The sequence below is a fragment of the Boleophthalmus pectinirostris genome, unplaced genomic scaffold (assembly GCF_026225935.1).
Source record: "Boleophthalmus pectinirostris isolate CB_2022bp ecotype Guang Dong unplaced genomic scaffold, ASM2622593v1 HiC_scaffold_17, whole genome shotgun sequence".
NCBI lineage: Eukaryota > Metazoa > Chordata > Actinopteri > Gobiiformes > Gobiidae > Boleophthalmus > Boleophthalmus pectinirostris.
Genome location: NW_026571115.1, coordinates 25,979,047 through 26,043,154, shown reverse-complemented (window position 1 = coordinate 26,043,154; position 64,108 = coordinate 25,979,047). Strand labels below are relative to the sequence as shown.

Sequence of the window (64,108 nt, the reverse complement as noted above, 5' to 3'; positions counted from 1 at the left end):
ACACACACACACACACACACACACACACACACACACACACACACACACACACACGCACACACACACACACACACACACACACACACACACACACACACACACACACACACACACACACACACACACACACACACACACACACACACACACACACACACACCCCAATGTTTGCACTGCAGACACTGGGGGTGAGATGAGTAACGTGTCTTGCACAAGGACGAAACAACTGCATTTATCTGTTGGGAAATCGCCAATGTGTGGACCAGTAGATCTCACCTCTCTACTGATTACTTTTATGTTGAGAGTGGGATTTGAACCGCCAACCTTTGGATTACTGGACACTGGACTCATTTCAGAGTAATTCAGCCATCGGTGTGAGTTTAGACCAGTATTATAGGGATATAGCGGGATAAATCCTGGGGTTTTGCTACACTTTGATAATCAGTGATAATGCACATGTCTGCTGTATTATATCTCCTGTGTTTACTCATTATCCGAGCTGAAGCAGTGACTTTTCCCTCAAGCTTGTCTTCATTATCAATGCACTCAATACTTCAGTAGAATATCAATATTATACTATTTCCTAACACTGGTACCTGCCATCCTGTACAAGTCATTGCATCCCCATTACCAGCGCTTTCCTGTTGTTGCAGTTTGACATTGTTGACATGTAATTAAATGATTTTTTACACAAACTTGTACCGCCACAGGAAGGGAAAACAGCAGTCCGCTCCACTGGGACGAGCCCGTGCATGCATAAAACATGAGCGCCAACTTCTAATTAGCATGTTATGTGTTTCTGCTCTCATTAGCAGGAACACATAAGACGCTAATTAGAAGTTAGTTTACTTGTTAATTAGAAGTGAGAGTCTGAAAACTCAAAGTAAAGTAAGCGATGGTTTTATATTATTTTCTGATCAGCTATTGTTGTGCCTTTTTTGCTTGAAGAGGTTTGTAACTCACATAATAAAAAATAAGCACTGGTGGAGATCCAGAACTTGCTTTAATCAATTTATTTTTAAAGAGTAAAAAATATAATATTCTCTGTGGTTGACTTTTAATAGAAATTTAGTGGTCACAAAATAGCATCTCTCCTCATCTCTAGGTGCTGGTTACATAAACCTAATTGCAGGAGGTGGGGAGGGGGGATCAGGATGACCTTAAATACTAACTTTTATAATAAAGAAAAGTGGATTTTAATAAAACATACTTTCATTAAATTAATAATTTCTTATATAAATATAAATTGGCTCTTATAGTTATGTTTCCTCATCACAGACTGGAGTTGTCTTTTCGGGGTCAGCCCTAACCCTATGTTCCCTCAGCTCTATGTTCCCTCATTTCTAAGATTTTTCTCAAAATGAAACTCTAATTCATGACTTTACAGCATCCTACATGTGTAGAATTTATCATACTTTTAGGGCTAATTATGAAATGTTATCCTTTCCACTCACCTCATGGTTTGGTAATTTAGTTTTTTAACATTCAAAACCCTGTGGAATAATTTAGCCCAGACTCTCAAATCTATTTCCTCACTGGAATATTTTAAAAGACAATTAAAACAAACATTGATTTGTAATTATATCTAATGTAATGAAGTCATTTTTATTTTTATACCGCATTTAAAAGGATGATTCAAGGTCATTTCAACCTAGGCTCCTTTGCACCATGACCTCTATATTATTACATCTGTAGTCAACTGCTGCTGGAGAACAGGTTTGGTGAAACTGACGACCAAATTGGGAGAAATGGGGATAAAATCTGATACAAATTGATGATAAAGGAAATGTGGGCCTAATTTTGGGGAAAAAATTGATTGATTCGTTTATATTTTGAGCTTGTGCCAAAAGAGAAACAATAATCATGTATACTACAAATACACTGGAAACAACAAAAAAGCAAATTTCTCGAAAAAGGAGTAACCCATCCCTGTTCATTACATAGTTTAAAAAAATATGTGGTTGCTTATGTACACATGGAACTTTACAAATATTTACATATATCAAAATTAATTACATACTATGCATACTAAATATAATTTTAACCCAAAACCTTTTTTTTTTTTGTATTGTACTGTGCATATATATACTCCCATACATACACAAATGAGGGAACATAAGGCTGTGGGAACATAAGCAAGCTCCTGTGTTTTCTTTCATTCCCACATTTTTAATACACAAATTCTGCTTATTTAGGTTGAGTTCTTCTCTCAAACAGAAAACACTCTGTTCCACCTTGTGATGTCATGTGGTAATACAGGAAGTGCTCGAAGGTGCATTTAAACTCCATACACTTTCAGTAGAATAATTTGGATTATTTCAGACCTGCCATTTCAGAATTGCCAATCTCTACTGAACAAAAGGTAAAATGAGCTGTTAAGTTAGTATCACCTCATGACATGGAATAGAAGATGGAAAAAAACTTTGGAGACGCCAGACTAATAATGCAGGATTACTCAAACATGTATAAATGAAACAAAACACAACGCCGGGTATGTTTTTGATGAGTCTGCAACATTCTAACATGGCTTAAAGCTCACAAGAGTCAATTTAGAGGGTTTAATAATAGAAGAGAGATTGCAGTGATGAAAAAGTGGGACAAAAAGACTGAACCTGGCTCTTAAGATGAATATTTGATTAAAAAATAGCTAGCACTGCAGTATTAAATCATTACTATGCACTTTTCTGTCTGTCTGTGAGGTGTAATGGGCAGTCAGCTTCACACTGTTTATAATGAATGAACTGGGGCTCTGTCTATGACACCTACTATATTTCCATTGGCTTTGACAGCGTGAGGAAAAGATTAGGTTACCGCTTGGTTGTGGTGGATCGTAGCCCCGCACAATACATCATGATTTAATGTTAGACCAGCAGCACCAATCACAATTTGTAATGATTACTTGTACTATGTCAAGGTTTCATATCTATCTATGACAAGGAACAGTTTTAAAGTGATAAAAAGTGGTAGAACAAATATATATTTTCTAGCGACTACATTTACAAGAAGTTGAGACTTAGACTGCTTATCTTGGGTAGACATGGTTTGGTGAAGTTGTAGCTGGTCTCTATTGTGATGTAACTACTTTAAACTACATTCAGTTGTTATTTCATTTTTGTTTTAATTACACATACCAGGGTTCCCACTCTTTTTCACTGACAAAATTTCAAAACTTAATTTTTGTGATGTGATGTTAATTTTTCATGACCTAAAGTGAATTTTCCATGACTTTACAGCATCTACATGTGTAAAACTGATTATACTTTTAGGGCTAAATGTGAAATGTTAACCCTTTCCACTCACCTTATGGTTTGGTTATAGTTTTTTAACATTCAAAATACTGCCGGTGCGTTTATTCTCGTCTCTTTTAAACAAAACTCGCATATGTTCAGAAATAATCATAATATCCTAATGATAACTTAACAGAATGCGAAAGAGATACTAAAATTCCATGACTTTTCCAAAACTTTATTATTTTATTTATTGATTTTGGTCACAGGTATATTCTGACATTATTTCACAGACAGTCATATTTAACATACACTGACTGAAAAGGTGTCCAGTATAGTTTCATTGAATTTAAAAAAATCCATGACTCTTCCAGGCGTAGAAAATGGCATTTTCAATCTCCATGACTTTTCCAGGATTTCCATGACCGTGGGAGCCCTTAAATACATATACATTTATTTGCATTTTTAATTCATTCTGACTAAAAGCACTTTCTGAAATTTGGTCATTTATAATTCAACTTCTGAAAATCGCACTTTCCAAATACACTAGTCCACTGTTCCCCAAAGACTGGATCGTGACCCTCAAGTGGGTCACAAGAGATTTTTTTTTGGGTCGCCTGATCTGCTGCTGCGCTCTCCTCCTGCACCGGACTGGAACACGGTAAAAAAATGCAGACAGACCCACCTATCTCACTAGAAATGTTGAAATGTTAAAACATGATTTGCATAATTTCTATTTTTTTTTTGTAATTATTTTATTGACTATTTTGTTCCAGTGTTGCTGGTTCAATTGAATGTTGAAAAGAAAAAGAAATGGGCAACATTTAATGTCCAAATAGGCGACTTATGGATCCTTTTATTGCTGGTTCAATGACCAGCAATCAATGAGTAATACTAATTGTTCAGAGAGACACGATCACTCAGTTAACAATAAAAAATCGACATTAATGTTCAATAATGGTCAAATCCAACTTTATTTTATGATTTATGAATAATGTCTATTGACTTAGGTCCCAAAGATTTGTGACTTTTAAAATATGGTTCCCTAGAAAAAAAGTTTTGGGAAACACTGCATTAGTAACATGCACACTACTGCAGTACAAATCCTCCCTAAATTCCCAGTTATTCTTTTTTTTTGTATCTAGTGATGGAACAAGAGCTGCTTCAAACTGGGATCCTATTTGTTATTCAGGCTACACCATCAATTCCAGTCGTTGTCCGCTACGTATTGATCCAGTCTATCCGAAAGAGCACTTGGCACTGTATTGTGACGCTCCTCTTTGTAGTGGCAGGTCGCTCCTCTTTGTAGTGGTAGGTCACACAGACACGGGTCACTCTAACTCCAACCTGTCAATACTGTTTGGATTACACTGGCCACTAGATAACTGACCAAAAAAAATCACCTAGAAATGTCACTTTATGTCCGAATGAGCTGCTCTGGGGAAGGGACGACCAAGAGACCAAGAAAGAACAAGTTGATAAAAAGGAAAAAAAAGAAGACAAGAAAAAGATGTGAGTAATTCCTTCAGTCAATTACACTATAGGATGAGGACGGTATCCAGTAATGTATTGATTTCCTCTGCTGAGCAATCTGACCTCTGTAAGTTTGGCTTTAATGATTATATGACACTGAAATTTATGCGCGAAGCCAAGAAAATGCAAGTTTAATGTTACCGTAAATATAGCACTTATTGATGCATTTCTTTGAAGGGCCTAGATTACGCAAAATCGATTCTTGTGAGCTTTAAAGAGGCACTGTGTAACTTTTCTGATGGAGGTCCCGCCATCTCAATGTCATTGATTTGCCTGGACATCATTAAACAATATATCTTGTATTTATTCAGTTACGGGGGGTTTTATTTGTCAAAACTACCGCAAATACATGTATTCTTACTGTGAGCAGGGCCACGTCTCCACAGATCTGAGCTGTAACTTGGCCTGGCAATGTGGCCTGCTTAACTCCATGGAGATACTTAAATGAGTTAGTTAGTTAGTTAAAACCTGCACATACAATTCATACAACAGCATAATAGTACAATACAGACCCCAGAGTTGGAATCAAGTCGTTGTTTTGCAAGTCTCAAGTAAGTCTCAAGTCTTTGACCTCAACTCCAAGTCAAGTCCCAAGTCTAATACAGGCAAGTCCAAGTTGAGTCTCGAGTCACTGGTCCATAAGTCCACGTCAAGTCCAAGTCGTCTGCTTAGAGTTTCAAGTCATTTCAAGTCTTTAAACCAAAATACCAAATATAGCTTATTTTTGCAATTTATATGAATTTTAAACTAAATTGTTCTTATGAAGACATGGTGTATTTTTATATGAGTATTTATATAAGAGTCGTTTCCTTTTGAAATGTCTTGACAAGATCTTAATGTGAATCATCACAGTCAGAATAGAAAGAATTCAAATTTAAAAGTCCTAAATAACAGTTATTTTGTCATGAAGGATCATGTTTTATGTAGTTCATTCTGTTTTACTGTATTGTACTGTATATTACTGTAGTACATTTGAGGTACTATCTCACAGTACTTCAGTTCCATCCAAAGTAACAAACAGAAGTGGGAGTGACATATTCCAGGGACTAGAACATGTCACTTTTTTGCAGGAACAGACTAGAATCTAGCCTGTTCCTGCAAAATTAAGCACCGCATTTATTTTAAAGAGAAAAATATTTTCTAAAAACATATATTTTTAGCAAAAGCATCAAGTCTTCTCAAGTCACAGGGCTCAAGTCCGAGTCAAGTCCCAAGTCACTGACCTTCAAGTCCAAGTTGTGTACCAAGTCTTAGTCCATTTTATCAAGTCAAGTCTCAAGTCATAAAAATAGTAACTCAAGTCTGACTTGAATCCAAATCACGACTTGCAAGTCCCCAACTCTGACAGATGCAGATACAAACATGCAGCTTTGAAAAGGAGATGGATGAATCAAAGCTTATACTATTTCCAGTCCCCTCCCACTCTTCACAGAACAACACTTCAACTACAGACTAGCATGTTATAAATTAATACCGTATTGTAAAACATTCCAGGAAAAATATGGAGTCAAGCAGGTGGCGTACCCTCTACCAGAAAAGTTACACAGTGCACCTGTCACAAAAATTTCACAAAAATGATTTCACAAAAGATTTCACAAAAATGGCCTGGAATGCTAAGGGGTTAAGGCATATTAAAATGTTATCTCCTCAAAAACAGACATGGAGTTGTGTTGTTTCATTCACACATGTTTGAGTAATTCTGCATTATTAGTCTGTCCACATCTCCAAAGCTCAAAATGCTCTGTTCCACCTTGTGATGTCATAAAGCAGTAGTTTTGAACTTGGATACTTTTTACCTTTTGTTTAGTAAAAATAGAAAATTCCAGGGTTGAAATTATCCCACTGATTCTAGTGAAGGTGTATGAAGTTTAAAAACACAGTTCCTCTTGTATTACCATGGGACAGTGTTTTCTGTTTGATAGAAGAACAAAGAACGTATTATAGGTTTTGTGTGTTAAACATGTGTGAATGAAACAAAACACAACTCCAGGTCTGTTTGTGATGAGGAAACAACTTTATAACAGAGCAGAAAGTAGCATAATATGGGCTCTTTAAAGACAGTATGCTTTACAGTATGTGCAGATGTAAAACCCCGTGCCTTGGCTGAGGTCTGAACAATACAATAACTATAACAAACAAACTATGACTCATTTTGAGAGTAAGATTACAGTGTTAAGAGCCATAATTATATTGCTATGCCTGCATTGAAATTCATTTACATAAAACTTCCCATTGAACCTGATGGCATATTTTATACAATAGTAACAGATGTTTCACCATCTGTGCTGTATTGTTAGATTCTCTTTGCAGCAGGGTTAGGATCAGTAAGTATTCATAACTTATGCTACTGCAGAGTAGATTCAGTAGTAATAGTAAATATGATTTGAATATTTATTTAGTTGCTAATTTCAAAATATATGCATCACTATAGCAAAACAATAATTACCATACAGATTAAACAAGCAGCAAAAGAGGGAAATAGCTACTGAATTATACATATAGCAGTGCTGGTTTTTAAAATGATAGATTTTATAATTTGATTCTTTTCTTTCTTTTTCCATTTCTTTTACATGAACCTCAGCATTTCAGTTTTAAAGGTGCAAAGTGTTAGCCTGATTCATCAGCCAGTTTCACTTCATAGAAACTGTCTGACCTCGCAGCATTATGATTCGTTCGCTCAACAGTAGGCGAGTACTTTTTTTATTAAACCTTTTATTAAAGCTATTTGGTTGCTGCTAACGGGGCTAACTGGTATATTAAGCTTTTCCCAAATCCCGTAGGAAGAAGGGCAATAACGTCTTTCCCCTTGATAAAATTCACCATACATTTTCTTTACTCCAGCTTAAATCCTCGATCTCGGGAATCGTTGCCAACACAGAATGTATGGCTCTTTGCTGATTTACTAGTGCTCAGGCTCGAGCTTCTGGGGTTTTTGTCTAGTGTATTCCGATTCCTGACCTAATCACTGGAGAGAAATTAAATTGATCGCAGGGACTAGGTGGGGTCAGCCTGACTAACAAAGTGTAACTCTTCTAGAGCATTGTTTCCCAAACAATGGAATCCAAAGTGATCCGATCTAATTTAGTAACAAGAATGAAATGGTGCAGTGAAGCGATCGGATTAAGTCGCCTATTTGGATCGATTGCTTCTGCCCTGGCATCTTGGATCTTAACTGCAATTTTTTCCACTGCGAATTTTGACTGTTGAATTCGAGGGCTTGAAAATATTTATTCTGAACATTTAAAAGCTGATTTCTTTATACTGAATTTTTTTCAAAAACATACAAATTTACACGCATACAATTTCATTAACTTACATTCAGAAAAAAAATCATTCTAACATGTTAAAAACAGTTAAAAAAAATTCAAAGTGAGAATTTCAGTGGCATTTAAAACTCAAAATCTGATGAAACAAATGATCAATGATTTAAATGTGTTATGTGTTAGTTAGTAGCCCATAGAAATGTAATACCCGTTGTTTAAGTTTAAAGTCGTACTGTGGAACATTCCAAGCAAAGCAATAACGTCTCTATAGAGAAAGAGCAGAAAAGAAAAGTTACATATTGCGTCCTTAAACAGCTTTTACATTATTATTCTTATTTTAATTGGCAGTTCATTTGTTCATATATTACCAGGATGTTTCTAACTTGTGTTGCGTTGCTCTGACTGGATGGTGAACCCGGCGGCTTACGCAACAGGCAGTAACCGTGGCGACGCTCAGGTTGATTGTGCGTTCCCGTTGCAGCATGATGCCAAAGCTGGTGCGCAGACCCACCCGCTCCCTCTACCTGTGCCTGGCCGGTCTGTCCCTGGCGCTGCATCTCTTCCTGGTTTTCTTCTGCGTCACGGTGCTCCAGACGGCCTGCGTACCACCACAATCCTCTTCCTCCTCCTCTGCATCAGTCCAAACAGCAGCCATTCAAAACACAAAGCCCAACAGCAGCACGATTCAAGATAAAGCTACAAACCTGAGCCGGCCGGACAGGAAATTAGAGGAGGATCCGAAGGTCAGAGGTCGCTCCAAGCTGGACGAGTTGTTTAATCACCCGCTGTACAATCTGTCACATCCCGAGCTCCAAGAAGATGATTGGCTGCTGAGGGTGAAGGCAGAGGAAGAGGAAGAGAAAAGTGACAACCTAAATGACAGTAATTTGGAAAGTAATTGGTGAGTATTTGTAAAAGTGTTGATCCCGTGTGCAAACTGCTTGGCTGTTGTGAAGCTTTAATTCACGACAATATCTAACAAGAATAACATCATTTCTGCAGTATTTTGTTTGTCCAATCCACTTTATTTATATATCACTTTTTATTATCATGACCATGTTTCCAAAGTGCTGCACAGACAAATTAATACAATAAAAGACAGAAAATCATAAATTAAAACAATAAATAAAAACTGTAAAAAAAAAAAAGTTACTATTATTATATTATTATTACTATTATAACTACTATTACTACTACTGCAACTACTACTGCCACTACTAATATTACTACTATTACTGCAACTACTACTACTACTACTGATGCAACTACTACTATTAACTACTACTACTACTACTAATACTACTAATACTACTACTACTACTAATGCAACTACTACTACTAACTACTACTACTACTACAACTATTACTAGGACTACTACTACTACTGCAACTTACTACTACTACTACTACTACTACTGATGCAACTACTACTACTACTACTACTACTACTACTACTACTACTACTACTACTACTACTAATGCTACTACTGCCACTACTAATACTACTACTATTCCTGCAACTACTACTACTACTGCAACTACTACTACTACTACTACAGCTATTACTAGGACTACTACTACTACTGCAACTACTACCACTACTAACTACTACTACTACTAATACTACTATCAATATACTACTACTACTACTACTACTACTACTACTACTACTACTAAAGTTAGTACTACTACTAATAATAACTAGAAAAGCACTCAGAGAGCGCAGACCTCCGCCAAGGACTACCCCCATTTTTTATATAAATTGCGATAAAATCAGTCTTCTGGATCAGATCCGGATCAGCCTTTGGAATATGAAAGAGGATCCCATTGTCCATCCCTGAGTCAAATTTCATGGGGTTTGGTCAATAATTAACCGAGATATTGAGAAACAACATTTTTGGCCCCATTTACCACAATGTTAACTAAAATTTCAAAGTGATCCAGAATCCAGGATTTCTTCCGGATCACCCCCAAAATGAAATCAGTTCTTCCTTTTCACATTTCCAACAAATCCTGAAAATTTCATCAAAATCGGTCCATAACTTTTTGAGTTATGTTGCTAACAGACAAACAAACAAACAGACAAACGCCGGCAAAAACATAACCTCCTTGGCGGAGGTAATAACGCTACTTCTACTACTAATGCTACTACTACTACGACTACTAATATTATTAATAATAATAATTCAAATTAAATAAAAGACACAGAGGACGACACAACTCAGCCAGTGTTAAAGGCCAGAGAGTAAAAGTGGGTCTTAAGATGAGACTTAAAACACTCCCTGTGGGGGGGTGTATATATATATTGTATATATTGTGTATATTTAGAGGGTCCATATTATGCTATTTTCAAAAACCCACACACCTTCACTAGAATCATTTGGATGATTTCTCCACTAAACAGTAAAAGGTAGAAGTTAACTTGAAAACTATTCAAGGTGGAGCAGAGCATTTTGAGCTTTGGAGATACAAACAGACTAATAGTAAAAGGTTACTCCAATGTGTGAATGAAACAAAACACAACTCCAGGTTTGTTTTTGATGAGGTTCAGGGTCAGTCTAATTTGCTACTATTAACGTAGTAGCGGGTTTACCTGGGTAAATAGGGACAATTTTAGCATTTAGGACAAATTTAAAGGCACATTATGTAATTTTTCTAGTGCCATCTCTCTATCTCCTTGGATATGTTGTTCCTTTGCTTGGAATGTTCCATAGTATGGCATTAAAATTGCATTTATTCAAATACAAGGGTTTTCATTGCACGTTATTGATAATGGACTCACCTCTGCACAGATCTGATGCATAACCTGGCCTGGTGGTGTTACCTGCATGTCTCTGTGGAAATAGGAATAATACATTTAATGCCATACAGTGGAACATTCAGACAAAGCAAGAAGATTCTGCATAAACACTAACTCTGCTAACTCTCTGTTCAAGCATGTTCTGTTTGATTCTTGTGATTTTTGAAGCAGTTTGTTTGTTTTTATTCTTTCTGTCAGTTCTTCTGGATGTGCTTAAAATGTCAAATTTGAACAAAATCCTGTTACGTGATTCTTTTTTTGTCTCTCATACAAAATCACCAGCATGTTTATTTTAGATTCTCACCATATTCTCATTGACTAACCTGGATTCTAGCCCTCTTGACTGCTACTATGCAAATTCAATAATGAGCTTTCACTTCACCTGTCAGGGAGAGTGCCAGTGTGGAGGAGGGCTACGAGAAGATAAGCTGGACCAAAGATGCCCACACACACCCCCCGTGGCTGCGCTTCCACCTGGGCATCACGCGCTGGCAGCTGTACGACCGCAGGGACCCGGTTCTGGAGCAGCTCTTGCAGTACCTGGCAACGGAGCGTATCCTCGGAGCGGGTGAGAGAAAAGCAATGATGGGATGTTTATGTTTACAGAAATGGTAATACTGAATAATTGTTGTTTTTGTTTGTTTGTTTTTTTACCACAGTGGTGTAATTTCTAAGATTATGAAGTCCAAACATCGCAAAGACAGACATGGCTGAAATAGAGAGTGATACATCTGAATGAATCGATAAAATAGAGTTAGGACCAGAATCAAAACATTTCAAAAGTTCAGAAATTCAGAATAGAGGTTGACTTTATTTTGTTAGGAACTGGATCAACAAAATCACTATATTCACTAGGGGTGTAACAATAACTGAAATATTGTGATATCGTATCGTTAAAAGTCTCACAATAATATCGTGGGCTGTCACAATATATTATATACCAGTTCCTTTGCTTAAATGCATGGTTTTATAGTAGCAACTGCTCATAAACATAGTGAACTACATATCCCATGATTCATTTCAGTGCCAACATGAAGAAATATGTTTTTACTTGAATTCTTAAGATTATGACAGAAACAATTCACACCAAAATCTTGTCAAGGTATTTTAAAAGCAAAAATGTTTCCTATCTACAATTATATCAGCCTCTCCAAAATATCGCATTAAATATCGTACTGTGAGATACATATTGTGATAATATCATACAGAGATTTGGATTAGAGCCCCGTGGGACCTGATGCAAAACAGTGCAGCTCGATACACATTTTAAAAGCTCCTTGCGGGTGCGGGTGGGGAGCAAGCAAATTAAATATTGTGTGTAAAGTAAAATATACAAATGATTAATGTGTATCTATCATACATCATTTGTGCTGGATATTTTATTTGGCATTAATAAAAACATTTTAAGAACCGAATGTGATCTAATCTCGCACACATTTTAGACAATTCCTTTCCGCTTCTCCGTATTTGACAGAGCTTAAGAAAGCGAAAGTTAACATTTTGCGCGATTTGCGGACGGCAGTGGGACAAAATATTGCAGATGCAGGCGGGAGCTGGACTGAAAATTCTGTCCCGCGCTGACCTCTAATTTGGATATCGTTACATCCCTAATATTCACCATCATGTCCCAACCATATACTGACTATCTTAGGCTTCTAATATGGGCAAACCTAATTTCATTTTTGTAGTTGTGGTATTTATATTTTTTGTTTTATTAAAGTGGGACCGAACACCTAAACTCTGCCACAACCACATCGCAAATGGAGCTACTAAACTGGGCAATACCTGGGGGAATGAGGAACAGTGTGATTGGTCTAACAGGTGTCCACACTTCAAACTCCGTCCCTCCTGCCAGGTTTTTGTAATTGGAAAAACCTGTCTGTAATCTGGGCAGAGGTGTGTGATGTCACCAACTACTTGAAATTGCAGAGGCCACTAAAGTCAGCACAAACTCAGACTCAGGTGTTTTTGACCAGAAAGCTGCAAATATATAACCTGGGCACTTTGCCTTTAGCGTCTGCACTATGGACAATTCTGTTCACCTAAACCATGTCCAGCAATATCACAACATGCTCTGGTTTTGTATCCATCGATCCTGGCTTCCTACTGGCTTTTCTTTCTTTCATTATCCAGCCATCACGTATTGACTGCTATCGTACTAACAAACATAAACACAGTTAGAATATAGTATAGTAGAGGTAAACAAACAAAATAACATCAAATTCCACACTTAGCCCGCAATTTGAGAAGAGTTACAGAAATACCATGACGTCTTAACATGCGTTCAGACTGTAGGAATACTGCAGCTGTCAGAATCATCTGTCAGACGCCGCTGAATAACACATGGGAGTTTTGTATATTCTTAGGCTGATTAAAGACTAAGATCTGCTACATTCATACATTCTACGTTCATTACTGTATCACCTCTTTTTTTCGAACACTTAGCGCACAGAATTCAGTACAACTTGACTTTAATCTGCATTCTAAAGAGGCATTATAAATAAATATGAGAGACATTAGGCTTTGATTAATATCTGTGGATTTGGCTTTTGAATTATTTACCAGGCACACAGCTACAGGATCAGCATGCAGCGTGCACACACAGTCCTCAGGCTCTGGAAAGGATTCAAGTTAAACACTACCACTCCATTCATTCACCCACAGCACTGGGCAGGGTTACTTACAAAAAAATGAAAGGGCACATATTACGCTGTTTTCTGATCTATGTTCTAATGTTGTTTCCTCATCAAAAACAGACCTGGAGGTTTTGTTTTTTTTTGTTTTTTTTTATTCACTCGTTTAACTCACAAATCCTGCATATTTAGGCTGAGTTCCTCTTTGCCAACTTGTCATGTGGTAATACAGAAAGTGCTCCACTGTGTAAACTCCATACACATGCACAAGGATTATTTGGATGATTTTAGCCCTGGAATTGCCAATCTCAACTGAACTAAAAGTAAAAGATATAGGGGTGTGTAAAAATACCAAAATATCAATATATCAGTCAATCAAACTTTATTTATAGAGCGCTTTTCATACCAAAAAATGCAACACAAAGCCTTTTACAGAGCCCCACAAAGCTAAACTAAACAGTTGGGTCTTGAGGTTTCTATCTGTGACTTTTTTTTTTATTTTTTTTTACAACTATCTGAAATCTAGAAACTTAACTTAACTTACTAACTGTCTGGAATCTGGGACACTACCGGTAACTATCTGAAACCAATACATAAAGAAAAAAAGAAACCCCCCTGCAACATCAGCACATACAACAAAAACACAGTAGAGACAATAACGACAAGACTAGCAACTGGGGAAGGAGACGGAATTGGAGTCGACCCCAAAATATAGACACGCAGCCTCTAACTCCTGCAGCCAGGGGGCGCTGGATACAACAGACTCACCTGCCAATTCTGGGTGGGGCAAAAGCTGCATATATATCGCATAGTTTAATGTGATGACAACATTATCCGCTTATAGTTTGTTAAATATGCCAAGCCTCATAAACAATACATTATTATATTTGTTTAAGTTGGATTCATCTAACAGGGTGACACAAATTTGAAAGAACAGAGAAATATAAGTCAACTAGTCATGAAAATGGAACACACAAGGAAAAAAAAAAACACATTCAAATTATAATAGCAAACTGAACTATATCAAATATTAAATCACAAAGGCAGTTATTGAAATAAACCGTAAAATGTCCAGGTTTTGAAATGTTTGTGATTCTTCTATTGATAATATGTTTGTAATTTCTTCTTCTGCTGCAATGTGAATATTCTTGTACATATTTAAAAACCTAATTTATAAATTTAAGATCCTAATTTCTAATTGTAAAGTACAGATCCTAACACAAATGCTAAGCTTTTCTCAAAACTTGTGTGAGTACTGTCTAAAAATATCTGGATGACAATTTTTTCTCCAAATTTGTTCAAACCTGCAGTAAATAAGTGTAACAAATATTGGATGGAAAAAGCATTTACCCCAGAACTACAAGGCTAAAGTGGATATTACTACTATTTACACGAACCAAAATCAACAAAATACAACGAAACTCTTCAAATTCTCATTTCAGTTCAGAAATCAGGAGGCACGCAGCTAAAGTTGGTGATTTCATTCCCCAACTATGGACAGGCTCTGCTCAAACCCATGAAGTAAGTACTGTAAATCTTGAGTACGGACACATTTGTACTGTTGTAGCCAGCTTGAAATGTGTTTATGTATTTGTATGAATACTTACAGACAGTCCAGAGATGCAGAGACGGACCTCAACCTGTTCTACTTCTCCGACTTTGAGAGACACAACGCAGAGATCGCCGCTTTTCACCTGGACAGGTACAGAGACACAGGTGGAAACTGATTCGACAAATTAGTTCAGCATTTTTATAGTTTTGGTTGCTAAAAAGTCTCATTGTATTAAAAATGCTGAGGAGGAAATTAGTAAATGAAAAACTTTAAAGTGGAGGGTCTATCAAACACTTTTCTCCATGGAGATGTTATTTCTTTATCTGGAATGTTCCACAGTATGGTATTAAACTTTCCTATCTTCATGCAGACCAAACCAGACCAAGTTACAGGTCAGATCTTTGGAGAGGCAACCTCGCTCACAGTCAGAATGCCTGTTTTTCTAGGTATTTTGAGCTATGAATCCACCTGTAATTGAATAAAGGTAAAGTAGAGCTGTTTAATGCCATACTGTGGAACATTCCAGGCAGAGCAATGACGTATCCATGGAAACAAGCAGATGTCAGACCTCCAAACAAAAAGCTACTCAAAGTAGTATCTTGATTGACTCATGCATGGTTGAGTAATCCTGGATTGTTGTGCATTTGAGTGCTCAGAAAATGTCAGTTTTCACCTACCCCCTATCCCAGCCCCCTTCTTTGTACTCGTGTTTATTTAAAACATTAAAAAAAATAAAAATCTGGTCATACATTTAGAGTTAAAAAAATGTCACAGGCATTTTTCAACAATAAAAACAAGTTTAAAGAAGTTAAATACACTGCTTGCCATGATAAAACACCACTGTAAAGAGGTGGGGTCCTTTCTGATGCTGAGAATGTTGAAGACCTTTAACATAATCAACAAGCACAATCAGAGACAGCAACCTGGTCCCCCATGAAGCATCAGTGGGGGAAGTTCATCACCACAGAAGCATCTTATGAGGAGCCCAGCCCATTTTACATGATCATTATATCCACAGTGCAATGTGTGTATCTGTACAGCGCCCATGAACATTTGTGTGATATCGGTCACACATGATAATGTCTGTGTTTACTAGCGTGTAACGAAAATGTAATTTTTCATGAGTTCTGTATATGTTAGTTCTGTTACTAATACTAATGTTATTTCTGTGACTGTAGATCAGTGTGTTGTGTATCACGAGAAAAAGAAGAAATAGAAATTATTTTCATTCCAATTAGAATTTTAAAGGCATACACTGAAAAAGAAAGAAAATGTTATAATTAGTGATTATCTGGAAAACTATTAATATTTTACTATACAAATGCATAGAATTATAAATAGATAATAATTTCTTCTGAGATTTTGAGACCACTCCTGTTGCTCTAGCTCGATCCTTCGCAGAGTTATGACCAAAAATGCATATTTGACCTTGGCTACCTTGACCTTCAAGTGACCTTGACCGGTTTCAACCTGTAACATCCAGTGTACCCCGGTCATGTGTGTGCCAACTTGTGTGATGATTGAGTGAATATTTTAGGCTGCAGATGGATCAGAAATTGCTGAAATTGCCGATCGTTTAATAATGGCGTGACCATTCAATTGACCCGTGTGACTTCAAATGACCTTGGATCATCACCAAACCTTTTTCTTGACACTGGGCACAGGGGCTTGAACCGGGTACCAAATTTGGTGACAATCAGTCCATAAATGCCGGAATTATGGGAGTAGACAGACACACTGGGTGAATACAAAACCTGGTCAACCCTACTGGGACCAGGTAATCAAACTTTATTTATAGAGCACTTTTCATACAAAAAATGCAACACAAAGCACTTAAACATAATGTAGAACAGTTTTGATAGCTGATCTAACTTTCAATAATGCTTCTTCTACAATGAACATGTGTGTGTGAGCAAGAAAAAGTTGAATTCCCTTTGATCAAAAATCTGTCCCTTGTCTTGACTTTCAGAGTACTCGGCTTCAACCGGATCCCCCCAGTGGTCGGGAGGCTCATTAATGTTACCACAGAAATCCGAGAGATCACCACTGACCGCAAGCTGTCTCGGACCTTCTTCAAGTCTCCTGGTCTGACCCGACAGGATCTTAATTGCTGCTGTTCATTAGCTTTTACTTACAGCGTGTTACTCTGGCTCCCTCTAGTGGGTAACGTGTGCTTCTACGGCCAGTGCGAGTACTACTGTTCCACGGAGCACCCGGTCTGCGGTCGTCCCCACGCTCTGGAGGTGTCCCTGGCCGCATTTTTGCCCGATCTCGACCTGGCCCCCCGCAGGTCCTGGAGGTCGCCGTGGAGACGCTCCTACAGTCGCACCAAGCTGGCACAGTGAGTACAGTCGACTGGGGTGTGATGCTAACTGTAGGCACTGCTCTGTCTGAAGCTCTGTTACTCAAGTTAGACTTTAATCTGAGCTTTGTTTTGACACAATCTGACCATACAGAGCAGATTTGACTGGAACTACAGCACATGAGCTGATTTGCATATTGATCACAGGCTCCCGAAAATGTGCAGTTTAAATCCATTTTGTAAATTTTCTTGAATTTTCAGATGATCATAAAACTTTATTGACGGTGTTTGCTAAAGTGCACATTGTGCCACCATGGCAACTTCCACCTTAAAATACATGTAGGGGACCCCCAACATGATGTTAATATAATTTATTGCTACTTCTCATTATATAACAATTCTAATATAGACTAAAGCCCACTCAAAAACTATTACAGAAAGGTCCAATTTATGTCTTTTTTCCAGTTTTCCTGCTTAAATGAATAACTAGTGTTGGTACTAGTTTTAGCATAATATACCTTTGTATTTTTAAAATTTCCATCCATCCATTTTCTTCCGGGATCGGGTCAGGGAGGTAGCTGTCTAAGCGGGGACTCCCATACGTCCTTTACCCTGGACACTTCCTCCAGCTCTTCCGGGGAACCCCAAGGTGTTCCCAGGCCAGCAGAGAGACATAGTCCCTCCAGCGTGTCCTGGGTTTTCCCTGGGGCCTCCTTCCATTGGAACATATCCAGAACACCTCTGGAGAAAGGTGCTCATGTGGCATCCGGAACAGATGCCCAAGCCACCTCAGATGGCTCCTCTCGACGTGGAGGAGCAGCTGCTCTACTCCGAGCTCCTTCCGTGTGACTGAGCTTCTCACCCTGTCTCTAAGGGAGCACCCAGCCACCCTGCGAAGGAAACTCATTTTGACCTCTTTTTATCCGCGATCTCGTCCTTTTGGCCGTTACTCAAAGCTCATTACCATTGGTGAGGTTAGGAACATAAACTGACCGGTAAATCGAGAGCTTTTCTTTGTAAAATAAGCTACTCTAAAACTCCTCTAACATTACAATTGCTGTTTGAAACCCCCAATACAATAAAATAACAAGCAAAAAAAAATTAACATTCATATTCACATTTGATGTAGCTATGTTGAGTCATGAGAGGAAACCAGTCACATGTTACAAAAGTATGTTCGATTTTAAGACATGTCCTCTTTTATTCATGAGTGTGCAGCGCTCTCTACTGGCTATGTCTAGGAACTGCAAACCGCCCATTAAAGCGCATATGACTGGTTTTCATGTTTTTCTAATTATGACTTGATTTGGTGGGGTAGTACCTGTGGTTAATAGTTATCATAGGTTTACATCAGACAGTTTGTGGGAAAAAAGCTGAGAAGAAAAGTACAAAAATACATGAAGTAGCATTGAGTTCTAAAGGGGAATACCTCTACCTTTGCCATTAACACTGAAAATGCATCTAAAATACAGGGATTGGTTTTTTTTTGAGAGATTTAACATTGATTTAACAAAATAAATGCTATAATCTATTTGTATTAGTCTAAACATAACTATTGCGTAATTAGGTCCTTGTTAATATTGGTTGCTATGTAACAGTTATGAAATTACCTCTACATATGTCTGCTGCCTGTGTCCAACCAGAAAGTGAAACAATAATCTTTACCAAAAAATAAAAAATAAAAAATAGACAAACGTGGTAAAAATACAATGACATTAACTGTTTAAGTGAAAAAGTACTCTAACCTGTCATATGCAATTTAAAGGTTCACTATGTAACTTTTCAGTTGGGGTTCATCACCTTCTAGGTTCTATGGAAATGTCATTGCTCTGCTTTGAATGTTCCGCAATGTGACATTAAACAAATCTGCATTAGATCTATTCAACTACAAGTGGATTTGTAGCTCCTAGAAAACATTGATTCTGACTGTGAGCAGGGTCGCCTCTCCACAGATCTGACCTGTAACTTAGCCTGGATTTGTCTCCATGAAGATGAAAGGTTTAATGCCATACTGTGAAAATTTCAGAGCAATAACATCTCCATGGAGAAAAGTAGGTGGCGGATCTTCCACTAGAAATGTTACGCAGTGCACATTTATTATTATTATCTTGTTATTCAATATCAGGGGCCATCAAACTAAGGCCCGTGGGCTGACTCCGGCCCACCACGCCCCTTTGACCGGCCCCCTAGCCCTTGAATTGGCCCTATAAAGCAATCCACAAAAGTTGTCATGGCCTATTTTTTTAAATTACTTTTTGGCAAATAATAACATGCCTGCATCTTGTATTTTGTTGATTTTTTTCTATTAAAAAAATTATATTTATATGAAGTATTTATATTTACATTTAAATAGTTGTATGACGTATTTACATTTGCAGCAGAATTTTCATCACCTGACAAGCTGAAGATCAAACAGTGACAGTAAATGCACACGCAGAGTTCTGAAGTGCAGTTAAGGACAGCAAAATCACTCGTGTTAAAGTATGAAAAGTTGACAGAGAGTGCTGAGTTTTCACAGAACAGTTTTTTTGTTCAGTGTAAGGACCGTGCAGTTTGTCTAATATGTAAAGAAAATGTAGAGGTTTTCAAAGACTATTCAGTATTCAGTATTTACACTTTACTTTATTACTTTATTATTGTCTTTAAAAAGAACCCAAGAAGTTTTCAAAGTATATAATCTCAGGGTCATACAATTCTGTTATACGGCCAACCCGACCCCGGCCCGATCATAGTCAGGAGCGATAATGCGGCCCCCAGAGAAAAAAGTTTGGTGACCCCTGTTCTATTTTGTCTCATATCTGGATTAAAACAGTGTTGATTGTTCAGTTCTGTCCTGATAAACTCTAGTCTAATGATAATATTATTAAAGGAGTTCCTCCATGTCGTCAGGTGGGAGAAGGACCCAGACTACTGCGACACAGTGAAGAAGACTCCTCCATATGACCAGGGCACTAGACTGGTGGATGTCATCGATATGGCTATACTGGACTTTCTCATGAGTACGAAAACTCCTTACTACTACTACTACTACTCACTAATACTCTTCACTAATACCAGTACATATGTCAGTGCTGGGAAGCATACCATATTTTCCGCACTATAGGGCACTCTGGATTATAAGACGCACTGTCATTGAATGGTCTATTTTTGAACTTTTTTCACATATAAACCGCACAGGACTATAAAGCGCATTAAACAAAACACAACAGTTAGATAAGTCAGTCAAACTTTATTTAATGCGTTCTCAATAACTCTCAACCTTTGTTCAATTGTAACGAGTAAAAAAAATACTGTGAGACGCTAAATTGTTAGAGTATTCACAATAACTCATAATTGTTCAAACAGTCGGGCGATTACGGCGTCCAGCACACCCGCATCAATGTCGTCATTATCCGAGTCAGTGTCGTTACTGTTCCCTGGCAGTTCAGCGATGATTCAGGTCTTGGTGAAAGCTCGGACCACAGTTGGTACTGATCCTTAGCCCAGGCGTCCACGATCCATTGGCAGTCGCTCGGCGCCGTCTCCCTGTCTTGGTGAATGTGTGTTCGCCTTCTCTCATCCACTGCTCCCACGCTGCTCACACATTAACTTTATAGTAGCCTTGAGTTTAAAGTCGGCGTTGTAAGCGTGTCTCTTGACAGGTGCATTTTGATATTAAAAGGAATCACAGTATGCTCCTGACTACGGTAGCCGTAATGCTGCAAGTGGTGCGGTTTGTAGTTTACTAAAGTCGTACTAAGACACCCCAATAAATTCATATATAAGGCGCTCTGGATTATAAGGCGCACAGTCATTTTTTGATTCAATTAAAAGCTTTTAAGTGTGCCCCATAGTGCGGAAAATACGTTACTTTGAAAATGTATTTAGTTCCACTATTCTGAATACTGGTATGTAGAAAGCATTTTGCAATATATTCTGTTACATGGTCCAGTCAGAGTACTGTATTCTGAATACTTCAATATATTGCAACTCAGTGTGAAGGTATTCATAGTTATTTCATTGTTTATTATGCATTTATATATGACTAATTAGAGAACACCAGATGAAAAAGTAACTGCTAGGAGTGTAACGATATCCAAGTCTCACGATACGATATCGTCACGGTATGAACCTCACCGTACAATATTTACTGTGATATTTTGTGGAGTCTAACAAAACTGTATGCTACTTTTTCCTCTTAAAATGCCTTGATAAAACTTAATCCAAAGAACTAAGCCCTAAAAGTGCTTAGAAATGTTATTTCTTCATGTAGTCTGCACTGAAATGGAGCAAAGGATCATGGTCTATGTAGTTCCCTCTGTATTTTTTAACTACTGCTGCACCATAACTCTTAATTTAAGAAAAGAGACTTGTAATTTGATATATTTTTGATGGTCCAAGATATTATTGTGAGAACTTTGACTATACGATATAACAATATTTCGTTATTGTTACATCCCTAGTAACTGCACCAAAATACATTTACTCAGAATTAGTATTTTTTGGTGTATGTATTTAATTACTTCCACACTGACTACTACAACTATTACTTCTACTTTTTCCCTGTAGGTAACATGGATAGACATCACTATGAGACGTTTGAAAAATTTGGGAACAAAACATTTCTGCTGCATCTGGACAATGGGCGAGCGTGAGTTAGGGGATCCTGTTTTTATTAAAGGATCATACGGCGAGTGCACTGTGTACTTATTTAACTGGCACCTGTGTTTCGTAGGTTCGGTCGCCACTCCGTAGATGAGCCGTCAATCCTCACTCCTCTGAAACAGTGCTGCAGGTGCGTACTCTAGACCTATGAGCAAAGAACACAAATGTAAAAAAGAAAAAATCTTGAACCATAGCTGCGTGTTTTCCGTGTGAATGCAGGAGTGTCAGGATTTAGAGGGTAACCAAAAGTATGTAAATGCGTGAGAGTATGAACTGCAATTTGGTTACACAAATGAAAGTGAAACAAAAAGCACGTTTGTTTGTTTATGGTCATGTAAAGTGAAAGACACTTTTTAAAAGTTTTAACGTTCACCTTTTTTTCTGCTTTATCATTAATGATTGTGCATAAGAAATCCATAATAATGAAAAACGCTAAGACCAATGTTTTATTTGTTTTTTCATTTTCGTTTATGGTTGCACAATATAATAACAAAGAAGGTAAAAAATGTTTTCCTTTTATTTAGTTTATTGTTGTTTTTATAGTTAAAAAATGAGAAAGAAAAGCACGTAAGGTGTATTATTTTGTTTTTGTGTATGGTTGTACAAAATATAAAATAATGGAGTTCAATAGTGAATCTTGTGGTTTAAATCTGCTTTTTGGACTTAAAACTAATTGTAGATATTATTTACCACATAGCTGATATGGCTTTGAACTCTTGATATTAGAATTTACGAACAGTCTATGGGAAAAATTAATTGAAAATTTATTTCCTAAACGGTCACTGTTGAGCTCCAGGACAAAGAAAACACGAAAGATTTTATTTTCTTTTATTTTGTTTATGGTTGTACAAAAGATTCTGAAAATAATTATTATTACAGAAGGATGATTTAATTTTTGTTCATAGTCATACAAAAAATGAAAATAAAGTGAAAGGAATTACTTAAGATTGACTTGAGAAGACTGATTGAGTAGACTGGTCCATAAATCTACCCTCCTCTGATATGTGCATGCTTCTGACAGTAGTTTGGGAGATTTTTGCCTTAATGTGACCTCTCAGGTTGTACTTTTCTTCTGTTGTGCAAAATATTTTTGAATAAAATTTGACATGTTTTTTATATGTTTTGAATAGTACTCGTACTAATCAATCAAAAACGTCAGGACACGGTTCTGAAAGCTGTTCAGAAAACATTGTCAAAATTGTCTTTTCAAGTTATTCCTCTCACGTTATTTTAGTATTTTTTTGTACGACTCTAAACAAAAGACAAAATCATTCTTCTGTCCACTTTTTATTTTCTGTATCTTTTGTATAACCATATATGAAAAAAAAACATGTGTGCCTTCTTTGTATTATTAATACTATTATTATTTTGTATGAACATAAACAAAAACAAAAAGTATGAAAATATGACTACGTGAGCTATTCTTATTGTTTTGGGGTTTCTTTTGTAAATTGAACACTATATCTCAGTTACTTCTATGCAGTAGTTTAAATGGGGTAAAATACAGAGTACAGTAGTTTGTATACAGCAAGGGTCTCTAACCTTTTTCCTCCGGTGAGCTACTTTTACCAAACAAAAATGCCAGAAAGCTACCCTTTTATGTTTACAAGAAATGTAGTACATAAAAGAGCCATGGCAAGTTTTAGATGGGGTACAGTTAGACACCTAAAAACCATAAACCATTATCTATTTATTAGTATACAAATTTAGGCATCAAAATTATACATTTACAATTGGAATTAATACAATTTGAGTTGTTCAGCAGAGTACATATAATTCAGAAATCCCTGAATCACTGAAGGGGGTGGAGAGCTCCTGGTAGCTCCTGAGCTCCAGGTTGGAGACCTCTGGTTTACAGAGATTTCTTATCCAGATTATTCACAAAAGCTAGCAATTTTATAATTTTAAGTTTGATTTGATAAACGTGGGGTTTCCGGCAAAGCTTGTGATCAAGAGTGAAACAGTGAGAGTCATTGGTTACTTTTTGGTCTTTTTGTTAACTTTTCAGTCACCAAATAATATACCAAATTAATGATTCAAAATGGACCCTCACTTGTATTTTAAAATGCCACATTCATGGCAACATTTCAAACACAGACTTCAATGTCAAAATCCAGACTTGTCAGTTGTAAATTCCACAGCATTTCTCCAAGCTAACTCACCTGGATCAAAAACGTAACCATATGTCAAGTACCCAGGTCTCATTTATTATACTGTGACCTAATATTACCTTTTCTATAACCACACCACATTCCTCTCCAGGATCCGGCGCTCCACCCTTCTGCGCCTGCATCTCTTGTCCCTTCCCAGCTTCCGTCTGTCAGATGTGCTGCGTGAGTCTCTGTCCCAGGACCCTTTGTCGGTTGTGGCCCCTCTGCTCTCAGAAGCCCACCTGTCTGCGCTGGACCGCCGCCTGGACACGGTTCTGAAAGCTGTTCACCAATGTCTGGACAAACACACAGATGTTGTTTATAATGACATGGAAGATACGGGTCAGAGCAGTGACTGGAAAACACTGTGATAATAAAGGACAATCCCCACCCCGACCACACACACAAAATCATTTTTAGTGACAGTTTAGCTTTACTTACGTTGGATTTAAAACCTGACTTTCCTATGTGTACACCTTGTAGATCAGACAACAGGGGCCAAAACTAAAGAACCTCAGCTTGACAGAGACTGTGATCTGCTTTTGAAAATAATTTTCAAGAATTAAAGAAGTCTTTTGGATGAATTGTGAAATTACTTCCTCTGTGGTCTAGATTAAATGTGAACCGTGAGTTCATCCCTGTGACTATATGCTTTTCTGGCATCATCACATTGCGATTCATTTTCTTTTGAATGCAGGTCTATGCTCAAACAAAGACACTTTTATTGGCCTTTATTTAACCAGGATAGCCCCACTGACATTAAGAATCTCCCCACTTCTCCTACAATGCCCTGAGTGACATCAAAAGTTTACTAATTGCAATGAACTTTCAGAAGAAGTGGGTGACATTAATTACCTCTTCAAGTCAATATAAATTTAATGCACTTACATGAATCATGACAAAATTGAAATCTGACTCCAAGAAAATCATGGTATAAGTTTTTTTGGCCCACCCCTGATTGTGGAGGTTTACACTGGCAACATGCTTCTTGAGACATGTGGGAGGGACAACTGGACCCAAATATACTCAAATATACTCAAATAAACTCAGTGGGTAATTCAGTGGGTAAAATGTGCACTCCCTGAACCAAAGGTTGGCAGTTAAAAACCTACTTTTATAAATAATTTGCTCACACATAAAAAACTAACAAACATATATTACATGAACCAGACAGAGTAGGGTGTGTCTTATAAACTAGATTAGATGTGATTATGAGTGCCGTGGCAGGATAGTGCTGTCTTTTCTGCGGTTTGAGAGTTATGCGTAGACAAACAAACAAGCAGACAGACATTCCTTGAATTAATAGAGAGATGTATACAACAGGTCATTAGTCCCTCAGTTGCCTGCAGCTGTAGCTTATAGATAACCTTTTGTTTGTACATTGTAGAGTCTTTACCACGCAAATCAAAGTGCCTTCTAAAGTGCATTGGCCAACCTTTTTCTTTGTCTTTGTCTTTTTCTTTGTCTTTGTCCTATACAGTAGTCATGTGACTTTGTCACATATTTGCAGTACAATTGTATTTAATGACACCTGCGTGTCCTGTTCCACCCGTATGCCCTGACGAAGAAGGTCTTGTTGGTCAAAACATGTTGTCGTCCCTTCATGTAATAAAGGACTTTTAACATATTCAGTTGATGTGCCTCAGGTTTGTTCCTTGCCCATTCAGTTTCTAGCCTCTTACAACCTTTGAATAGCATTTCCAAAGAACAAACCTCTGATTGGAATGATGGCACCAGTAGTGCTTTAAACATGTAATCTTTTATTTTACCATATATTTTCTGTTGTAACTTCAAGCTACAACATAAGAGACAGACATTTGGTCAACTTTGCCACCATTGTGGAAGGGGCTCAGCAGTACCATAGTTCCCCATTGCTCACAGTACACACAGTACGTAGGGCACCAAGTGCTTGCGGGGACACCATGTGAATCCTCGCGGGCACGGAATAGCCCCCCCTTCGGGTCCTCAATAGGTGACACCAAAGCACCTGTGTGTAGGGCACCTGGATGGCAAGCTATGGCTCTGGGGCTCAGTATTCATGCTCTTGGCTGCACATTTTGCTTTGTCATTGAATTCAGTTAAGATAGTGTGCTTGTCCCATATACAACATATTCTGCCTTAGACATTCAGAGTCTCCTGCCTCTTTCAATCCTTGATATGCCTGCACTGCACTCATATCTGTGTGTGTTCATAATAATAATGGAATTTTATTCTATATTGCTTGTTATATTTGAAAGCAAATCCCAAAGTACTACAGTTGGTTAAAATCACACACAGCAAAGCAAACATGTTATGCAAAAAGCAGCCTGCATCTAACAGCCTGCACACATGTGACCTTTCTCCTCCTCTTTTCACTTCACAGTCAACAAGTTCTTTATCAACGAGGAAGACAGTTGAACTACAGGAGGTACAGTTGTACAAGCTTCTGTAGCCTGATCAAGAATGGCTAATCCTGTAGAGTTTATAGAAAGGAAAATCCTCTTGAGTTTTTTTTAGAAAACCACAGAACAAAGCTGTCATGTATGAAGAACCCAGAGACATTTGTGAGGCAGCTCCGGGACAAACGTCTGATAACAGAGGACATCTACAAGGTAAAAGGTTTTGTTTCAAATTTGCTTCAAACTGAGTTCAACACATTCTTGGTGAATCAAATATATTTTAACATTTGTATTTGTTTGTGAAGAAAATTGTAAGAGCAAAAGACCCTGAGCCAGAGTTGTATAAAGCCCTGGAATGGATCCAAACCACCAAGAAGCTATTCATCTACCGCTTCTGGAGCTGTGTGTTTGAAAAGCACATCATAGACAAGTATCCCACAGTCCGAGAGCTGCAGACTAAACTGTATAAAAGTGAGTCAGTTTGTCCCCTCAGCACCATTATCACAGTACTCATGTTCTTATTTCTTTATCATATATTTAGAGGCAGGTCACAATGTGAACTCACAGCTGGGAGGACAAAATGTGGTCAGGCCGGTGGTAGAGGTACCTGATGACCAGCCTGGTTCATCCTCGGACATCACGCAGCCAAATGAACAAGCGCGCAGCTCCTGTAACATAAAAAACACATTTCTTATTCAGTGAAATTATCTCTGCGCATCATCTGAACTGTGTCAAATATTCCAGTGTCAGTGCCGAGAACAGACCAGAACTTGTGTCTTGTGACATGTGGAGAAGTGCAAGGACAAATGGACGCCAATAAACTTAAAAATGGTAAGAGACCAAAACTCTATAGTTGCTATTTTCCCCATTATGATACATCAAATGCATCATTTATAACAGTGCTGTAACAGTTTAGGACTACACAATACTATACTTGTATACTACACTTCTGCTCAATTTGCTCAAACAAAAACAAATACCTATATAGACCATGCAGACCAGGGTGTAACTTACAGAACATATTGGATGTAATTATGGGTGCCCAGACAGGATTGTGCAGTCTTCCTCAAGCTGATTACTCATTTATCTTTAATTTGCATCATTAGAGAGTCTTATTCAGACAAATCAAAGTGCATTCTGTTAGGCGATGTGTGGTTCTCTCCCATTGAATTTGTGGTGTGGGAGGAAAGGAAACATGTAAAAACTGGAAAACAAGCATCCATGATACCATAATATATGTGATTGTAATTTTTATATGTGAGCAAATTAATAATAGAAATAGGTTTCCAACTGCCAACCTTTGGTTCGGGGGTGCACATTTTACCCACTAAATTACTCACTGAGGTTGAGTTTATCTGAGTTTATCTGAGTTTATTTGAGTTAATTTGAGTTTATTTGAGCTTATTTGGGTCCAGGTATCCTTCCTGGTCTCCACCTGTCACAAGAAGCATGTTGCTCTCATTCCTTTGTGTTGGCACTTATTGGCTTTATGAGTATGAGATACTTCTTCATGATGTTCTCCTTAAACAGACACTTCCAGAAGCAGATAATGTCTCTCCTCTTGTTTTTTGGACCCAATCCAGGGCATTATACAATGCATTCTGAAAGTCCATTGTACTTTTTTATATTCTTACAAATAAGAACAGAAATTGTTTGATTTATTGGATGTAATTACAGGTGCCCAGGCAGGATAGTGCAGTCTTCCTCAAACTGATTACTCATTTACCTTTTATTTGCATCACTGCAGAGTCTTATTCAGGCAAATCAAAGTGCATTCTGTATGGTGGTATGTGGCTCTCTTCCATTGAGTTTAAACGTGTGGGAGGAAAGGAAACATACAAAAACTGGAAAAGAAGCATCCGTTATAAGAATGAACCACTGTCTAGGTATACTGTAAAGGTATGTTTGAACATACAAGAGCAAAGGTCTTAAAATACTTCTAATAACGTATAATAGTAACGAGTATCCTGTTTTTTTTATCCTGTTTTTTGTTTTTGTTTTTTTCTTATAGAATGGGCGTCTGTACAAGAAGCCAAAAAGAAGAAAAAGAAGGACTTTGTGACACTTTGAAGATGACAAATTTTGTTGTTATTAGGCAAGTGGTGTACTGGTTGATGTGAGAAATTAAAATAATAAACGTGTTTGAGTAAAAAAGCTTTCTTCTGAATACTCAGTAGTCCAGAAATTCACCTGTGCTGTGGTTTAATAGGACTTTTTAGCCTTTCAAATGCAGTTGTGGTAGTTTCTACTCACCTCAAAAATGACAGCACAGACAATTTAATGGCAAATTATTATCAGTTGGAGTCTACAAAAACAATAGCAGCAATTATTTTTGCATTAACAATAACACACGCGGATGACATTCCTGAGTTTGGTTTCAAATAAACAAATCTATTTTAACACTAATTATTAATAGCCCAGTTATATTAAACTATGGTTAATATAAGTCTAGTATTGTATTTGATGTAGACTATTTACAAAATAAATGTCCTATTTCTATTAAATTTGTTTACATATTATAATAAGTTCCATTTTAGTCCGATTTTTCAGTGCTGAAACAAGTTGGTTAGTTTTCAGTCATGTATAACAATGTAGGCTATAATGTCTAGAGTGAATAAGTTATAATTAGGCCAGATGATTTGGAATAAACAATTTTGCAGATTTTTGAGTAGAAAGCCACAAATTTGTTACCCATTATCACAGTGCCCTCTGCTGATCACAAATTTCTCCACAGCAAAATGTTAACTTTCTTTTTTCACATCACAGGACACTGGGCACAGATGAAGATAGACTGTAAACTGGTCCTGATTCTTAAAAAAATCATTCTTTATAAATATGTTTTTCTTGCTTTGATTTTGGAAATTGCAACCCCGTTATAAGCAGTGTGAGTCTCTGCTCTGGAACTGATTGCTTTCTGTCCTGTGGTGGCTGCTGCTCTCAGAAACTCATTGGTCCTGTTCACCAATGTCTGGACAAACACACAGATGTAGTTTATAATGACACGGAAGGCACGGGTCAGAGCAGTGACTGGCAGCACTCTAAGTATCATAAATTATTTGTTGGTATATTATTAACAAAGTACTGGCAAAGTAGAGGGTCATCCAGCATTAGTCTTCTTCTGTAGACTTGAGATTGGAAACTAAACACTTAACCTACTGTATACGTTTGTGGTTTTAAATGTCATTAAAATTGTTCTCTTCTTTTCCAAATATAATCTTCTGTACAGCATATAAAAATGGAAATATGGAAATTTTTGCAAGCAACAGGGAAATGACTCAACAATCTTTGGTGGACTAAATCCTATTTGCTCATTGTGCCTTTATGAAGGGAGAATCATTGCATTAGGAGAAATTCAGGGAGGTGGAGGGTGGCAGCTCCAGGAAATCTCTATGTTAATTATATTTAACAAGCAAAGACAATTTCCATTTTTATCTGTAAGAATATAAAAAGTACAAAGGAAACATCATCTGCTTCTGGACGCATCTGTTTAAGGAGCCCATCAATGAACAAGTATCTCATACTCATGAAGCCACAGAAGGAAGTGCTTACAGGTCAAACATGAATTTGTCCCTGTTTTTCCAGTACTTATACATAGACCTTCATATGTGATATTTATATATTTAGAAGAAGGTCTCAATGTGAACTCAAGGCTGGGAGGACCAAATGTGGACAGGTCGGTGGTAGGAGATATCTGAAGAGCAGCCTGGATCCTCCTCTGACATCACTCAGCCAAATAGACAATGGCCCAGCTCCTGTAACATAAACTTTTCTCATTCAACATTCTTATATCTGAGCACCATGTAATTATGTCACATGTTTGCTTGATTTGCTAAGCTGCAGATCAAAACAGGATAAAATGTAACCTGTGGAATGTGACAAGAAAGGAGTCCTGCGCGAAAATAAATACAGAAATGGTGGCAGACCAAAACGCACAGTCTTCAAAGATTAAAAACATGTGTTTTGTTCTTGTAGAATAGAAGTCTTAAATATAAAAAATAAAGAAAAGTGGAAAATAAAAAGCTTTATGAAGTAAGTTTGTAATAAACTAAAATAAAATGCAATATAAAACAATGTGTTAAGTATTGATCTGGCCCCATACTGATGGTGAATAAACTTATTTTGCTTTAGGGATCCAGAATCTCCTCCCTCTTTTTACAAAGTGATGTGAGGGCAGCACAAAAAAGCAGACCTGTTGCCATATAGCAATATGCTAATGTCTTCTTTTTTGCCTCCTGATTTACATTCACTTTGACAGCAAAGAAGTTAAAGTGTGTATTCAAACAGAGTTGAGAGCTTCTGTAGCCTGATCAGAAATGGCTGATCGTATAGAGTTTACAGAAGGAGGAATCCTCCTGAACTTTTTATGCCACCACTAAACACATCTGTCAAGTATGGAGAACCCACTGACATTTGTGAGGCAGCTCTGGAACTACGATCTGATCACAGAGGACACGTACAAGGTAAAAGGTTTGTTTAAAATTTGAGTTCAACACATTCTTGGTGAATCAAATATATTAAAACATTTATATTTGTATGTGAAGAAAATAGAAAGAGAACAGGACCCTGAGCCAGAGTTGTACAAAGGAATGGATCCAAATAAACAAGAGAGCCACCCACTGCTTCTGGAGCTGTGTGTTTGAAAAGCACATCATAGACAAGTATCCCACAGTCCAAGAGCTGCAGAGGAAACTGTTTGAAAGTGAGTGAGTTTGTCTCCATCAGCACCATTATCACAGTACTCATGTTCTTATTTCTTTATCATATATTTAGAGGCAGGTCTCAATATGAACTCACAGCTGGGAGGACAAAATGTGGTCAGGCCGGTGGTAGAGGTACCTGATGACCAGCCTGGTTCCTCTGACCCTGACGATGCAGATTATATTCTTTGAAAACCAGCACATTTTCTTTACATATATCGAGTGTCAAGTCTCAACTCCTAAAAATAGTGACTCAAGTCTGACTTGAGTCCACGTCACGACTTGCAAGTCCCTTCTTCTGCTTTTGAGGACTGCCTCATAGGGCCAGTTCAAGTGTTGGGGACAGAGAAGCAGAGAGGCTGAGGGGCCGGTCAAAGGGGCGTGGCAGGTTGGAGTCTGCCCGCGGGCCTTAGTTTGATGACCCCTGATTTAAACTATAATGATTAATATAGGCCAAGTATTGTAGGCTATTTGATGTAGATTCAACTTATAAATAAATGTAGGCATTTTAAATATCGTGTGGGTTATAATGTCTAGAGTGAAGAAGTTACAATCAGGATTTTTAATAGACAATTGCAACTGCAGATTTTACAGTAACAAGGCATACGTTCGTTTTAGCGTTACCACAGCGCCCTCTGCTGATCACAAATGTCCCCACAGAAAATGTTAACTTTCACTTTCCATACGTCACACTTCACGGAACACTGGACACAGACGCACACGAGATGCTACCTGGTACTGATTTTAGAATAAATCTTACTTTATAAATCTGTTTTTTTTTTTCTTTTGCTCTGATTTTGGGAGTTGCAGTCCTGTTATAAGCCGCGCGAGTCTCTGCTTTGCTCTGGACCTGACTGTCCCTGTATTCTGACCCAAAATGAACCCTTTAGATTTTCTGGAAGAGAAGCCGCTGCTGGGCTTCCTCCACATCAACAAAACGGAGCTGTCGTGCATGGAAAACCCGCAGACGTTTGTGAGCCAGCTCCGGGACTACAACCTGATTTCCAAGGACCAGCACTCGGTGAGTTCTTGGTGCGGGCCCCGGGGCGCAGCCGTGTGAGGGTCCCGTCGCTCTCTCCCCTCTCCCTGACTGAAAGAGCGCGCCCAGATTTGAGAGCGCGCTCAATTCAGCACGGGGCGGGTCTCCTGTTTGCAAAGATGTAGTTTAGATTTGTTTATTTTATGACTGAAACGCTCCTTTACGCATTGTACCATTACTGGCACATTTATCAAACTGAATCACATCACAAGTAATCAAGAAATACAAATTTTTGTTACTTAAGTAAAAGTACAGATATTAGAGCAAAGAAACCCAAGTAAAATCACATGACAGAATCTACTTAAATAAAGTACATGTTTGAAAATGTACTTAAAGCGTAAACAGTTAAAGTATTTTATATTTTCAGATCTAAAAAATAAAGCTTGATAAAGTTTTGATAAACATTTGTGTTGAATTTTGTTTAATAGAACCAACAGAACTGACTGGTTATTCTTAGCTCTTTTTATTTGTATATTTATGTGTATGTTTGTTCAAACTATGAAGGTGTTAAAAATAACCTCCTCTGTCTTTATAGCAGATCTCAACCTATAATAAAAAATACTTTTATTTTTCACTCCGGTTCAAACATTTAGTGGAGTAGAAAGTACAGATACCTGCTCTCAAATGTAGTGAAGTAAAAGAAAAAAGTATCCACTTTAAAGAGCCTATATTATGTTTTTTCTCTTTTTTTTTCTGATCTATAACCTAGTAAATTAAGGGTCAGCCGTATTTCTTGTCAAAAGTTGGTTGCAGCTTAAATTATCTGTAAACACAGGCTAAATAAAATTAATGAAATATTTTTGACAGAATAGCTGGGACTGACATTTTAAACCAACAAACTTGAGAACTGTTGAAATAAGTTTTACATAGGATCTGTTTTCAACCTTGATTTTATATATTTTTCTGTGCAGAAGATAAGCCGCATGAAGAGCAAAGAGAGGATAAGGAGCGAAGTGTACAGTGTTCTGGACTTTATAGAAACAAAGCGACCAGAGAGCATAAAGCGCTTCTGGAGCTGTGTGTTCAAGGAAACCATCTTGAACAAGTACCCGACTCTCCGACTGCTCCGGAACAGCCTGTTTGACGGTGAGACGCTGCTGCTCCAGTGCACCAGAGTTAACAAAACCAATTCAAGGATCCAGTGTCATTGTATTCTCCACTATTCACCAATCAGCAGAGTAAAAATCAGTGAAAATCACTGGAACATACCACAATCAGATCCAGTTTTGAATGGCTTCACATCGCTACTTCGAAACATCTATAAGAGACCTCCAAACCTGAGTCAAATGGTGGTGAGGGCCCACCTGCCGCTGGCCCCACTTCTTGCAGTCTGTCCCAGACGACAACTATCTGAGTGTAACTTCACTCACAAAACACAAACATTCAATCATCCCAGTACTGGAAAATCTTATAAAATCGAGGGACTTATTACCTGTAATTCCAGCAATGTGATCTATATGTTGAAATGTGCATGTAGGTTGGCATACGTTGGTAAAACAACTAGACCACTAAAAACAAGGTTTGCTGAACACAGATCTAATATCTGTAACAATGACAGCCGAAGCCCCGTGGCAGTGCACTTTACATAAAAGCATAGCATTAAACTTGGTACAAAAACGTTTTCTTTTATTGGGTCACGTGGTGGGTCATGTCACTGGACCTGGGCCTATATAAAATGTGTGGAGTTAAATTTTCATTTCTGAAAAAGGGTTTGGCCCAAAACATCACATTGTGGTGTCACTGAAATAAAAATTTGGGATCTTCAAAGCACTACAGTGCGTATCGCTTTCCTTTTTTGTACTATATTTGTCTTTGGACCCAACACGGAGTCGCAGTTTTTCTTGGATGTGCATGTTTGTATCTACCAGAGACACTGCTGGTAACCATGTTGTAATGTAATATCGTTTCACGATATACTTATTTTGATATATTTATTTGAATGGCAGGTTCTTATGCCTGTGAGAGTGCACTGCTGGAGGTCGTGGAGAGTGATAACACAGACAAAGAGAAGACATCTGAAGAAGAGGTGCGAAATATATCAGCTATAAAATAGTATTGATATGGTTGTTTTGAAAACAGGTTGATGCAAAATTAGAAAATAACGTAATTGTGTAGAATAAACTAGCTCGTGAGGCTAGAAGTTATAGGGGTGAATTTGGAGCTGAGTTCCATATTAGGAATAGGAATTTATTTATGGGAAAAATAGCGAAATTAAAAACACTAGGATCATGTAGAGCGGGTTAATACGAACATTTAAGACCAAAATGAGGCTCACTGCAACAGAGAGAGGGGTGATAATTTTTCAATATAAAGTCAACTAGAACCAGAGTCGATGGATCTGATGGTGCCCCCATGAACACTTCCTATTGCTGTGGCTAGTGGGTTAGTTATGAACATGTATATAAACAGTCTATGTTCTTAGCACATATCTGTATTTTTTTAAATAATGGCCAAACATTTTTATAATAAATAATTAAATTTTGAATTAAATGTTTTGAATATTGTCCATTCCCAGATGGAAGTGAAGAAAGTTGAACTAAAAAGCAGAAAAAAGAGGAAGAAAAGAACTGATGATGATGAAGAGATTGATGATGAGCAGCCATCTACCTCTACTCAAGTTACACCACGTTTAAGAAAGAAAAGCAAGAAACTGTGCTTCTGTAATTCCTGAATACATACTTTATTATTTACAGTAATAAGAGCGTATTACTAATTAAATGTTTGCCTTAACACAGCCACTCCACTGAAGAAGGGAGAGAAAGGAGATATCTGGACATGGACGATTTATAAAGTCCAGCTGCCAGTGACCTGTGGAGACTTGAAGGGCACTCTGAACCGGGACAGACTGGCAAAAGGTATTGGTCTAGGTCAGGGATATTTAAAGGGTTGGCAAGCAATGTGTTGGCTTATTCTTAAGCAGCGACTTCCAGCAAACTGTAGACTGCTATGTTGAAAATATAGGTTTTTAAATCTGTTTATATTTATTTATTTTTTTATTTTAAATGAAGAACTGTGTGTCTTTAGGTGAAAAGTGCATCCTGGTGAACAGGCGGTGGTACACTCCTTCTGAATTTGAGCGACGTGCAGGGAAGGGAGCGTATAAGAACTGGAAATTAAGCATCTACTGTAGGGATACACCTCTAATAAAACTTATACAAGTAAGATGTTACAGCACCTGCAACACTAACATTAAACCAAAGCATTTGCCTTAAGCCATTAAAGTAATTTTGTTCCTTAGGAAGGACATCTGAAGACCATAGGATTCTCAAAGGTGATTTTCATCATACTTCTGTAATCTACATTTATAATGTTGACTTTAAATGAATTTGACTCTGTACTCATGCAAGGTCAAGAAGCATTTATTTCCCCCTGAGGAAACCACAGGTTTGTTACTCATAAAATGCACTTTAATTGAAAAGATTTTCTGCACATGAAGTCTCATTGTACAACTATCTCTACAGTGACTGACACTGAAGACGCCAGTGGTGATTCATCAAGCAGAGAAAGTTCCTCAGATTCAATAGGTGATGATTTAGATTCTGTTGCTATTTTATTTTTAATATCTGTTTCAATTGTTTTAATGTATCAAATATAGAGGAACATGAACAAGATGATGAAGATGGTCTTGCACAGTTGCAATCAGAACCAAGAAACATCCCACACAGAGTCCTAAAGGTGGTGTGTGAGGATATCACTGGTTTACTCCACACTAAACGCTTTGCCTCAGGTAAGGCTTGGTAATATTCTGCATTTGTCACTTCCTGTTCTGTGGCATATAGCTGACAGTGCTTTGTACCACCAGGCACATGTGGGAAGAGCATCCGCACTGAGAGCAGCTGGATGACCCCAGTGGACTTTGTGAAGGAGGCCTCATGTCAGACAGATATTTCATGGCAGAAAGACATCAAGTGTGAAGGAAAGCCACTGGGAGAGCTATTAAAGGTAACTGTTCTCCCCTGCACCAGTAGGCTGTAAATCCCTGTTGTTCTGCTTTAAACTCAAAAGATGATGATGAGAGAGTCACAGGATTTGTACCAATACAATAATATGTCTATTACAGGCAAAGGTTTTGGCGATTCACTCAGTGTTGTGTAAATGTAGCCTGTGTGTTCCAGATAGTGAAGATTTGGTGAGTAGACATCATGTCAACAACAGGGTTGTTGTTGGATGCACTTATTCTGTTGTTTAAAGCACAGCCAATATGACCAAATCTAAAGTGATTATGTTAGAGCACAACATCATGGCACCTTCAAATGCACATGTACAAAACCTGTGTCTCTACCATTAAAATTGGCACAGGGAGTTTATAGTTTACTGTGCCAAATCTTGTCTTAAAGTAATGCCCTGTGTGTGCCCTGCAGGACAGAGAGAGGAATGACGATGAGTGCTGGGTCTGCCATGGAGAAGGAACCCTGGTGGAGTGTGATGAGTGCCCTCGATCCTTCCATCAGGAATGTCACCTGCCACACATCACAGACGCACTGTTAGGGTAAACTCCAGACACAATGGCCACGTTTACATGATGTTTTTTTAATTCCGCATTAATTATTCTGAAGGTTTACATGGGAATTAAATCGACTCTATTTAATTCTGCTCAATGTCTGGGGGTTTGGAACGGTTCTGATTGGTCAGGGACACGAACGTATTTACATCTACCGGAAGAAAACATACACTCAGCTGGATACCAGCTTTTGTGTCATCTCGGTTCATCGTTACACTTGGGGGTGTATACCTATGTCCCCCAGTACTGCTCCAGTTTGTATGTGCAGGGGAACAGCGCTCAGAGGTCCCGGTGTTCCTCTGGTTCAGGCCGGGCTCTGATGACCTGGAGCGGGGAGTGGTTAGGTGCCTCGGTCTGAGAAGTGCTTTCCCCCGGGAAGAACCAACTGCACAGAGGACGCTCAGAACAATTTGTATTGAATTTGAGTTTCTGTCTGGATGCACCCTCTCGGAACCATCCAGCCCTCGAGCACGGAGGACCAGGGAAACCCACACGGACCTGTAGTCCACTGCGCATTGTCGCTTTCTCCACACAGAACAAGTGCAACAACAGAGGACGGCACGGAACCACTCAGACCCATTCTAGTGCACATTGGTCTTGCTTGTCGACGTCTAGAACTAGCACATGGAGGACGGAGCCTCTGAACCTATCTGATCAACACATTCGGAGGCACAAAACCAAGGAATGGACATCCAATCCCGTCCTGAGAGACTGCACGCTACGCTGAGTGCTACTGAGTAACAGCAGCAGCCAGCAGTGGTAATGACACCGCTGTTGCCTGCTGCTGTTACTCAAACTCAGTGGGCTGATGTGCTGCGAGTTTTGTACAAAGTTGCTGTTTTATGAGTTCATGAAGATAACTTGGGATGAGAACGACTCACGGTGTTAGCAGGGAACATCACTACCTTTCGCCATTGGAGGTACTGCTGTTCTCCTGGGCAACATAGGCACTGGGGAACAGAGGTACCGGGAACATTGGGCTGACCCTGACACAAAATACTTTTTTCGCTATTTTGCAGTGCGTCATTGCGTCAGAAAGGCAACCCAACGTGTATGTGCTGAATGATCAGAATTATTTTTAAGAGGAATAAACACTTACACAATCGCGGAATGAATAATTTCGGCTTTAAAATCTGAATAAACCACTCACTTAATTCGGATTTAAGTTTTATTCCGAATAAGTTTAATTCTGAATAATCATTAGGAATTAAGTGTTTATATGGTCTTTTTAAAGCAGAATTAATTTTTATTCTGAATTAAATGATTTTATTCTGAATTTAACTATTTTTAATCAGAAGCTCTCTTGTAAATGGGGCAACTGTTGGTAAACTCCAGGTGCACTGTTGGTAAACTCCAGGTGCACTGTTAGGGAAAACTCCATGTGGTCCTTCTCCAGTGGGTCACTTAAACTAATGCTGCTCTTGTTCATTATGTCTCTATACAGTGATGACACCCCGTGGATGTGCACTCCGTGTGTTCTCTTCAGATCTTTGGTGTTGTACCCAGAGTTGGAGATGGAAGAAGCCATGTCCCGTCCGATATCAGATCACATGCAGGTGAGAAAACTGCACAACTGTCACTGTTCTACATGGACTGGTCCCACCATATCCTGTGTCCACAGCACTGTCAGCACCTGCTGCTGGGTCTCTACAGGGCAGATGAGGACAATCTCTTTAAATCCGACCCATGTCATCTCCCAGAATACACAAAAGTGATCTCCACACCCATGTGTTTCGACCAAGTAGCAGACAATCTCCAGAATAATAGATATCAAACAGTGGGAGACTTTGTGTCTGATATCGATCTCATCTTCACTAACTGTGCCTCATATAACCGGGTACGTTTTCTTCATTGGTTGGTACTCTCTTACTGACTTGTTTAGCAAAATGTTCTGTTTTGTTTGCAGGATAATCCTGAATTTCTTTCCATTGGCACAACAATAAAAGAGTTTTTTCAAGGAGAATTGAACACAGTGTTTAAGATCCAACAAGTGGCATCAGAGGAAGATTCTGAATCTGAATCAGAAATACTTCTGTTCATCCCTCAAGGGGACATTAATTTTGCTAACGACATGCAGCCAATCAGCGAATAGAAACTGTTAAAAATTTATTTAAAAAAAATAAATAAATAAATAAAATAAAAAATTTATTATTAATTAAATCCTAAAATACAACTAGAATAAGAAATAAAATATGCATACATAATAACTCAACTTTATAATCACATATAGAACCCATGCAATATATTTATATATAATGTGACATATTACATATTTATGCAATATGTTGTATAGTGTATAGTGAATAATGTAAAAGTTCTATGGTCTATGTCTGAACACTACATTCAGAGAGTCCAAGTCCTCACTCACAACATGGCTGTGGCCTTCTTGTTGAGTCTAACAGTGTCCCTCACCACAGACTTTTTTTTTTTTTTACACCAAAGTAGTGTTTTCACTTATGAATTTCATCAAACATATGCAACAAAGTTAATTTCAACATTTTGAAATGCCCAGTGTTATAATGGAAAATACTAAGTAGATTACAACAATGGGATTACATTTTGGTCTGGAGTTGTCCAAGTATCTGGTATTAATAGGAACAGTGTTTTTTTCTTACATAGCAATGCAATGATAATAAAAGTACATTTATGGCTTGTGTGTGGGGTTCTGCTGATGTGGGAAAGTGTTTGTCTAATAACAATGTTTTGTCAAAATGTAAATTGGATTTGTACCTTTTTTGTAAATAAACGTGTGTCAGTGTATTAAAGATGCGGTGATTAATACACAAACAAAACCACGATTGTCTGACCTACTGAACAGAACATCTCTGTTTTTCATGATAAGTTGAGAAAAGGTAACCTAACCCTCTTGGACTGGTGGAGTGAATGAATAGCCGTAATATACATTGTTTTGAGAAGCCTTCTGGGCTAAAACAAGAGAAATCCAGTCCATCATTATATTGTTCATTGCTCCTTACCGGTGTACCATGTGTATTATCGTGTCCACTGCAGTGTGTTGTGCAGTTGACGTCAGTGGCACAGTTGCCAGCAGCAGTGCGCAGAGAGCTGCGCAGTCGCTCTGCGCATCCGAAGGCTGAGGACAGCCATTTCTCTTCTCAGAAAAACACTGAAGATAGCTGGATTGTGCGTCGTGCAGAAACAGTTTGAACTGTCTAGTGTTGAAGTGAAATATACTCCAAGCAGAAGTACTATTCACGGACTGCCATCCGCCGTCTACAAACTTTCTCCCAAATCTCCACCTGCGCAGTGAAGGACAGCGTTGCTTACCCGTGTGGCTCATGTTATGCATTAACGTAAGACATGGAGACTGCACAGGGGAGCAGCAACGACGACGTAGCTTCGACAGCGAACTTGGTCCTCGATGAGGAGGAGGACGTGAAGCCATTTGCAGCAGCCGTGAGCAGCCAGGATCCGCCTGCGCCCCGCGGCGTGAGCGCGAGCACAGAAGGAGGGGGAGGAGGGCAATCTGCAGAGGAGCAACACGGCGCCTCGGCCAGCACGCCCGTGCTGCTGTGTGAGTGCAGTATGCATCAGCACTGAGACCCGGAGACAGCTCTATGTCTTTGACACGGGCTTCAACTTTGTTTGTGTCCTTTTTAGACCCCGTGAACACAGAACGCTTCTTCACCACAGCCGCAGATGGGAAGACTTACCTTAAGATTGCACCAGGTACCAAACATATGGTTTCTCATGGAGCAGTCTCCAAGCACTATCAAAGATCGATTTTATATTAATTACAGTTTTACCCCAACAAATCTGTTATTAAAATAAACACTTTCTGCTCATTTACACCTCATCCTTCTATAGGAAATCTAGAGAATCATCTTGAGCAAAGACTGAATTGTTAACTTTTCATCATCTAGGTGAACTGTTGAATTGAGTTGCTCACATACAGGTTAACATACAGTATTGTGGTCGAACATATTGAATGTGTTTGAGTTGTAGGTCCCACCTGTTGCAGTGCTGACTCCCTCCCCTGTGTGTTACAGCTGCTGGGATGTCCTCTGGTCCCTCAGAAAAGCCCCTGCCCTCCGGCTCAGACTTCTCGTCCAAAGCCGTGCTGTGTTTGATTGAGGCGGTGGGTCGGCGCTGGGGGTTGTACGACACTCGGGAACGCTCACAACTTTTCCAGAGTGTCCAGGAGGAAATGGCCTCTAAAGGACACGTACTTCCTGTAGAAAAGATCCGCCGCAAATGGAACAACCTTATTGTCACCTACAAGAGGGTTAAGGACCGCAGCAGGGAGACAGGTCACGCCAAGACATCATGGGAGTTTTTTGATGTGAGTTATGCCATTACAAAGAACATTTTAAAGGACTATGTCTATATTAACACTAGTTGCCGGTCAGTCACATCTGGTGACAGAAGACACATTTCACAGGAGTAATACATGTTGTAGTGGGAATTATATGTTGGATTATTCATGAGTTTCAGCATGCTTTTTAACAATTTGAGGATCCCCAGTCAAAAATTATAATTTGTCATGTTTTAAATGGGTAATAACTATGGCAACGATCCTAATTTCTTATTCTGAAACCCATGGGCATGAAAATTGAACACCCAGTGGCCCCAAGAGCAAACCTAAATTGACATAAGCGACAAATTATTCTAGTTTTGTGCACATCTGAAAGCCAAGGCAAGTTTACTTGTACAGCACAACTTTTACACAATGTACCTATGTCATAAAAATACATTATACATTACATTAAATACACACTTACATTAAAATCACAATACAAGCAAATCAATACATAAATAATCGCAGTAAAATGAACTTTAACAGGCCCACATTACGCTACTGACCTGATCTATATATAATGTTAATTAAACAATGAATAAATGAAACAAAACACAACTCCAGATTTGTTTTAAGGAGGTAACAGCATTGACTAAAAGTGTGTGTGTAATATAGGACCTTTAAATATAAGTGTGCAATAAAATAACCAAATAATGTACTGGTTTAATGACATGTTCTGTACTGAAGAGTTCTTTTCTCTCCTGTTTTCAGCTGATGGATGCCACTCTTTCTGACACCGTGGGCTCACAGATCAACAACAACAAACGAAGCAAACCATCCAACCCTGCCTGCCCTCCGCCTGGCCCTGTGACCAAGATCGTCGTCAAACCCCACCTTCCCCAGACCACCTCCCTCCTCCAGCCCAGCAGCACCACACGAACCCCCGACAGCAAACCTTCATCATCCTCTGTTTCCTCTGTTACCACGGTGACCATCAGCCCCAACAGCACCACAGACATTAAGCCCTTAATTTTCCTCAACGGTGATATCGTTGCGAGCGGTCTCCAGTCCACTACCACCAGCGCATCCTCCTCTTCCAATAAAGCATCTACGGTCTCAACGTCGTCCGGTAACATAGACCTCAGCAAGGCCCGCTTCGTCACCCGCAAAACCCCCAACTTCTCCTCCAGCATCCTACCGTTTCGTCTCAGCAGCACACAGTTAAGCAAAAACATCTCCAGCTTGTCCTCTTCCAACTCTTGTCTCTCGTCGTCCACCTCCATCTCACTGGCACCCTCGTCTGGAGCTGAAAACAAAGGCAGCGAGGAGCAATCTGCCACGGCTTTGGTCAGGGAGGTTCTGAAGAGGCAGGAGGAGCAGGCCTACTTGGACCGGGTGGCACGACGCAGAACGGAGGTGAGGGAGAAGAGGAGAGAGAGGAGGGAGCAGAGGATGGTAGAGTCTCTAGGCAGAGTGGCCACGGCCCTGGAGCTGCTGTCATCCAAGCAGGACACAGTTATAGCGCTGTTACAAAGACTAGCGGACAAAAAGTGATGAGGGACACTTTCTGTTGTGTTTGTACGGTGGTGTTGTGGAAAATGTGCAATGAGAAATTGTCCATGGACTTTTCATTTTAGTTTTTAATTTAACTGATATATCATTAACTGACGTGAATAGCCGCACTACTTTTTATGACTGATTTACTGTAATAATTTGTATTAAATACAAATTAAATTTGTGCTAAATGTCATTAAACATTTTTTTGTAAAATATTCCAAGCTCCTTGTACCAAGTGTTTCATGACAAAAAAAAAACATTAAAAAAACTTGTAGGTTAAGTATATGTAATAACACTGTCTACTGTTTTATCACAGAAAAGATAATATAACATAAATAATAAAAATGTTTTCTATATTAGATAAAATGAAGAAAACTGTTTTGTGTATGAGCAAAACACAGTACAGTACAGTAGTAGGTGTGTATTAAAATGTGTTTACGTATGCATTATCTGATTGCTCATAGCTGTGCAGTGATAAAACAGCAGCACTCCCTGCTCATTGCACACAACAATCTTGCACAAATCAAACACATTGGGAGTGTTTAGAACATAATTATAGAGAGGGGGTAGACCGTGTTCTTGTGTGTTGCATCGTTGCTTTCATTTCCATTTCATCATAGTCAAAAGAAGAAAAAAAAACTTTGAATTGACAATTCAATATCTTCTATAGACCTATTCAGTAATGAAACAAAAAACATCTCATATGATATTTGATGATTGTCAAAAGAAATATGTGCTGATTTCTGAAAAGACACAAGCCTATCTGCCCTGAACTCGTCTAAACAGGTCTGAGAAACATTCTGTTGATCTGAGTCACAATCCCAAAACTGACTCATCTTCATGTTCAAGAGTCAACGGCCAAGAGCCTTCAATCTAAAAATTTTAATATTAACGGTGCACACATTTTTCTGGTGGGGTGATGCCATCAGTTCGTCTCCACAGAGATGTTACTGCTTTGCCTTTGCCCACAATGTGCCATTCCTGGTAAAGTATCTATCTTGTATTTTTTTAGTTACTGGTGTTTTTATTGCTAAGAAAAAACAAAAAACATGAATTCTTACAGTGAGCAGGCTCGCCTCTCCACAGATCAGACCTCTGACATCATGCTTGTTTCTTGCAAAGCTCCATGGAGACAAGCAAGTGGCAGAAGCTGCCCCACCACAAAAAGTTAGAATACATAGTGCATATTTAAAATGAAATAAAATATTTCCCACCAGGTCTGTGCAAAATACCTGATCCTTCAATTATTGTTTTTTATTAGAATGCCTGACCCCAGTTGTAAACAAACATGGGGTGCAGCCACAGACTAGTCCTGTACAATCCTGTAGGAGGAGTTGTTACCATCTTGCAGACAGTGTTGCCAGATTGGGTTGCCCGCCCATCTGGGCAACTTTTGACTACGTCCAGCGGGGAGGGGAAGTGTGGAGTAAGAAAGCTTTCAGAAATATTCGTGTGCATAGGATAGAGGTCTGTGCATATTTGGCTATAGTTGAGCTTAAAATAAACATTCGTAAACTCTTGAATGAGTCCAGTCCGTCAGAATATAAACTGAAAAGTTACAACATAATTACAATCACGAAATGAAAATGTACAACTACGCTTTCTTCACTACAAATATGAATTCACAGACGCGACTTTACTGTCAAAAATATGTCATCATTCACAGGTATTATTTATTGAGCAGAAGAAACAGAAGGCACAGAGATGCCGGACTTTTGCGCCACATACGGACTGAACCAGGACTGAACCAGGACTAAACCAGGACTAAACCAGGACTGAAATATGACTAAACCAGGACTGAACCAGGACTGAGTGTCAGGATGGGCCCCGAGTTGCGCCGCGTAGTTGGGCGAAAGACCGTCGCCCGATTGTGCTTTGCGGACACCCTGCTCCGTGGGCTCGGGGTTCTCCCTTTCTCTCTATCAAGTCCAAAATTAGTCCTGGTTTAGACCTGGTTTAGACCTTGTTTAGTCCTGTTTGTCATAGTTCAGTGTTCAATTCTGGTTCAGTCCGTATGTGGCCAGCATCTCGATCGATGTTTCTTCTACTTAATAAATAATGCCTGTGATGTGATGACGTATTTTTAACAGTAAAGTCAATTTGAATTAATATTTGTACTGAAGAAAGCATAACAGTAAATTTTAATTTCATGATCGTAATTACTGATGTCATAACTTTTCAATTCATATTCTGATGGATAAAACACACAATACATTTAATGTACGACTGCACTCATTCAAGAGTTAATGAATATTTATTTTATGCTCAACTACAGTCAAATGCATAGATTTTTATCCTATGCACATGAAAATCTCTGAAAGCTTTCTTACTCCACAGGGAAGTCTTAGGCGGGTGTATAATATTTGGGCTACTTTCAACAAGTTTGGGTGTTTTTTGTTTTCACACCAATCAATGCAAAACGCAATAATGCAATAAAGCGAGGAACCATATGGGACTTTCACTCCTGTGCAGTCTTATGAAGGTGCTCCGGCCTCAGTACAATTGAATGGACGTCCTCTACGTTCAGACCTCCCGGTGTTCAGCTGTTGCACAGATTAAATTCTTTGATGTTTGAGTTTCAGGCTCTGTGTTTGCCAGCTGTTCTTGCAGTAGCCAAGGCTATAGCAGACCATAGCAGACCATTGGTTTTACATAATATGTTTTCTCAATCCTGGCAATCCTGTTTTTTGTTTTGTTTTGTTTTTTAGTTTTTTTTAAACCAATAGTACCAACAAGCTACAACATTTTTATTCACATTTTAGGCTAAATGACTTTTTTTCTGGTGATAAATGAAAATACAGTTTTACATTTAACTTGTTTTCCCAATACTGGCAATGTTTTTGTTTTGTTTTTGCTTTGTTTGTTTTTTTAAAGCCCAACAATGAATTGCATACGTTTATTCAAAGATTAAATGTTTTCTGTGACAAAACGCTGTTGGGCAGTTTTTGTTGAAGGGGGCGGGTTTTCGAACGTGATTGGGCGGAAATCACTAAACCCAATCTGGCAACCCGCGTGCAGCTGCACACCAGGGCTGTTTAAATTCACTTTTATATCTCACAAAAAGAAACAGGAGTGGTAAGGCTTTTACTCTTTGAGTATAAATGCATTTTAAAAATATAGGCTATATTTGTTATTACAGAGTTATTACAAGAGAACTGCATCCTATTTAGCTACATATTTATATTTACAAATTCGTATCGTATTTGTGTTTCTTTGAACGTGCTTTGTTACTTTCCTATTAATATTTCCTTTGTAAATAGATCAGAGGTGGATCATGGATCATAGTGAGTGAGAGGGATGGTAATATTTCTTAGCAGTCCATTGCAAAAGAACAAGAATCTAACAATGCTAACAAAGAAAGTTAAGCGATATATTATCTCTGATGTGGCTTGTTGCATGTACAGAGCTCCTCGGGGTGTTTGTCGCGCTCACAGGTTCACTCTTTTATTGTTTTATTTTCTCTGGTGCTGAGGCTGTTTTCTTCCGGGAGAAAGCTAAAGCTAAAGCTAAAGCTAATGCTAACCCGTGTACATTGTGTGCACTTCCACATGTGTGGTCCCCAGGGTTCCCACGGTCATGGAAATCCTGGAAAAGTCATGCAAATTGAAAATGGCATTTTCAAGGCCTGGAAAAGTCATGGAATTTTGTAAATTCACTGAAAGTTTTGGAAAAGTCAGGGAATTTTAGTATTTCTTAAACGTAACTACAGCGTTCTGTTGTTATCATGAGGCTATTATGATTATATGAACATATGCGTCTTTTGTTTAAAAGAGACGACACTTAATGCACTGACAGTATTTGAATGTAAAAAAAAAAAGATAATATCATAACCATAAGGTGAGTGCAAAGGGTTAACATTTAATTTTTAGCCCTAAAAGTCTGATCAATTCTACACATATAGGGTGCCATAAAGTCATGGAAAATTCACATTAGGTCATGAAAAAGACGTGGAAAAATTTAGAAATTTTGACAGTGTAAAAGAGTGGGAACCCCAGGTCCCGTATGTACACTTCCATACAGACTGTGGTCCTCTTTTTGCACTTTCATACAGTCTGTGGTCTGCACTGTTTTGGTTTAGCTTTACAGTGTTTGCTTATTGGTCATACATCCCCGTTTGTTTCTCCCTATAAAATATATTTAGAGGCTTGTCTTAAATGTCTTAAGTCGATGTATTACTATTATGTACTATTAAAGGTACTTTTCTGGTGGAAGCTCCGCCACCTGCTTGTCTCCATGGAGATGTTATTGTTTTGTCTGGAATGTCCCCGTATGGCATTAAACGTATCGATTTTGCATTTACTCAATAACATAGGTTTTTATCAACCTAAAAACTTGCAGTCTTACTTAGAGATGAATAGTGTAATGCCATATTGTGGAACATTCCAGGTAATACATCTCAATGGAGAGAAGCATGTGATGGACCATCTACCTGAAAAGATATGCAATGCACCTTTAAGGTATTTCAAATTAGAATTAAGTCCAATTTAATTAACTACATGTTTATTACAATTATAGTTTGCCAGCAGAGGGCACAAAGACTGTATTGATACACTGAGGAGTGAAACAGTAACTCAACTAATTTAATAGTAGCTTCTAGTGTCAAATTAATCATTTGTCTGGTGAAGCCAATTGGAGAGCTTAGGTCATTAGAAAGAGAGTGGTGGTGCTGGAGTGTGTGAACTTTAAAAACACAGAGGAGCACCCCATTGGCACCCAACTGATATTAAATTGTGGGGTCAGGTGTTGTGAGTCCTCAAGAGCAAGCCAGTCTAAATAAACAGGTCCAATGGGCCAATGTTTTGTCTGCATTAATGTTCAGAATAGTACATTTTGAGCAATATAGTACTTTAAACTAGTGTTGTCACTGACACCAAGACGTAAAAATTTATTCTGATACTACATAAGACTTGATAGAAATTTTGATACATGGTAATAAACAAACAAATTTGTGGACAACAGGTATTCAGGCTATGTAACACTTAGGGTTAGGTTAGTAGTTTCTACATCAGCAGTATCTTTCATATCATACCATGTGATCCTAAAACAAGTTAGGATAGGTCCAATTTTTGTTCTTTCGGTATCAATTCCTGTTATCTATTTCACCTATCTATTTCAGTAGTAATCCAATGAGGTTCATTTTGTCTTCTGATAGTTTATGTTATTAGGTTCTTTTTCAGACCATGAGTTTGTTTTCATACCTGACAGTTTTAACTGTTCACTAGCGGTCTTCCTCAGAGTGGTCACATGATGTTGCTATAACATGTTTGGTCAGCTGATTTAAACACGTTTTGGTGCCGTCTTTCTACCGGTGGACGCAGGATGACAGCGCTATTTGCAGTCCAACTTCCTTAGGACAGTATCCCAGGTGTGTGAGAGTAAAAAAGCCTCCCTTAAAGAGGCAATCGAAATATGGAAATGTGTCCACCAGACTATAAACCGGGACAATGGTACTTTTTTACTCGCACACACCTGGGATACTGTCCTGAAGAAGTCGGACTGCAGATGGCGCTGTCATCCTGCCTCCTCCAGTACAAAGACAGCACCAAAACCTGTATAAATCAGCTGACCGAACCCGTCACAGCAACATCATGTGACCACTCTAAAGAATACTGCTGGTGAGCAGTCGAAACTGTCCGGTATGAAAACAAACACTTGGTCTGAAAAAAGAACCTAATAACATATTTCAATAGTAATTTTAGTATTGATATGTATCTGGGTGTAACATTTTCTTTTACTTTAAACAAAAGTCAATTAAACCTTTGTATGACATGTTTTTGTTTTTTGTTTTTTTTAGGACGCAATGCGCACCAGAGAGAGAGTGCCATCAACTGGGAGAGAAAGGAGCCGAGAGGGTGAGCCCAAAAGATGGGTTAGTCCTCGGAAAAAACTAAAGACCAATTATATCTCCTCAGAAGGGAGTGAAGACAGTGACATTGTGGAGGAGGATGAGGAGAACTCTGAAGAAATGCTATCTAGTAAGTAGCAAAATATGTCATTTGAAGTTGACATTGGAGCTGTGTGGCAAATATAGCTTTGAAAAATAGGGTGGCCTCAATGGGATGTGACCTGTGGAACCAAAAAGGGCATCTTACATGTAGAAAATCTAGAAAGTGGTAAGCATGAACTCCTGCAGAATCTCTGAAATGGTTCAGTTCGTTTGCATGACCTTTCCATGTCCGGACCATCTCACCAGGCCAGGAGGACTGTATTGAGTCTGAGGGCCGCTGGTTTTCTCCCAGTGGATTTGAGCAGTTTGGAGGCAAAGGGTCACATAAAAAATGGAAAAATACAATTACCTACAAGAACCAACCACTGAATTTTTGGATTGATGTGGGTTTACTTGAAATTATTACAATCTGTAAGTCCAAATATTATTGATACATAATTTAATCATCAAATTATATTCTAACAGCATCGTTACCTTAACCCACTACCCAATAGAAGACGCACATTTAGGGCCTCAGAGGTAAGACTTCTCCACTGTGATGACACTCATTTATTGGAAACCCAATTTTTTTTTTTTTTTTCATTTTACTTTTCAGCCATCAGAACATAAAAAGAGTCACCCTGAAGGTTAAAGAGTTACTATATCCATTTTATGTCCACCACCATCTCCATCTTTGTTTGACATATTGTCTACAAAACATATTCTTATGGGTTTTATTAGAGTCTGAAGACAAAAATAACCATAAGGAAGAAGTGGGACCAGATGAACAGCCAGCAGAGACCAGTGAAGACCACACAGATGGTCAAAATGAAGAACGTAAGTAGGGCTGTCAAAAGTATTGAAAAGTCATATTCTAATGGATAACTACAGAACCAACCTGGACGACAGATGTGAGGTCACATGATAATAATTATTGTGGTATTGAGTTTGAGCATTGTGACAACACTAAACATAAGGCTGTGTTTGTTTATGTATGTTTTGACACTGTCTGATTACATCCTGATTTAATCTCCATAGAGAAAAATGACACCATTGACATTGCGAGCAGAGTGTCACAGAGGAAACCTTTGTTAATTCTTCACAGACTAGACGTAAGTTTATTTGTTTTGAGTTATATGTAAAATACACATAATAACATGTTCTCTCAGCCTCTACAGGGTGATTTTCATCTGCTGTTAAATGATGTAGTGCTACTGCAAAATGGTAAGTTGCTGAATTCTTGTCTTTAGTTTCCAACTACCATCAACTACAGGTCAAAGAAGAGAGATTTATCAAAGATTATTAGAAATACTAAGATGCCATCTTGGAGTAAACCTGCAGTAAATAAAGAGTAAATAAGACAAATGCAAAATATAAGTACAACCAAAAAAAACAGAGTCAGTTAAAATATCCAAGTCAAAATCCACATCGTAAAAATGGTCCCTAAACTGTGAAAATTACAAGATCACTCACTAATCAGTTAGATTAAGTACTACTAACTTTAAGCCATGTTATGTTACCTCTTCAAAAAACATACCTAGAGTTGTGTTTTTATTTTATTATTTATCTCTTTGCATTGCCAAAGCTCATAATGCTCTATTCTACCTTGTGACATCATATTGTGGTAGTTTTCAAGTTAACAGCTACCTTTTTACCATTGGTTCAGTAAAGATTGGCCATTCCAGGACTGAAATTGTTCTAATGATTCTAGTGAAGGTGTATGGAGTGTAAACACACAGTGCAACACTTCCTGTATTACCACATGATATCACAAGGTGGAACAGTGTTTTTTTATTTGAGAGAAGAACACAGCCTAAATATGCAGGGTGCACTAAACTCCAGCTATGTTTTGGATGAGGAAACAACATTGTAACATAGATCTGAAAATAGCATAATTTAGGCCCTTTAAATATTAATGTTAAAGCTTTTTTTCCACTTTATGACAGTGGTACCAGTAAAAGATCTATATTCTATACTATCAAGTACAGTAAATTATGTCAGGACAATCCATTCAAAAAAGTTATTCAAGTTGTGGTCTTCATTCAGGCAGCGGATCTATGTCAACAGAAACACAGAGCAACGAAAAAGTTGATACAAACGAAGACGAGGAAACACAGAGCAAAGAAAATGTTAATACAAATGAAGACAAGGAAATGCGGAGCAAAGAAAAAGTTGACACAAACGAAGATGAGGAAATGCAGAGCAATGAAAACGTTGATACAAATGAAGATGAGGAAATGCAGAGCAATGAAAACGTTGATACAAATGAAGATGAGGAAATGCAGAACAACGAAAACGTTGATACAAATGAAGATGAGGAAATGCAGAGCAAAGAAAAAGCTGACACAAACGAAGATGAGAATCCTGAACCAGTTGAAACCAGTGAGCCCCAAGGAGAGACGTTATTATACTGCAGTGACACTGAAAATGAGGAGCAGGTTGAGGTGGAACACATGCCCATAGAAGATACTGTCATCTTCCAGGACCAAGGAGTTGGCACAATATCATTAGAAGAAATAATAATAGAGAATATTAAGATTTCTCAGATAGATCTGGAGTCAGTGAAAGTAGACGCTACACCACCGAATGTGATAATCGAAGAGTCTGCACAAATCATTGAAAGGTATGAATGTCTTTTATATAGAAGAAAATATTAAATAATTTATTAACTAAACATGTTCTGGTCTCAACTAGGCCTCCTCAGGAAGAAAACCCTAGCACTGTGTTAGATGAGCCTTCAGCAACAGCACAAACAAGCTCTGAAGTGGACTTCATGGATCTTGAACAACTAAAAAAAGAAAAAATTAAATGGCAGATAAAAGTCTTGAAGTTACAAGAGGAGTATTACTCGCTGCAGATACAGAAGTTAAAACAGTGATGCTCTTAAGATCATCTTTGTTATGCCGTATTTTTTAGAACACTTTTTGTCATTTTTATTCCAGAAGGTAGCTGTGACAAGATGTATGTAATGTGTAAAGTTTTTTTGTTCTCTTGTACTTTTACATTAATTAGTTTTTAACGTTTTGAGCTCTTGATTTTTTTTTTGTGTGAAACCAATGCCATTCATTTTGGTACGTATAGGTAAATAGGTACATATTAGGTAGTCAAATGTAACCTGAATCACAGATTTGTAACCATTAAATGTTTCTAAACCTATTGTTTTGGGAAATTTGTTAATTTCATGTTTACACATAATATTCTAAATCATTATTTCCCGAAGACTGGGTTGCGATCCTCAGGTGAGTCGCAAGAGGCCCACCTATCTCACTAGAAATGCTGAAACGTTAAAACATGTTTTGCATAATTTCTAATCTTTTTGTAATAATTTGACTATTATGTTCCAATATTGCTGGTTCAATTATTGTTTTTCATTGTTTAATACTTGAGTAATACTAATTGTTCAGTCATCAATAAAATATCCTCATCAGTTCAGTAATGGTCAAATCCACCTTTATTTTGTGATATATGAATAATGTCTATTGACTTGGGTTGCGAAGGTTTGTAACTTTTAAAATATGGGTCCCCAGAAAAAAAGTTTGGGAAACACTGTTCTAAATGGTAGGCCTTTAACAGTGTACCTAATGATTAAAGTTAGTTCACAAGTCTGATTTTATTTCAGCTAATCCCAAACCTCAACCATGTAACGGCTATGAAAAGAAAATCCAGAATCACAACACTTAAAATTTTCTCAAGTTCTCCAGCTTTATTCAATCATGTTTTCATCATCTTCCTCTTCATCATCTTCATCAAAATACTTTTCCTCTGCGTCTCTACTGACAATGTCCAAATTGTCATAGTCTGGGTTTTCGTCCACCTCACTGTAAAGCACAGACAATTTATCGGATATCAGAATTGAAAAGTTACAACAGAGAAAACCCTTCACCCTCCCGTTACAGCACACACAATAGAGCGGAAAAAGTAGGAACCTGTAGTCAAAGTCTTTGTCTTTGCCGTCCAAGAAGCGCTGGTGCATTTGACTGATGAACTCCTCTCGAAGCTGAGCCTTCTCCTCTGCACTGGGCTCCCACTCCTTCTCCTGACCTTGTATATCTGAAGCAGAAATAAGAAGACATACTGCACATGAGAATACCCTCAAGAATCCTTTCCATCTTGAACCTGAGAAACAGACTGTCTCACCATCATCATCTTCTTCCTCCTCCTCCTCCTCCTCCTGTGCTCCATCCTCTCTCTCCTGCTCCTCCTGCAGTCTGTTCTGTAGCAGACGCTCTTGGTAAGAGTCGAGGAGGAGGTGAGCGAGCCCCCCTGATCCTTCTGACGCACCTTCCTGCATGACCTCTTGTGAGCGTTCCAGCACCTGCAACAAAATTTTACTCTTTATCGCAAGTATTGCTCAAGTAAGACAGTCACACACAAACTACACTGTCAGCCAGTCGGAGGTGAGTAAATTAGTAAAAATATATATTGAATATTCAAATAAAACTCAACTCCAAATGATATTAATTTAAAGGTGCACTATGTAACTTTTTGGTTGGGGGTCCGTCACCTTTTGGTTCCACAGTATGACATTTAACAATTCTACCATACATTTATTCAGTTACAGGTGGTTTTACTGCTCAGAAATACCTAGAAAAACTGGGATTCTGACTGTGAGCGGGGTCACCTCTCCACAGATTTTACCAATAACTTGTCCTGGTTTGGTCTCAGTGAAGATTGAAAGGTTTAATATGATACTGTGAAACAAAGTGATAACATTTCCATGGAGAAAAGCTGCACAATGGACCTTTAAAGTCATATTCGTCAAGAAGAAGCTTAAAGTAGTGACCCTAAAAGAAAAAAGGCTGAACTAATGCTGCTAAAAATACATTTCTGTTTACTCAAGTACTCAGTTACTTCTAAATAAAACCCGTTCACTAATAAATGTTTACCTCCTCATCAGTTAGGTACTGGCCAATGTACTGTTCATAAAGGAGTGGTTCCCTTCTCCGCATCTGCTCGTCACTAAAATAGCCACCCGCTGCAAACAAACAAAAAAATGATAAAGTTTTATGGAGCAAAGTATTTACAGACACTTAAATCCAGCTACTTACCTTTCTGCAAGGATCGGAGGGCGGCATAGCGGTGGTTTTTGACCCTTGTTTTGTTGGTGCATCCTGTCGCTCGCCTCTCTATGACTTTACTGTAGTGTTGTGTTCTTGGGTCTGAGCTGACATGGGCAAAGGCCGCCAGATGCTCGGGTTTCAAATTATTCTAAAAATCCAAACAGTCATATTTTCAAACCATTAAAAAGATAAGACATGTTTATTGATACGCAAAGGGCCCATATATCACTATTTTATGATCTATGTTTTAATGTTGTATCTTCATCAAAAACATACCCAGAGTTCTTAAAAGACTTGTGATGCCATACAGGAAGTTCCCCACTGTGTTTTTAAACTCCATACACCATCATTTGGATAATTTCAGCCCTGAAATTATCTAAACTACCGCCTCATAACATCACAAGGTGGAAGAGAGCATTTTGAGCTTTGGAGATGTAGACAGATTAAATGTATTAATATATTTTTGATGACATAACTATGGGAAAATATTTATTGTCCTAACAAGTCCTTGAGTTGTACAGAGAGGTGGGAGACTCTGGATGTCTGAGGCAGAAGAAGTCTACTCAACACTGCGCGTTAGTATTGACTACTATGTTACTATACTTCCACACAAGGACGTTTAAATAGCAACTAAGAAGGACATTTTGGAGACAATCTGGCCGAGATAAAATGAGAAGAGCATAGCATATCGCTTCTGGGAGACGAGTTGACCAAGGAAACTGATAAAGTTAAAGGACAAATTCTGTAATGATTTGATGACACCAAAGCTAAACACAGAGAAATGTCAACAATGAACTGAAGGTGTCCTTGCTATAACTATGGTGGGGATGCAAAATTCCACAAGAGTAACGACATACTAATATGACTAAAAGCCCAAAATAGGGGTGTGCAAAAATATTGAAATATCGATATATTGTTTCATTTAATGTGACGACACAGTATTGATATCATGGACTGCTGTATCAATATATCATGAGTATTTTTTGGTATATTTTACTAAATTATTTTGTTACAGCGCTACAGTTTTGTTGCTTGTTTAGACTACGTTTATATGATGACGGCCTGCACAGAAGACGCAAAAATGGCGTCGCATCTTCACTTTTTATTCCACATTTAAGACGAGCATTTTCGGGAGGAAATCTGTGTGCATACGGTGACGCAAAAGTGTGGGAAATTCAATTGGGTATGCATGCCATCCGACATGTTTGTTTCTGTGTACTGTTCATACGTGACGTAAATGTGTAAGCGACATGAACAGATTTGACCAGAGTTCTGCGTCTTGGGCAGTGTAGATGGAAATGCTACGGTGGAGCGTATTCATCTTTTCCACTCTGGAGGGTGGTTTCAGTTTTTTGGATTTTTAAGCCCTAATAACGCTGTCACCGTCTAAACAAAAGGCACTTCCGATACCCGCAAGCATTCTCATGTAAACAGGCCCTTAGAGGAAGGAAACTTGTTCATGCAACACATTTGACATTTTCACTCTTTTAATGAGTAAAATGGGCGTGTTTCATATTCTCTTTGCACAAGAAGTGGTTTAACAAAGACTTTTAGTACCACAGCCATGATTTAGCCTTTTTTTTAATTGAACCATATCGAATTGATTTGAAATACACTGTATCGAATTGAAAGTGCACTATGTCGAGATATATATCGTATGTCTTGAGGTATGTATCATATTGGCAACTTCTTAATGATACCCAGCCCTTAGCCAGGCTGGGGCTCTACTCAGTTTCATTTCTCTCCAACTACTTGGTCAGGAATCAAAATACACTAGACAATTCGCAAAACCCCCGGGAGTATGAGTTTGGGCACCAGCCAATCAACAAAGAACCATACACTCTGTGTTGTCAACGATTCCTGAGGATTTAAAGCCGGAACAAAGAGAATGTTTGGTGTTTTATCGAGGAGAAAGACGTTATTGTCCTTCTTCCTACGGGATTTAGGAAAAGCTTTATATACCAGTTAGCCCTGTTAGCGGCGCATTACATACGTCACGACCAAACAACGGAGACTGGTTAAATGAAAAAAAGTACCTGCCTACCGTCGAGCAAACGAATCATAACGCTGTGTGGTCAGACGATTTCTACAAAGTGAAACCGGCTGGTGAATCAGGCTACCCAGTCCTAGCTCAAAAGAGTCCATTTTGCCTAATATAGGATTTTTAAGTAAAATTCAGTTCACCCCAAACATTTTTTCCTTCAACTCCACCTGGTGCATACATACATACATGGTACTTCTCTAAAAACACGAGTGGTCGGCTCTTGTACTGTTGCAGCAGCTCTTCTCTGCGCTGATCCAGGGTCAGCTCAGCCTCTCCTATCTGTTGGCTCTTCACATGGCTTCCACTTTGGGCTATAACCTCCACCATGGCTTTTACGCACAGATTCTGATTCACAAAACAACATTAGTGATATAAATGGACACTGTTTTTTACAGAATGTACATGAATGAAACACAACAGTACCTCATGCTGCAGCTGATGTCCAGAGTCTGCGCAGCTGGAGCTTGGTTTACTCGTAGGGAACACTTTTATAGCTTCTTTAGGCGTGTCTGGTTGTTCTACCGGTGTTTCGTGGATATCTAAACGCGTTTTCTCTTTTTTCTCTTTAGGTTTTCGGGGCTCTAATATTTCGCCCCACATTTTTATTTTCATTTGGCCTACAAATATCCCCCAGAAAACCCCAATTCAATCGGGTGTATGTTAAATAAAGTAGGAAAGTGCTAGCGATACGGGTCCAAAGACAGTGGTCACAAAAAGAAATTAAACCTAAAACAAATATTTTGACGGGTGTCTTACGATTGTTTTGGTTTTGGATCCGCCATGCTGGTCCTTCATCAAAAACGCTCCCCCCGGTCACCAGCAGCACTTTTGTTCCGCTTTTGCAACAGAGCGCCATCTGGTGGTTGGCTTTAAGCATTAAAAACTGCCAAAAAAAGGCATAAAGTAAAAAAATAAATAAATAAATTTTGAAATATAAATATAATAAACAAACATACTGCAAAAGTTATTGTTTCAGTGTGGTACATTTTGGTTTGTTGGCCTTCTATAGACTACATTTAGGTGGTCTATAGGCAAACTTTATCCATACATAAGAGATACACTCACATAATTTATCATTTGACAGTTTGTTTGATATCGTTACCCATGAATAATTCTTAGTGAAAATCTTCAACAGCAGATTGCACTATAAAGGATTATGCAGCTGGTCATGTGACAGTACCCAGTTTTACTCACCTTCTCCTCAGCCGTGGGCGTGTTTGAAGTTTAAGGAGGATTCTATCTAAGAAGGCCTTGGCGCTCTGCCTGATTGCTCTCAGTATAATTCAGTGGGGTTTTCACTCACATATTCTCCTCATACAATCTTAGGTTGAGAACTATTTCTCCAGCGCCATTTCATTCATGGACTGGTCCCCTCCACAAGCAGCACATCTCATATCTGAGGTGCACACACTGTAGATTTGGCCAGTGTATTTAGGATGTCTCGGCTTGATTGGCTTGCTTGTAAGTGATGTGAACGAACATAAACTTGAAAACAAAGTTGCATAATAAAATGTTCAAACGACAATGTGATTTAGTGTGTAAATGTGTGTAAAAGTGGAATCTGTAGCACTTTAAATAGTCATAATAATTGTACTAAAAATAAAAGGCCAATATAAGTTATAAAGACAGTGTTCATTTTTGCATGGCATGTTTGATTAACCTTGTTTGCTTCTGTATGAAATAGCATATAAAAATAGAATACAGAACATTCTGTGTTCTTCTGCAATAGTTTATTGTGTTTTGTGCAGTGGTTTACAGTGAGCTGGACACTGATTGTGAACCTTCGGCTCAAATAACACCCTGACAGGGTAGATTTATGGAGCTGTGGTTCATAGTACTAGACTAGTGTAGCACCAATGTCTGTTTCTCCATGTTCATGCATGCTGCTGATTTCTACGTAATCTTCTTATGATCATCACTCGGACTGCATGGTTACTATGGCAACTACGTTTAGTCCATCGTCAGTCCTCAGAGATTTCATACAATATGCAGTCAATCAAAGATTAAATGTGTTGCATGTGAATGTTGCCAATGCCCCAGTCACACCATCTGTTGAACCAAATAATGTACCCTTATACATATATGCATTTTATATTTTGATAAATTCCCCCAATTTTTAATGATTAACCCACATTAAATCTGTTTTGAAGAATCTATTATTCAGAAACACATTTTCCTCTGAGTTTGAAAGGGATTGTCTCCACCTTATGGCCAAAATAAATGCTGCACCCAGTACATTAGAGGATACTATTTTCAAACCATGAGCACTAAAGTTGAACTGATTGCTGCTTGGGTGTCCATAATTAAAACCATGTCATGGCGTATGTGGGAGTAAGCAGAGCCTACACTTGCTGATCTGGTCTGAATATAGCCAGTGGCCAGCTGTTGGTGCTAAACAGAGTGGACAGGTTAAAAGCAAAGGGAGATGTAATATCAGAGCTGTGCTGGGATCACACGCACAGATGACACGTGAACTAAAGATATTCATTCAATATAAAGCTGACAAACATACATCAAACACAAAACTAACCATAATGTTGACCGCACATTGCACTTCCATATTTGTGCTCAAACAGTCACAGGTTTTTGAGGGTGTGAAATTTACTATCATTATTTTTAATAGTGTGCAGGGAACAAAATGCATCCTAGTAACTTTTTCTAACAATAACTTGGACCTGACTGGCAGCTGGATCAATAGTTAATAACTATTTTTAGAACATGTGAGTCTAAAAAAGCTCTGAATCTGAATCTGAATAGCTTAAAATGTACAACTTAACTAAACAAATGTATTACCTGTGTCTGCGCTACATGAAATTATCTCCAGGAAGACCTCCCTGACCCTTGACCTCGAGCCTGATTGTTTCCTCCTGGTGACAAAAGAGTTGTTTGTTTTTTTTATACTCATAGTGATGGCTTGGATTATAGACAACAGAAATACACACTGCTACTTTTCTGCCATTTTACTTTACATTTTATAATCTAATTAAGGATAAATAAACACATATCTGTATAAAAAAAACTTGGCCCACTTGTTTGTAAATGGGACATCACATTTGAATAAAACTTGATACTTGTGTAATACTTATTAGTACTTTTTTCCACAAAATAATCCAACAAATACATCTGCATCTTTAGTTTGTATCTTCTAACTGACTGATTGACTGATCATTTCATATCTTGAAATAACATAGCATATACAGTAGCTACTAGGGATGTAACAATAACCGAAATATCGTGATATCGTATTGTCAAAGTTCTCACAATAATATCGTGGACTATCACAATATATGGAATTGTAAGTCTCTTTGCTTAAATTAAGAGTTAGGGTGCAGCAATAACTAAAAAAAAGACAGAGGGAACTACATAGACCATGATCCTTTGCTCCATTTCAGTGCAGACTACATGAAAGAAATAACAATTCTAAGCACTTTTAAGTCTTAGTTCTTTGGATTAAGTCTTGTCAAGGCATTTTAAGAAGAAAACGTATTATTATTAACGTATTAAAGTATTAAATATTAACAGTTTTGTTAGCTCCACAAAATATCACAATAAATATCGCACCGTGAGATGTATATCGTGAAAATATCGTACCGAGAGATTTGGATATTGTTACATCCCTAATCGTGAGCCTCCACACCATATCCTCAGCTTTTCCACGATATCGCAGTAAATATCGTACGTGACAATATCATATCGTGAGACTTGGATATCGTTACAGCCCTAGTAGCGACCTCTTTAAAACAATAGAAAAACCCAAAGTTTGCATAAATCGTGATAAAATAGAAATGGTGATCTCCAAGAAAATTGTGTTATAAAGTTTTTTCTCCCTCCCCATAATCATATAATTTAATTTTTTGCAGTACAAGCCCGTATGATAACATTTGAACTATAATTGTGATACAAGAACTGGCTACTAAAATGTTTAATTGTGCTATTTATTTATTTACTGCTGGACAAATATTTCACACCAAGCTGGGATGGTTCTGCATGTGTGTCAATGGAGGAACGTTCAGCAGTTACCATGGTGTCACTATGCCAAATCATCTCACCTGTTGGAAGTCATTTCTGTGTGGTCAGGGTTAAAGTAAAGCTCAGATTACAGTCTAACGAGTAACAAAGCTTCAGACAGAGCAGTGCCCTCAGTTAGCGCCACGTCTACAGGGAGTGTTGACGACATCGGCTGCAAAAAGTATCAGCCCCCGCACATGGACCTGACCACCTACAGCGCGCAGAGATTATCCTTATAGCCTTACCTCCTGCAGGGTCTTATCTGGACCGAGCTCTGCCGCCCCCTACTGCCCAGGCCAACAAAATAAAAAAAACAGATCATCACACATAACTCAAATCCTCGCTTTGGTTGATCGTTTTTCTCATCACGACCGGCTGCATGTCCGGCGTAATTCGAACAGACAGAAGGGAAATGTGGAGGTTTTTTTCACCTTCAAAGAGCCTTCACTCGCCTCCAGTGCCATGTGAATTATCTGATGCAGCCGGGACAGGACTTTAATAATGGAGATGAATGGGAGAGTCAATGGAAAAGAACAGTGCATAGTCTGTTGTGGTACACTGAGTAGTCGCAGTAGCGTATAGATTACTGACATCCGCCCACAAGCTACAGTATGTATGGTACACACTTCATCCTGTTTAGAGGACATACGAAAATTTCAGACTCAATTTCGATACTAAGGAATATACCCGATGCTCAGTACTGATTCCGATATCACTATGATAATTAAAAACACTATTTTTTAATTAGAGTGTTTTTAATGATTTTCAACATTAAAGGCCTCATTTTATGCTATTTTTTGATCAGTTATAATGTTTTAGTTTTTTTCATTCATGTTTAACACACAAACCCTGCAGGCTGAGTTCTTCTCGCAAACAAAAACACTTTGTTCTAAGTCTGTGCAATTAACTAAATTTTGATTGTGATGTCGATTTGTGTGTCAAACGATCTCCAAACTCATATAATCGAGTTGAATTGATTTAAAGCTTAACAAAGTTTATTTTGGGATATTTTTATATGAGTAAGTATATTTATTTAATTTTTTAAATATAGAGATTGTAGAACAGCTGGATATATAGTTTATTTTGGATACATTGATGTTTTTCTATGCCTTATATCATGTTCAAGATTATTATTATTATTATTATTATTATTATGTAAGTTTTATAGTTTTTTCTTTTTTTTTTTTAGTTTATTATATAAGTTTATTTGGATGTTTCCTTAAATGATAAATTGCAGTAATCAACAGATACATAAAGGCAATTATTTTACATTGCTCATCACAACTATAATCTCCAAAATAAAATAAAAATAAAAAATCAATCATTCTGAAAAGGAGTGGGGAGAAGCCACGTTTATCTACCCCCATGCCCTTTTATAATCCCATTAAAGCAATAATGTGCTTCTGCAAGACTCTTATAGTAAGTCACATTACTCCAGATAGTGCACACTATATTTTATTCATTTTATGTTTTAAGTCGCAAAACTGCTCTAAGGTACATATTGGTAGTCTGTATTTATTTTCAATTTGAAGAGAGAGAGAATTTGATTTGAGAGAGAAATGCTGAATAAATGCATTGTGTAACTAAAAAAATAATCATTTGAATAATCATGAATTCAATATTGACCAAAATAATTATGATAATGATTTTTTACACGAGCAGCTCTACTATGTTTCATCTTGTGATGTCATGATGTAAAACAGAACAGCTCCCCTGTGTTTTTAAACTTCACACACCTTCACTAGAATCAAAGAAAGCGTTTTGAGCTTTGGAGATGTAGACTAATAATAATAAGGGATTATTCAAACATGTGTGAATTAAAAACAAAACACAACCCCAGGTCTGTTTTTGAGGAGGTCTTAAAGCTCGCAAAAGTCAATTTAGTGTAATGTATGACCTTTAAATAGTACTTTCTTTAATATTACTATGGGGATTTATATCTGTGTAATCAATCTATGGTCCAGGAAGGTTCTATAGCGGTCCAAGAAAGGTTCGTTTCTGTCCTGTGAATCAGATTTTTTTAGTACTGATACCTGCTCAAATGAGTATCTAATTTCGGTACTAGTTTTAGTGTTGATTAATATCTGATTTTGATACTTGTGACGACCCTAAGCTGGAGTAGATATCTAATCGTAGTAGTAACTATCAAAAAAGTTCACTATATCAACTTTTTACTTCCTCAACATAAATCATAAAATTCACCTCGCCATAGATTTTCACACTCAGGCTGATATTGTCTGCGTGCGGGGCAACAAAAAGTCAAAACTGACAAAACAAATAAAAAAGTTGTAGCAGTTTGTCATTGATGAAGAGTCGTGTTTGTGCGGCGAGGCGGAGAGTTGTATTGTGATTGTGAGGTATATAAGTCTAGGGTGCCATCAGGGGTGCTAAGCGAGGAGAATTCTCGAGGGAGGGTGGGTGTTTTGAAGTGTGAGCGGGGCCTGCCAGTGTCTGTCAGCGGGCGCGGGGACTAAAGTAACACAGCAGCTGTCACATGGAGCTGGATCACGGTTTCAGCGCCCATGACGTGTGCATTTCAGTGAGACAGGAGGTCGTATAGTAAGAGGTACAGCCATGCCATGCAAATATATATTTACTACACTATGAAGCAACAACTGTGATTTTAGTGAAGGAGGACAGACCAGGTCCTCCAAATGATTTGAACAAGCCTGTGTCCAATTTCCAAAATATAAAAAAAAATATGTTTCATCTCTTGTATTTTATGTTACAATTTGTTTTTAATGCAGACATTGTTAGGTCATTATTGAAACAGATCTAGATATTTTGTGTGACCCCAAATTGTATAAATATCATTCTGTACAGTTATAATCTATGACATCCGTGGAACATTATGCTAATTCATGAATTAATTTGCACATTTTAAATCGCAATCTTCATCTAAAATGACTTTAGAAAAAGAAAAAGTCATCTGATTTCCAAGTTAGAAAAATGTAAAAGTGCCCAGTGAGAGTTGATGTCCCCTGTTAATGCCGCCACAGCAAGAGAAATAGAACCAAAATTCCTACTCGACATGTACAGAGTTGATCAACAAATACGGCGTTTTGAAAATACATGATTAAAGATTGCTCATTTATGCATAAATCATTCCAAATACAACTTCGAATGAGTAAATGGTGAGGGGGAAACAACTTGTTAAGACCTCTGAAAAGCTGATTATTTTGCATGATAGGTCTGCTTTAAGTTGAAGTTAAATTTAAATTGTTACTCTGAATCCAAAGTCTTGATGAATATTGATGAATATTCAAACTTGCATCTTAAACTACAAAACAATATTATGTACAGTAAAAGAAATGCTGACAGTAGATAAACAGTATGTATCATTTGTCCATTTAAAGGCACACTAACAAGCAAGGATGGTGCCACCTAGTGCCTCTGCTCAATTTCATTTCTCTTCAGCGACAAGGCCAGGAATCAAAATACACTAATCGGTCTGCCAGAACGCTTGAAGTGCGAGTCTGGGCACCAGCCAATCAGCGAAGAGCCATACATTCTGTGTTTGCAACGATTCCCAAGATCAAGGATTTAAAGCCGGAACAAAGAGAAATTTGGTGAATTTTATCAAGGAGAAAGACGTTATTGCCCTTCTTCCTAAGGGGTTTGGGAAAAACTTAATATACCAGTTAGCCCCGTTAGCGGCGCATTACATACGTCATGACCGAATAGCAGTGATTGGTTAAATAAAAAAAGTACCTGCCTACTGTCAAGCGAACAAATTCTAATGCTGCGAGGTCAGATGGTTTCTACAAAGTGAAACTGACGAATGAATCAGACTAGCACTACATATGCGACATGTAACTTTCCTGCTTGTGTCAAAACAGATCTTAGAGTTTTACCATTAATGTTCCACAATCTGGCATTAAACATATTGTATCTAACTGTAGGCACCGCTCTGTCTGAGGCTTTATTAAGACTTTAATTTGAGCTTTATTTTAACATAATCTGACCAGAAAGAACTGACTTGAGCTGGAACTACAATATGAGGTGATTGTGAATGAATCTCATAACATTAACAATAATTTTAACACCATTTTAACACAACATTTTATTTATATAAATAAATATAAATAAATAAATAAATAAATTAATAAATAAATTTATTTTCTAAACACAAGAGTACACATAAAAAATAAAATTAAAAAAAAAGATCTGTGTTTGTTGATGTGTGCATTGTGTCACCATGGCAACCCCTAAGCATTCCACTTTTAGAGATACATGTAGAACACCCCACTGCAAAGTACTTTAAATCAGCACGACATATTTATTTTTACTTATTCATATTTTTTGCACATTCCTTTCTAGTTTTACATCCCACCTTTAGAGACACATGTAGAGCACCCCACTGCAAAGTATTTTAAATCAACACAGCACATACATTTTTTGTTATTTATATTATTTTACTGCTTTACTTTCATTTTCCTTTTTACACATTGGACTGTATATTTGTAAAAAACACATTTGCTTGTCCAGGGGAAGACTTTTCTGTTTGGATGTGCCACGCTGAAGCAAGCACCTGCCACA

The 64,108-nt window shown here is 38.0% G+C and overlaps 6 protein-coding genes across 8 annotated transcripts; 5 read left to right on the top strand and 1 right to left on the bottom strand.

Moving 5' to 3' along the window:
• The first annotated feature begins 4,665 nt into the window (after window positions 1-4,665).
• Window positions 4,666-24,597, top strand: fam20cl (family with sequence similarity 20 member C, like). The gene is made up of 11 exons (XM_020927258.2): window positions 4,666-4,739; window positions 8,505-8,924; window positions 11,213-11,391; window positions 14,899-14,977; window positions 15,066-15,158; window positions 16,978-17,093; window positions 17,169-17,349; window positions 20,200-20,309; window positions 21,859-21,940; window positions 22,025-22,084; window positions 24,217-24,597. Exons 2-11 carry the CDS (start codon window positions 8,506-8,508, stop codon window positions 24,473-24,475), a joined length of 1,578 nt encoding a protein of 525 aa, XP_020782917.2. The 5' UTR covers window positions 4,666-4,739; window position 8,505; the 3' UTR covers window positions 24,476-24,597.
• A 1,967-nt stretch (window positions 24,598-26,564) lies between these two features.
• LOC110155769 (uncharacterized) lies at window positions 26,565-28,544 on the top strand. The gene is made up of 6 exons (XM_055153086.1): window positions 26,565-26,695; window positions 26,788-26,953; window positions 27,024-27,152; window positions 27,227-27,313; window positions 28,230-28,381; window positions 28,494-28,544. The coding sequence occupies exons 1-6, from the start codon at window positions 26,627-26,629 to the stop codon at window positions 28,542-28,544; spliced, it is 654 nt and encodes a 217-aa protein (XP_055009061.1). The 5' UTR covers window positions 26,565-26,626.
• A 3,334-nt stretch (window positions 28,545-31,878) lies between these two features.
• LOC110155768 (nuclear body protein SP140-like protein) lies at window positions 31,879-39,484 on the top strand. Of its 3 annotated transcripts, XM_055153063.1 has the most exons (17): window positions 31,879-31,914; window positions 32,070-32,200; window positions 33,130-33,304; window positions 34,165-34,244; window positions 34,734-34,878; window positions 34,954-35,073; window positions 35,243-35,376; window positions 35,457-35,489; window positions 35,566-35,602; window positions 35,680-35,742; window positions 35,814-35,945; window positions 36,021-36,160; window positions 36,279-36,347; window positions 36,580-36,707; window positions 38,164-38,275; window positions 38,341-38,556; window positions 38,626-39,484. In XM_055153063.1, exons 1-17 carry the CDS (start codon window positions 31,905-31,907, stop codon window positions 38,809-38,811), a joined length of 1,911 nt encoding a protein of 636 aa, XP_055009038.1. In that variant the 5' UTR covers window positions 31,879-31,904; the 3' UTR covers window positions 38,812-39,484. The 3 variants fall into 3 exon arrangements, with proteins under 3 accessions (XP_055009038.1, XP_020775585.2, XP_055009039.1); XM_020919926.2 differs by having other exon boundaries at window positions 31,883-32,200; XM_055153064.1 differs by lacking the exon at window positions 36,279-36,347 and having other exon boundaries at window positions 31,883-32,200.
• A 326-nt stretch (window positions 39,485-39,810) lies between these two features.
• Window positions 39,811-42,746, top strand: LOC110155777 (uncharacterized). The gene is made up of 4 exons (XM_020919942.2): window positions 39,811-40,251; window positions 40,338-40,406; window positions 40,727-41,019; window positions 41,746-42,746. The coding sequence occupies exons 1-4, from the start codon at window positions 40,038-40,040 to the stop codon at window positions 42,526-42,528; spliced, it is 1,359 nt and encodes a 452-aa protein (XP_020775601.1). The 5' UTR covers window positions 39,811-40,037; the 3' UTR covers window positions 42,529-42,746.
• A 2,772-nt stretch (window positions 42,747-45,518) lies between these two features.
• LOC110155770 (trichohyalin-like) lies at window positions 45,519-51,889 on the top strand. Its single transcript, XM_020919929.2, has 11 exons — window positions 45,519-45,606; window positions 48,326-48,506; window positions 48,576-48,644; window positions 48,725-48,861; window positions 48,944-48,997; window positions 49,074-49,104; window positions 49,199-49,294; window positions 49,496-49,569; window positions 49,627-49,681; window positions 50,504-51,080; window positions 51,152-51,889. Exons 2-11 carry the CDS (start codon window positions 48,332-48,334, stop codon window positions 51,333-51,335), a joined length of 1,452 nt encoding a protein of 483 aa, XP_020775588.2. The 5' UTR covers window positions 45,519-45,606; window positions 48,326-48,331; the 3' UTR covers window positions 51,336-51,889.
• A 245-nt stretch (window positions 51,890-52,134) lies between these two features.
• ccdc97 (coiled-coil domain containing 97) lies at window positions 52,135-56,369 on the bottom strand. Its single transcript, XM_020919939.2, has 7 exons — window positions 55,985-56,369; window positions 55,748-55,906; window positions 53,506-53,665; window positions 53,344-53,432; window positions 52,595-52,772; window positions 52,384-52,507; window positions 52,135-52,275 (listed from the first exon to the last, which is right to left on the bottom strand). The coding sequence occupies exons 1-7, from the start codon at window positions 56,171-56,173 to the stop codon at window positions 52,161-52,163; spliced, it is 1,014 nt and encodes a 337-aa protein (XP_020775598.2). The 5' UTR covers window positions 56,174-56,369; the 3' UTR covers window positions 52,135-52,160.
• Window positions 56,370-64,108: the final 7,739 nt, after the last annotated feature.

Excerpts from the sequence above, each read along its gene's own strand:
- fam20cl (XM_020927258.2), top strand. The coding sequence starts at position 8,506 with ATGATGCCAAAGCTGGTGCGCAGACCCACCCGCTCCCTCTACCTGTGC. Across the intron at positions 14,978-15,065 it reads GCTCTGCTCAAACCCATGAA|ACAGTCCAGAGATGCAGAGA; the intron begins GTAAGTACTGTA and ends GAATACTTACAG. Across the intron at positions 17,094-17,168 it reads GACCTTCTTCAAGTCTCCTG|TGGGTAACGTGTGCTTCTAC; the intron begins GTCTGACCCGAC and ends GGCTCCCTCTAG.
- LOC110155769 (XM_055153086.1), top strand. The coding sequence starts at position 26,627 with ATGAAGAACCCAGAGACATTTGTGAGGCAGCTCCGGGACAAACGTCTG. Across the intron at positions 27,153-27,226 it reads TGAACAAGCGCGCAGCTCCT|TGTCAGTGCCGAGAACAGAC; the intron begins GTAACATAAAAA and ends CAAATATTCCAG. Across the intron at positions 28,382-28,493 it reads TGTCTAGGTATACTGTAAAG|AATGGGCGTCTGTACAAGAA; the intron begins GTATGTTTGAAC and ends TTTTTCTTATAG.
- LOC110155768 (XM_020919926.2), top strand. The coding sequence starts at position 32,057 with ATGAACCCTTTAGATTTTCTGGAAGAGAAGCCGCTGCTGGGCTTCCTC. Across the intron at positions 34,245-34,733 it reads AGAAGACATCTGAAGAAGAG|ATGGAAGTGAAGAAAGTTGA; the intron begins GTGCGAAATATA and ends GTCCATTCCCAG. Across the intron at positions 36,348-36,579 it reads TTCCAGATAGTGAAGATTTG|GACAGAGAGAGGAATGACGA; the intron begins GTGAGTAGACAT and ends TGTGCCCTGCAG.
- LOC110155777 (XM_020919942.2), top strand. The coding sequence starts at position 40,038 with ATGGAGACTGCACAGGGGAGCAGCAACGACGACGTAGCTTCGACAGCG. Across the intron at positions 40,252-40,337 it reads CAGCACGCCCGTGCTGCTGT|ACCCCGTGAACACAGAACGC; the intron begins GTGAGTGCAGTA and ends TGTCCTTTTTAG. Across the intron at positions 41,020-41,745 it reads CATCATGGGAGTTTTTTGAT|CTGATGGATGCCACTCTTTC; the intron begins GTGAGTTATGCC and ends TCCTGTTTTCAG.
- LOC110155770 (XM_020919929.2), top strand. The coding sequence starts at position 48,332 with ATGCGCACCAGAGAGAGAGTGCCATCAACTGGGAGAGAAAGGAGCCGA. Across the intron at positions 48,507-48,575 it reads CTCTGAAGAAATGCTATCTA|GGTGGCCTCAATGGGATGTG; the intron begins GTAAGTAGCAAA and ends TTTGAAAAATAG. Across the intron at positions 51,081-51,151 it reads TCTGCACAAATCATTGAAAG|GCCTCCTCAGGAAGAAAACC; the intron begins GTATGAATGTCT and ends GGTCTCAACTAG.
- ccdc97 (XM_020919939.2), bottom strand. The coding sequence starts at position 56,173 with ATGAAAATAAAAATGTGGGGCGAAATATTAGAGCCCCGAAAACCTAAA. Across the intron at positions 52,508-52,594 it reads GGAGGAAGAAGATGATGATG|ATATACAAGGTCAGGAGAAG; the intron begins GTGAGACAGTCT and ends TTTCTGCTTCAG. Across the intron at positions 52,276-52,383 it reads GACAAAGACTTTGACTACAG|TGAGGTGGACGAAAACCCAG; the intron begins GTTCCTACTTTT and ends TGTGCTTTACAG.